The sequence below is a fragment of the Chrysoperla carnea genome, chromosome 5 (genome assembly GCF_905475395.1).
Source record: "Chrysoperla carnea chromosome 5, inChrCarn1.1, whole genome shotgun sequence".
NCBI lineage: Eukaryota > Metazoa > Arthropoda > Insecta > Neuroptera > Chrysopidae > Chrysoperla > Chrysoperla carnea.
The window spans coordinates 71477341-71549429 of NC_058341.1; the positions used below are offsets into that span (position 1 = coordinate 71477341).

The window sequence follows — 72089 nt, forward strand, 5'->3', positions numbered from 1 at the left end:
AGTAAACAATTTACGAAAAGGTAAAAATCTTTCAGACTAAAACTACTTATATCACTACAAGTAATATTTAAGAATATTATTTTAACCAAAAATAATTAATATACAATTGGCTATTTGAATAACACGTGTCAAACCTTTAAGGTTATTTAAAAAACCAAAGGGTTGCGTTAATTTATAGAAAAAAAATCATATCTCACCGGAATAAAGGTAACACAAATTGTCACGATGGTTTTTAGTAAAATAATTCCATAATTAGTTTAATCAAAATGTAAATCAGAATATTTCTCCATTATGGATGGTTAAATTCCATTATATATATATACGTACGCCATGCGTACTTAGTCAATTAATTTGACATGTCTGTTCAAATGCTGATGTAAGAAGGAAGTACTCATACCTATTTCAACATGACCATAGCTAGGGCGAGTAGAGCGCCACTAGTCAGTAACTAAAAATACATATCTAACTTAGGTCTGTTCCAATTGACAGGTTTGAGACAGGTTTGAGATGAAATGCTTGTTCCAACAACAAAAATTTCATAACAGCACCCCAGGTTGTACTTAATTTGTTTATGAAGACATTCGCTTTTGTTGGATGATGGCGTATAACTCGAACAATAGGAAGCTCTGATTCCATTGTTGAATACGAAGGTCTTCCATTTCACAGACGAAAACGCAGGACCGTTGTCAGATACCACCACCGTTGCGTATCCATTTTGTTGAAATATCTTCTGCATCATCGAAATAGCCGTATCCGTCGTCTGTTTCTTGCACGGATATGCAAAAGCGTATTTACTGTACCCATCTACAACAGAAAAAATATATTTGTAGTTTTCGGGAGATTTAATAATAGGACCGATAAAGTCAACGTAAAGAGTATGAAAGGTGAATTCAGGAATGGAACTGCTCAATTGCACCTTATCATTACGTGTATAAGGTCTAATCGCCTGACAGACTTTACAGGTTCTGACATAATCCCTAACCTTTGCATACAAGTTTTTATAATAAAAGATTTTACTAATTTCACGGAACGTTTTAATAACCGAACAATGCGCTGCATATTTAGAGTCGTGAAAATATCTCAACACATAATTCAATAATGACTCAGGTAATAAAATTCGTTTTAGGTGATTCCTACCCACAAGTTTGAAAACTAATCCATCCTTGATGCAAAAATTAGGGACATTCATCTTAGCCTTAAGGTTGCGATAAATGATTTCACATTCAGGTGAATTTCGTTGTTCTTGTTTGATGGATAGAAAATCAAAATTCGTGTTGTTTATAACGTTCAAAGAGTCCAATTGAACATCATTCCGAATTTGTTCACTAAGCAAATCTAAATCAGATGGATCCAGAGAAGAGGTTATCTTTTTAATTAGAATTGCATAACCTGGGTCCGCGCTATGCAATTCTTTAATTTTAACAAATTTATCATTTGATTTTTGCTCTAATTTATTCTCGCTATTCACTATTGTATCATTTGATTCGTATAGTCTAGAGAGGAAATCCGCCATTTTATTATGCTCTCCTTTGATATGTTCCGGAGTGAAATCATATCGGGATATTTTAAGAATCCACCTGGACAGCTTATTGAATTTATTTGGTGTATTAAATATCCAAAGAAGAGAACGACAATCAGTTTGGAGAATGAAGTGGCGATCTGTTAAAAAATCTTTAAATTTATCTAAAGCGGTTATAACTGCTAACATTTCCAACTCGTGACTATTATACCTTAATTCTGCAGTATTCAATTTTCTAGAGCAGTACATAATTGGATGTAAACCATCCTCATATTTCTGAAGTAAAACTGCCCCCAGTCCAGTCGATGAACCGTCAGTTTGTAACACAAATTTTCTTTCAAAATCCGGATGTTTTAAAACTGGAGCATTAGTTAGAGCTTTTTTTAGTGTTGAAATAGCTTCCAGATGCACATTCGTAATTTTGAATTTGATGTTCTTTTTCTTTAAATCATTCAGTGGTGCTACAATCTGACTGAACATAGGAATATATCTGGCATAAAACGCAGCCGCTCCTACGAGCCTCATAACTTCTTTAACGTTTTTGGGTATAGGCATTTCATTAATAGCCTGAACTTTTAAAGGGTCAATAAAACGACCTTCAGCGGATATAACGCAACCTAGTAAACGTACTCTAGACATGCAGAAACGAGCTTTGTCTAAATTAATTGTGATACCGAGTGTTTTAATTTTAGTGAATAACAAATTTAAATGTTTTAGATGAGATTCGACGTCCGAAGAATGAACAATCAAGTCATCATAATATATTAAAAGAAAATTATGCCGAAATTCGGCTAAACTAGAGTTCAAAAATCTTGATAAGGCCTGGCTTTGAGACAGATAAACCGAAAGGGCAGCGATTATAATGCCAAGTACCGTATTGAGTGACGATTGCAGTAACATGTTTCGTGTCCTCTGATAATTTAATTTGGTGAAACGCGCTTTTCATGTCTAAAGGTGTGAAAACCTTCGAATTACCTAAACTGGCAAAGATATGGTTAATATTAGCTGAACTCATTGGATCAAATTCGATATGTTTGTTAAGGAATCTGTAATCTGCGACTAAACGATAAGAGTCATCTTTTTTTTTTAACAAAAAATACAGGTGAGCTATAATTTGAATTTGAAACAGAAAGAATTCCTTGTTTCACTAGCTGCTGTATATGTTGATCCAAAAGTTTAGCTTTATCAGGTGCTAAATAATATGGTGCTTTACAAACCGGAATGTTATCTTTCAACTTAATTTTGTATTCATAATCCTTAGCAAGGCCAGGGATTTCTGAAAAAATACATTTATATTTTTTTATTAAAGAATCTAACATTTTAGTTTGTTTGGCACTCATATTAATTTTGGCTTCACAAATCGTGTTAATAATTCGATTATTACTGTTAAAACCAGCAAAGGGAATTTCGATATTAGGTTCAAAATAAAATTTAATAACTGATTTAAAAAAATCGAGAATAATATTACAATGTTTTAGCGATGTAACACCCAAAATCGCGTCAAAGGGGAGACTGTCTATAATGTAAAAGTTTTGGTTCCAAGAGAATTTGTCAATTTTAAAGTGTAGATTTACCAAATTGGAACATTTTAAAAAATTATTACCAGGTAATGAAATTGTTTTATTAGTTGATTCAGTGATTATATTTTTATCAATAAGTTGTAATTTTTTTAGGGTTGCGGTCTTAATCGCGTTAATAGAAGCCCCTGAATCAAACAGTGTTAAAATGGGATAACCTAGAATAAAAATAGTTTGTAAAGGTAAAGAAGATGAATTTAAATTTAAATTAAATAAATAAAATTTAGGGTCTATTATTAGTTTTTTGGTTTTGAAATATTTGGTGATCCATTATCTTTATTGATCCGTTTAAAACAATGCCTAAAATCGTGATTAGTGCCTTTGCAATATGTACAAAAGTATTTGTTTGTAGAATTAGTTTTTTGTTGAGTTGAAGCATTTGCAATTTGAATTGGTGGCAACATTCTAGATTGAATTTCTTCCATTTTTGTGATCAGCCTTGACAAATCATTATAAGTTTCGGGTATTTGATTTAAACCCATAATTGTCAAGATAGCCGTATTGGCATGAGCTAAAATAATTTCAATTATCTGTGCTTCAGATAATTCTTTTAGTAGTATTTTACTGAATTTTATAATGGATGCAGCAAAAGTGGAGAACTTTTCTGTATCAGGTTGAGTTCGCCGTACCAGTTTATCAACCAATAGTTGCCTCGTCAAAGGTGGGATATAAATTTCGAGTAAGTTGTTTTTAATTGCTTCCCAGTCTAATGATCGAGCTATGCAAGATGCCCAGAAAGCTTGTGCATTTAACGCACATCTATTTATTAATGATTTTAAGAGCATTTCTAGCGGTAAAAAATTAATGTCGATTAAATGTTGTGTATCAACTATGAATTCCACAACTTTTTCTGGAATTGATATATCTAGAATAGTAACTTTATTAATGAACGAGTCAATACTCGGCTTAGCAAAAAAATTAGTTTGATGACTAGGTTGGTCTGGTCTTAAAGGTGAAGCATTGTTTGATAAACTGATCGTTAAATTGGATAAAGTTTGAGTTAATAGACTTATCTGTGAATTTTGTTGAAGAATTTGGTCTTGCATCACTGTCATTTGGTTTGCCGAAGTATTCAGTATGTGCGATGTAGCCGCCACTTGAGTCGAAATTGCTGCTATGTTGATTGCTGACGCAGCACTTGGTGTTGTGAACAAGTCATCCCGTGTTGGTGAAGGACCTGGTTGATTACCACCTTGACCACCTGGTAAAGGTTGCGGAGTGCCAGCAGTATCAGCACCTCTTCTTGTTGTTGGCATGGTGTTTTAATAAAATGTAAAGACAGATAGAAATATTTGACCAAATATGTAAAAAAAAATATATATTAAATCTGTAAATAAATATTATTAATAAATTAAAGATATAATAGAGTTTGATTTAATTCCCAATTGACAAGATAACTTTAATGAAAGGAAATTACATGAAGCCTTTTTACTTGCTACCATGTGAAAATAAATTTATAAATAAAATATATATAGGAAAAGTTCAGTATTGTTTAATTAACTTCAAAAATCTGAATTAAACAGTCTTACTATTATTACATCAAAACTACTATTACAAATATAAATACTATTATTACAATAGTTTATTATCACTACATAAAAAAAATCTATCTTTATTACAGTAGAAAATTTACTATCATTTTACAATAAACTCTCGTATAATACTTTAAGGATAAATTTGCCAATAAATATATATATAAGTCTATTATTTTCTTTTTAAAATACATCTATGAACATCAAATGTCAAACCAAAGAAAAATATGCGTAGTATTTTTAAAATTGAAGTGACAACCCATGCTTCCACTGTTTTCAAAAAAAAATAAATAAAATGTACAAAATAATACATTCAAACAAAATGTGACCACAGTTAGTGATATTTGTTATGTTTAAAGGTATCAAAAATTAATTAACCTAAAAAGTTTATACCACAGAAAATTGTATACTTTGGAAAAATATAAATTAGATTATAATAAATGTGTTGTATTGATTAAAAAAAAAAATATTACCTTTTGTTACATTGATTAATTCAAAAAGATACCTGACTTTTTCCTTTAAATAGATGAAAGCACCATAGTGGACCGTTTGCGAAACTTTAGCCAAATAAAAATCCAAACAAAATTTAATACATCTCAAGTTCGACAAAATTTCCATGCAAAAGAGAATGGTTCTCTTCAAAAAATTTGCGATAACATCTCGCAAGAGAAGGTGAGAAGATAGTCTCATCCTTGTCTAACAAAATTTGTTTTTATATCCCTGTCTAACAAAATTGTTTTATTTTTGTAGGTTCGAAAACAGTCGCTTGGTTAAAGAAAAAAATCAAGTACCCTTTATTAACAAAAAAAAATAATCTCAGAATATTTAATCAAAAAAAAAAAAAATTTTATAATATAATTAGTCAGCAATTAACATTATCTCATAATAACATAAATTAGTCAGCAATTAACATTAACCTATAAACATTTTTTTTTATAATTCCTATTTTCTATTATCAGTTCTGAAAAAAACTATAAATAGATCTAGTGACTAAAAGGTTAATTTGAACGGTAATCTGGTGGTCACCTTAATATACTTAAACTAAGTATATGAATAGCCTTAATCTAATGATAATGTTAAATAAAACTAAATTTTAAATCTATCACATTTTGTCTGTTTAGTCTGTTAACAACGACTATTTAGAACCTAAATCTTAAATCAAGCACGTTTTGTCTGTTTAGTCTGTTCACACTGTCACACTTGTCCAAGAGCTTGATCACTTCAGAGTTTGGATGCTGCTCAATGCTTGCCAGGTATCTATCACTGAAACGCGCAATTTCTTCACTTCACGCTGTGGTCACTTCGAGACTTCGGTGAATATCGTCATTATGTACATACCACGGGGAATCACTAATTGTTCGCAACACTTTTGATTGAAATCTTTGCAGGATTTCGATATTACTATTGCTAGCACATCCCCATAGCTGAATGCCATAGGTCCACACAGGTTTAAGTATTGTTTTATACACTTTATTGTTCAATGATAGCTTAGAATTTTGTCCCAAGAGCCAGTATAAATTAGAAAATTTTAAGTTTAGCTGTTTTCTTTTCGACCAGATGTGTTTACGCCAAGTAAGTCTTCTATCAAGGTGTATACCTAGATATTTGACTGTGGAAAACTGACACCGTTCATTATAACAGCTGGACACGTTTCTTTTCTCAAAGTGAACGTTACTTGAACGAATTTCATCTCGTTAACTTGAATACGCCACTTATTCAACCAATGTTGTATTTTATCGATACTTGTCTGCAGTTTTTGAGTAACTGAATTTGGATCTACATCAATCGATAGAATCGCAGTATCATCCGCAAATGTAGCTGTTACGTTTGTGTCATCGACCGGTAGATCCGCGGTATAAATTAAATAAAGAGTTGGGCCCAGAACACTGTCCTGAGGTACACCAGATTGGATTGGAAACAAGTCAGAAAGTTCTTCTTGAATTTTAACTTGGAAGTATCTGTCTTCTAAGTATGATTTTAAAACACAGAAATAAGAACTTGGGATTTGATGTTTTAATTTGTACAACAGGCCCGGATGCCATACCTTATCAAAGGCTTTGCTGACGTCAAGGAATGCTGCTGTACAATATTTTTTTTCTTGAAAACTTTTCGAAATCGTATTTACTATACGGTGCACTTTTTCTATTGTGGAATGTTTCTCACGGAACCCAAATTGGTGCTCAGGAATGATTTGCGACTCTTTTAATATTACTTTTAGTTTACTTAAAAATAATGTTTCGAACAGCTTAGACAATGTTGGCAATAAACTGATAGGTCGGTAAGATTTAACTTCGTTGACCGGTTTACCAGGTTTAGGAATTAGTATAATTTGCGATATCTTCCAAAGACACGGAAAATATCCCAGTCTTAATATAGCATTGAAAATATACTGAATAAAGACCATTCCGTTTTTTGGAAGCTCGTTTAAAACCTTTGTTGTTATAAGATCGAATCCTGGCGTTTTTTTACGATTTAGTGATTTAATTCCCGCACTTATTTCATTTAAAGAGAAAGATTCGATAGGTGGAGATAACTGTAGAGGGGCGCTTAAAAATTGTAAGATTTCTTCGTCTGGTGCTTCTTGTGAATTGGAAAAAACTTCCTTCAAATCCTGTGCAAATAAACCAGCCTTTTTTTTACATCTTCTTGCCCAGGATCTCCATCTGGTTTGCGTAGAGGTGGCACATGTTGTTTTGGTTGCTTGCAACGTTTTGTAGCTTTCCATAATGAATAATCCGAAGCTTCAGTGGGAGATAAGTTTTCAAGATAATCTTGAATATAATTTTGTTTAAAATTTTCCAGCAAACGTTTTAAGTTTTGGGACAATCTATTAAAATTATTTTTATCTCTTGGATATCTAGTTTGTTGCCAGATTCTTCTAAACCTTCGCTTTTCTTGTATTAGGTATCTAATGTTTTGTGAAAGTAAAGCTTTGGGCTTAAATGTTTTGACATCAGGAGTTGATTCCCTGGCTGCTTTTTGGATACCTTCTGTGAAGTTTTGTACAGCTAAATCAATGTCTTGTTCAGATTTGAAGGGAATTCTTAGATTAAGGCTACAATCAAGTTGCCATCGAAAGTAGCTCCAATCTGTGTGTCTATTGGTTAAGTATGGAGTACATTTTCTATGAATGAATTGCGTACATATCGATAGTAAAACTGGAGAATGGTCGGACGATAGATCATTGCATGATTTTATTTGCATGTACTGCTTAGACATTCCTTTAATTACAAACAAATCTAGAAGATCAGGAATCTTGTTTAAATCTGAAGGCCAGTAAGTTGGTTCCCCAGTGGATAATTGATCAAGGTGATTTTCTCTTATTGTCTTCAATAAGTTTCTGCCTTTCGGATTGATGAGTCTGGGCGCCCAAAATGTGTGTTTGGCGTTGTAATCGCCGCCAGAGATAAATCTGTTACCAAGGGTACCGAAAAAGTTTTCAAACATTTCTTGGCTAATTGAATGTCTTGGTGGGCAGTAAACAGCCGAGACTGTGATTGGACCCACCCAATCTTCAACGACAACACTTGTAGCTTGAATTTGTTCGGTAAAGTATTTTTCAATTTCATAATGTTTCAGACTATTTTTTATAATGACAGCTGTTCCGCCTTGAGCTTTTCCACTAGGATGTTTAGTATCATAAACGCAGTAATTTTTTATAGCTAAATAGCTTTTTGATGTGAAACGTGTCTCTGAAATCAGTGGTATATCGATATCATGATCTACGAGAAACGTTTCTAGTTCAAACGTCGATTCGTCAAGCCATTGGCGTTCCATAAAACAATATGTATATTTTGAGCCATTTTATTTCATTTTGCTGATTAGGGCAGTTAATAAATTAATCAAAACACTATTTTGTTTCATAAGATCGCGGAACATTTCCTTTAATTCTGAGAATGATTCTTTCATGAAACCTACTACATTATGTTCTTCGTTATGATTGGAACTTGATGGTTGTACTGTTGGTTTTTTAGAATTAGGGATATTACTGCGAGTTGCTTGAGCGTAGGAAAAGTTTTCACGAGTTGAATTTGGTGTGTTGGCTCTAGGGGTTGGGATGGGTGTTTCGATGTGTCGCTTTCTTAAAGCTGGATACTTTTGTTCTAGCAATTTTTTATAGACTAAGCAACCTTTGTAGTTCGCTGAGTGATTTTCGCCGAAATTAACGCATTTAGCTGGCTGTTCCTTGGTTGTTTTTGGACAATCCTTTGTCGAGTGGTTGCCTAAACATTTAACACATCTAAATGTTCTTCCACAGTGATTTTGGGTATGTCCGAATCTTTGACATCGCTTACATTGAGGGATTTCTCGTTTAAAGTTTGGAGGCTCGAATTTCACAATTTTATTTCCTAACTTTCCATACAAAGTTTTCCAACAGGGCCAGTAATGGCCGATTGCTAGATCAGCAGTTTTCATTAATGGGCAAGCAATGGTAATTGTTAATGGCCCATGATCGACTGACAGCCGGATGATAACCTCGGGCCAGTAATGGCACTTAATTATCGGCCGACTGCAGGAAAGGTTACTGGGCCATTAATGGCAACAAGTAATGGGCCAATCATAAAATAAGGATGTTGGCCGGTTAATGAAATCCAACAATGGGCCAAGAATAATTAGTCAGCGACCCATTAATGGCAACTAGAAATGGGCCGTAAAAACTTGTTCAGCCATTAATGGCAACCAGCGATGAGCAAAATATTGCAAAAAAAAAAATTACAAGCAATTGAGCTATTAATATGAGGTTATTTTTTTTTTTATTAATTATATCATAATATAACATATTTTTTTTATTCTTTTTGGTGTCCGACCGAAGCTTCGGCTTCGGCCACCTTCCAATTTGGCCGAAGGTTCCAAGCAAACGTCGGAATTGAACGAACTCTTACGAACGAATGCCTCAAGACAAGTTTGTTAGTTTGTACACGCATAAACTCAAGGTAATTTTTTTATCATTTTTAGATTGACTTCTAGATCAATTTATAGAGATCATAATCTCTAGATCAACTTTAATATTAAAGTTTTAAAATCATGTTTTTAAACCTTCGGCTTCGGTCGAAGGTTGTGGCGATAGCCGATTAATCGGCTTCGGCCAAAAATCGACCTTCGGTCGGACACTAATTTTTTTACACTGACGATGACCGCGCTTTTCGTCCCTTCTCTCGATCCCCGCATCCGGAAAGCCATCGACCTACTTTCCCCGGAAGATTTTTGCAATCTTCCGAGTCGCCGAATTTTTCCAATATAACATCTAGAATAAGATAAATAGATTATAAATAAAATTTTATTTAACATAATTTATGTAAATGAAGTGATTAGAACTAGAAGAATAAGTTGTAAAAATAAATCGTAACTTCATGCTCCTAAAAGTATGAAAAATATAAGTTTTATCGGCAAAACTAATTTTAAGCTTTATTCAGAAAAAAAAAACGATTTTTTGTCACTTGTATCTATCCAGCTCTAAACTTTCCAAATATCATTTAAATAAAAAAATTCTTTGAATACCTTTCATGCATTTAAACGCCTCCGTGCCGCTAAAATTTAGTTTTCCAACACCTTTTATTAATTTGCCAGTTCCCGAATAATGTTGCTCAACATTTTTTGTCAAAAAACCCGACATTATTTTATTAATGCAGCTCTTAATTGACGTTTCTCCATAAATTTTTACCCGAAACAATGATAGCTGAATAAATATTAAAAAAATATTAGTGTAAGAAAGGGTTTAACATAGCTGTCAATTATAATATTTACCAATACGGTTTTCTTTAATTCATCAGTTTTTAAATCTTCCTCAAGTTTTTTAAAGTCTTCTAAAGTTTTCAGTGGGAGTGGAAGATCTAATTTTTTAATGGCACTTGACACAGATTCATGGGGTCTTGAATTAGCCGTGTTGACAATGAGTATATTTTTGATTTCCTCAAAATATTTGCGGATGTCATACTGCAGACTTTTTTTCTCGCAAATTAAATAACGCTGCAATTGTTTTGTTTGTTCTTCAATTTTTTTTTCAAAAAATTTTTGCATAGATTCTAAAAAAATGCATGTTTCAGAATGGTTAGTTTGAATAAACTTAATTTAATTATAGTTTAAATTTACCGAAATTGAATACTTCATTGGTTTCACTTTCTGTCAATTGATCTTCAGGTATCTCTTCTGTAAAATAGAAATACTTATTTAATAAAAATTGATAATGAATTTGACTTGAAAAAAATAAATTTTTTAAAATAATTTGTAATTTTGTCAGTGATTTTTTTTTAATACATCAATATACAGACTATATATTTTAATAATCAGATATAAAAAAATATCTTGATGTTTTCAGTAAACTAAAAATTCATATTTTATTAATTTCAATTACTGTCGCCCTGGTAAGCCAGTTGGTTGAGCTGTTGCCATTTCCGTCTGCGGTATGCCCAGGGTAGCGGGTTCGATTTTCACCGTCGCAACAAAATTAATTAAATTGATAGTTGTGATGGGCTGTTGTAGTGCATGGTGCATGAAAGAGGTGCACGCAGCCTTTGAAATTGAGGAGCTGATAAAAATTATCAGCGGATAGGTGGTAAAGCACATAAATGGTATCACAATGGGCTCTATAGCCTAAGTGTGTGTTTCATGGACAGCCAATATAACCTAACCAAACATAACCTAATTTCAATTAATATATATATAAAACTTATTAACTTACGGTGCGGCACGTCTACGGTATATATATATATATATATATATATATATATATATATATATATATATATATATATATATATATATATATATATATATATATATATAAATGTATGTATATACCGTAGACGTACAGCACCGTAGACGAATAGTCTTTGTATGTGGCAATAGGTACAAGATTCCCATTGTGCACTATGGTGGTTGTGAGTCAATATCTCTAAGGGTGTTAAATATACAAGGGTTGAAAAACGCCACCTTTAAAAATATGTAATTATCGTTGGTTTTGAATTATCCGGATCATTAAAGAAATTTCTGGAATCATCTAGATAATTCTACTGCGCCAATGTTTTGATCGTTCACAAATGTTCTAGATAATTCTAGAACAATCTAAAAATTTAAAAATTTATTGATCGGTCTGGAATGTTCTCAAATGTACACGTAGATTTTAATCAAATCAGAATGTTCTAGAAAATTCTAAAATGATCTAGAAATTTTTAGATTAATCTGGAATATTCCAGAATAATTGAGAAACTTCTAAAACGGAATTCAAAGATCTGGTCGATCGAGCATATTTTAAATGTTCGAAAAAATTCTAGATTGATCTCAAATATTTAAGAATGGTCTACAAAGCTCTAAATGCTCTAACATGTATGCCAATTTTCTGATCAATGTAGAATGTTCTAGAAATGTTTCTAATGATCTAAAAGATTCAAAAATGTATGTCAATGATCTAATTCGAAAAGTTTCAAAGATTGTTCTAGAAAATTTTCAAATTATCCTCAAAGATTCCAAAGTGGAAATATTAGGAATAATCCAGAAAATTTTGTGAAAAGTGGTGGTGATTCAGATAATTTAGTGAAGACGAAATATGAAACTCATGCTTCAGTTATAAATAGTGTCATTGTAAATTACAGTGTGTAGTACCTTTTCAAGTGAAGAATCAAACGGTTTAACCTGTACGGGTTTTTTTTAATGCAATGTGAAAAATTAAAATATCGTTAACGATGCCAAAACAAAGAAGTGTATTTTCGCGTTCTCGGATGGTATCGAAAAGGAACAAAATGTCTTACAACTGCACTCTTTAAAATGACCCAGCGAAGCGGGTATTCATAGCTAGTGCTTTTTATATTCGACTTTTAATGCCATTATTAAGAATATTTTGAGTGTATTCAAAATTAATGCATAAATCTAAATATTTTCAGTAGAAAAATTGGAATTCTGTTATTTATACCAATATAGATTAAAATTTACTACTTTACATTAAATACTTTTACAATTTTTTTTTCACTTACCTAGGCTGTTATCGTAATTTATCTTCTCCTTTGGAGCTGACGAACTGGTGTTCATAGCCGCTATTCCACGCAACTCTTTAGTGAAGTTTTTTCTAGAAAAAACTGTTGGCATGGTAACTTGATTATTTTCGTCATCAGTACTTCTAATGTCAGTAGTCTTGAAAGAACGTTTTAAACGTCGTTTTCCTTTTAAGTAACTATCTATTTGACAAATAAAGTGGAATATTATTATCAGTATAGTAAATAACTTGCTTCAAGTATAATAGAAAAACAAATAACTCACTTGCATAAGTAAGAATTTGAACGGAAAACTTCTCCCAGTTTTCATCCGCATCAACTAAATCCTGAGTATATTTGTCTCTTTTGTCATAATCTTCCATCGGCGGATAGTAACAGAGCAACTCACCATTTTCTTCGGTAATCCATTTGGCTGGTATCAGATCTACATCTTTTGCAGAATCTGAACTTCCCAGAAATTCAACCACTGCGTAAATTTTGGTAGCACCAACAGCATTCATCTAATAATATATTCAATGATTACTTAGTTATCGAAAGAAAATTTTTAATTATTTAAAAACTATAAAATATATGTAAATTTAGCTGACATTCATGAAATTTTAGAAGCAAATAAATAATAGATAATTTATGTTAAAAATCATACTTAATTTTAATAAATTAAAAAAATAAACAAATGCACATTTAAAATATTAAAAAACTCGAGCATTAGTATGCAGTATAATTATTTCCATTTGTTAATATTTTATTTGTTGTTAAAATTCTAACTAACGTCGGCTTTATTTACACTTATCGTATCTACACCTATTTATTTTCAACTTACTTTTTTCATCCAATTGTTCCACAAAATAACAAATAGACGAATAACTATCAGTTATTTCTTTGTGAATTGTTAATAAAATGAAAATATATTATTATGTATTTAACTATAACCAAATTTCAGAACTCTAAAGTCACAATAATTAACGACTGGTAATCGACACACAACACGTGATACTGAGACAGTAAGAATATTCATAAACCACAAGATATATCACAATCAGGTTATTGTTTTCTTTATCGCGCCTTAAAAACAAAGGACACTAAACACTCTCACTGTTTCATTTATTAGCCGTTGACTGTGTGTTTGTAGACAATAGACATGTATATTTTACATTTGTGTAATGTGTATATACTCCACTATACAAACGCAACTGCTTACACACATGTACACACATTTTTTCACTTTTTAGTTTTTATTATTTAATTTAGACATGAAGTAAAGATATCGCAATAATTTTGTTATTATTTTTCAGTAAAATGCACTTATTTTTAATTAGATCTGCAGGAAATAACTCTTGTGGATTAGAAAAAGTTTTGCCGGTAAAAACACCGATGTCAGTTGAGGCAGTTGGATACTCAAATAGCGTACAATCATTCATCATTTGACGGCCGAGAATATATATATTTTCAATTTGAGGATTTTTCTGTTTTTTTTTTTAACAATAATTTATCAATTTGAATTATTGTGTTATTTTTTAATAATATAATATTATCTGGCTGCGTGGAACTTAAATGGACATTGTTAATAATTGCACTCGCAATGAGCACATATTTTATTTCTTCATGCATAAAAGGTACCGAAACTTCATCGATAAGACATTTTTTAATAATGTTGTTTTTTTTTATTTTTAGTTTTTCTTCGTATTCCAACTCAGATAATCTATTTAAAATTTGCGTTAAAGGTCTGTAAGGTGATTTGACGAGTTTTTTAATTTTTCCAATATAGTTCTCACCCCAAAATGCCGATATTTCGCTCAGAGATAAATTTAAATTCAAAGCATCGTCGGAAAGATGAATTAAATTGTGATAATTTAGGGTTTGTGATTTCTCACCGTACAGCGACGGTAACAAGAAAAAAAATTTTCTTAGTAATTGTTTAGCATAGTCATTATATTTTATCATCAAATCTTTACTATGTAAAATCCTACAGGCCACAAAAATAAGTAAAAAATGTTCATAGCATTGTTTTGATAAAATATCTTTAAGCACAACTGGCCCACAATACAACAACACAAATCGATATTGTGTAGCTTTCCAGTTAGCTAAATGAGTAATATCGAATTTTTTACGTTGAAATTCGAATGGTATGAATGAAGTAAGTGATAAAAAATTTAATCGAAGTCGTTTTACTTCGAATTTTTTTAAACGCGCTTGGCTTTTGCGCAATATCCATGATTCTAATAAATTTTTCATTATACCCAGAAAGAGTAAATGCATTGAATCTAAAACTAAATGATTCACTGGATCGAAGCCTGGCAATTTTGTAAGTATAGACTTCAAGTCGTCTTTATGATGTTCAGGTTGTAGTTTTTTTTTGAAAGATTTTTTGGTGCGAAGCGGACAGTCCATTTCGGGATAAACTCTTTTTTTTTTTTCGTTTTTCGCCAACAGAAATTCCTTTTGTCGTACATCGTTCGCATGCATAAAAAGTACCTGCAGCTTTGCAGCATTTAATATAAGTTCTTGCTTGTGAATCTGCGATGATCGCAATCAATCTTAAATCATATTTTTTCCCTTCAATACTGATACCTGATTTAATTAGATTCTTAGATTCTTGGACAAATTCTGTAAGATATTCATTAGCATTAGCCGGCTTAGTGTCCCCACAATAAATTCCAGCAATGAACGGATGGGAAATATATTTATCATTACATACTTTTACAGTGATCGGCCACACTTGAATTTGCGAATTTTTGTAGATCTGCATGCCATCTATATGAACCATTATTTCAATAGTGTCTTCAATAAATATATTAGGAGAAATAATTTTCTTTAGTCCATTTTCAATACCTAAATATTTATACTCGCAATCAGAACCTTTAAGACTTGAAATTGATTGGTTCACATGATGTTGCTTTGTCTGTAGTAATGCCTGGGCTGTTTTGGGTAAGGTTGGATGGCCTTCTTCTCTTAATAAAATTAGTAATTCTGAAATTACATTTAATTGTAAACTATTTAAGTTTTTTAATGCCCACTGTCTAAGTTTATCTTTCAAATTTTTATTTTGGTTTTCATTTTCTTCGATAATACTGTCGCTGTCTGTATCACTATCTGTATCACTGTCTTCATCACTGAATTCACTATTATTATTATCATTATTAATATCATTTTCCTCATCACGACGACACTCAGTTTGACATATTGCACTAATATGACTATCATTATCAGACAAATTTTCAACAAAAAATTTATCGTTTTGTTGTTGGTCACTATTTACAAGCCTTACACTATTTACACTACTATTTGCAAGTTTTTTTAATAGTCGAAATTTTTTTACTCTTTTATACGCTTGAGACATTCTTAATTAAATTACTGTAAACGTTACTTATGAATAAATATTGGACTACAAATGGTTTAAAACGCAAATAAAAAATAATTAACAATTTAATTTTAATTTTTTTCGGCCACACCGAAACTCTAGTTTTAACGAACTTTTAGTTGTTTGTTGATTTTAATTTTTAACAGTGAGAAAAGACAGTACATCGTAACTCTGATTTTAACGAACTTTTAGTTGTTTGTTGATTTTTAATTTTTAACAATGAGAAAACCAGTACATCGAAAACTGTGGTTTTAACGAACTTTTATATTGTTGTTTGTAGCAGTAATTTAAAAGAATTAAATATTTATTGTTCAGATACTTCAATTATGGTTTTTTATTTGATTTAACACGTGTTAACTGTCTGTATAAGTGAAACTGAGACAGATGCCGAAGTTTCGCTTTCGGTAGAAAATCCAGTTTCGATAGGACACTATCAAATACTATCTAGAATATAAAACGACTTCTAGTAGTTAACCAAGTTTGGCCCGTTATAAATTGCCAACGCTTGACCGAGTGTTAATTGCCAGCCATCGGCCGATCAACCGGCCAGCGATCAACCGAGTATGGCCCATTAACAAACCCCAACAATTGGCCAAGTATTAACAGCCGAACATCGGCCGATAAACGGGATTTTTTCCATTCACGGCGACTTTGTATGGGTTGGTAATCAAGTAAATTAATTTGTTATCAGGATTACTTTTAATGTCAATAAAAAACATTGGTAATGGTTGTTTTGTTTGCTTGTGTTTTATGTTAGAAATATTTTCGACGACGTAACCAAGTTCCGTTAGATCTTGTTTGATATCCTCCGATGGAGTCGAGCTGTGAACATTTCGCAGAACTACCCGGAATGATCGCTCTTGTTTCAAACGATGAGTGTAATAGTTAACTTTTATCGTTTGAAATGTTTTTATCATGTTCTTGTAAGTATTAACATCATCGGGAATAATTTTAATTTGATTATTGAGAACCTTAGTCATGTATTTATTTACGAAACCGTTGGATTTAAGAACGTGTTGGAAACCTTTAAAGTGTACAACATTGGTAACAAAAATTGGTTGGATTTTGGGTTTTTGAGGTTCATCCTTTAAGTTATCGTTTACAGACTCCGATAACAGTGGTTCAAAACGATTTTTTGTAATAAAATTAGACGAGTTAGCATCTTGTTTCTGTCGAACTCGTCGATCGTTTACTTCAGGGCTGCGTTTCGATTTTCTAGAGACAGTAACGAAATCATCTTTCTGCCATGATGGGGGTTGAGTTAAGGTGTTGGTAGGGTCTGCCATAGTGTTAATTGGTTGAGAATCGTGAGACGATAAGCTCAATCTTCTTGATACGTTTTCATATTCTCGAACGAAGCTTTCTGTGTTACTTCTATATGCTGTAGCGTTAGTTTTTAATTTTAAAAATTGTGGCGTTTTTTGATGGCTGGTGCCCACTTCTAACAGATCATCGAGTAGTGATTTTGACGTATTTCGAGAGTGGATTATCGGTGGCGTTACATTTAAATTTGAAGAATAATCATACGGCATATTATTTGTTTATTAAATATGCCATTATAAAAAATTCAAAATAAAAGTTACTGACCTACATTGAAGAAATGCTGATCAAAGCACAATGATTTATTTAAACGTACACTAGTTAACTATGTCACACGAGTTTATTTATTTTATTTTTTGATTACGTTGTCAATTGGTTTTTTTTTTTTTTAATGTTATAATTACAATAATTTATTTAAAACAATTAAGCAACTAATTTTAACAATTAACAATTAATACGTCTGCCTACTTCAACCGACGTGTGTTGACTGAATGGAAAATTGAAGCCCATTTTCATTAGTCCAATTAGTTAGGTTATTGAATGCCCAATTAGTTATGTAAATGTTTCTGTGCGTAGTTCTCATCTCCGGTGGATATGTAGTGAAGCAAAAATAATAAAAAAAAGGAAAGTAACCCTTGAGGGTTACTAGAAAAGAGAATATCAAAATTAGATTAACGAGTTACGAGTTGAGAAGTGTGCTAGGGCCCACCCATACAGTTTTCGGGGATAATTGTACTTTTAGAGCCACCCTGATATTTAAAACCGACAGGTCCAGAGGATAAGATCAGAACTGGAAGAAGTGTTTAGTGTTCAAAGTAAAGGCTTCATACTTTACTTTCCAAAAAGTTACCGCGTGGATTTAAATCACACATCTATAAAACAAAAGGTCCAAGAAAGGAACGAGTTAAAATGATATCCAAGATAATTGTAAACCAGAAAGGTATTTTATGTAACCATAATCAATTACAAAACTTATAAAGTATACAAATTAATATAAAGTATACATTTTTAACACGTAGCGTATTTACTACAAAAACTTATAAAATCTATAAATTTTACACATTGCGTGTTTACTACAAAACTTATAAAGTCTAAAAATTTAACACTTTGAGTGTTTATTGAATAACAAAATACAATTTTAAGTCATCTAAATGTAGAAACATTAAATAAATTTATCTTAAATGTTTAAAAGGATGCATAACATAGTGAAATTAAAACATTTCACAATATAACCCCAAAACCCAAAAATTAGAATAAATTAAACATACCAGATCATTTTTATAAAAACCTCAGCTCGCTTACATATTGTTTAAAGTACACCACGTGCAAATAATTTAAAGATTATATATTGGATCTAAGATCCATTATTGTTAAAAGATTTTCAGTCCATGCTGTCCGAGATCCCAAATCGAAGAGAACTCCTATCAATACTCAAAACAAATAGGTTAGTAAATTACTCCGCGCACCGATCAACTCCGCATAAGAAAATAGATCTATTAATTTATGTAATATGTTGTGTTCGTAATTTATGTACACTAACTGACATAAATTATGGAACAGTAGACTTCTAAGTCATCAGCATAAAGAAGTTTTTGGACGGGGAACGGGATTATCTCCACTATATCGTTAATAGCAATGTTAAATAGTAAGGCTGATAATATATATCCTTGTGGAATATCGTTTTGTAATTCATAAGGTTGTGATTGTGCCTGAAGGGTTTTGACTGTAAATTGCCTGCTTGTAGGAAAGGATTTGATGAAAAGCGGTAAATTTCCCCGGAAGTTCCAAGTGTGTATTTGTTTTATGATTTTGTATCGCCATATAGAGTCGAAAGCTTTAACTACGTCAAAAAATATCGCATATACATTTTGCTTGCATATAAATGAATTTTTTGTATGTGTATCTAATATAATTAAACAATCCCGTGTTGATCTGCCAGATCTGAATCCATATTGGTGGTCATTCAAAAGATGTTTTGTTTCTATGATGAATATTAGTCGATTGTACACTATTTTTTCTAAAACTTTTGAAATATGATTCGTTAGTGAAATTGGTCTGTAGCTGTTCGGGTCTAGTTTATCTTTTGTGGATCGGTATTATGATGGTTTCTTTGAGAGTGTTTGGTATTTGAGATTTGGTCCAGATGAGGTTAAAGGTTTTATATAGGAGTGTTTGTAAGTATATGTGAGCTTTTTGGATAAGGATTATAGGGATGTTGTCAGGACCTGGTGATTTATGTTTCACGTCATCAATTGCATTTTTGAATTCATGGAACGTGAATGGTTTGTTGTATTCGAGATTTAAGTCTGTTGTAAAATTTAGCTCAATGTTTTCATTTTTTTGTAATTTTTAAACTGGTCAGTGTAGTGAGAATTGTCTGATATTACAGAAAAATGTTTAGCTAGGTGATCTGCGATTTGGTTACTATCTGTGATTAAGTTGTCATCAATGTTGAGTGCATTGATTGGATCGCTAGCTCTTTTTCCTGTATTGATACGTGCTATATTGTTCCAAATTTGTTTATCGGATGTATCACTATTTATTGTGCTTAGAAATTTGGACCATGAAATTTGTTTTTCTTTGGAAATTTTTCGTCTCACTTTAGCTCGAATAAGTTTATATTGTTAAAATTTTTCAATTTTGTAAGATTCTGTGGAGTTATTTATATCTGGGTAGCTAATTACTATAGGGAAGTGGTCATTTGAACAAAGATCAGAGTGAGTATTCCAAAATAATTTAGTGTACAGTGTGTTTGAACATAGAGTTATATCAATGGCTGAGAAAGTACCATTGGCACTAGAGAAATTTGTTGGTTTTTTATTGTTTAGTATGAGTAGATTATTGTTGGAAATTAAGATTTCTTCTATTTGAGAGCCTCTATGGTCAGTGTGATTACTACCAATGGCGGTAATATGTGTATTTAAATCACCCAGTATTATGTATGGTGGGGGTAGTTGAGATATGATGTTTTGAATATTAATTGTGGTAAATGGGATATTTGGAGGGATGTATATATTACAAATGGTAATTTTTTCTATTTTTGATAAGTGAATTTGAGTGGTTATTGTTTGAAGACGTGTTTGTATGTTTATTTGTTTTGCATATGTCGATTTATGTACGTATGCGGCAACACCTCCTGTGGCTCTCAGGCCTCCATCATAATCATGTCTGAACTGTGTATAGTTTGGTAATAGGGCAGTATTGGTAGGAGATAGATGGATTTCCTGAAGACATAAAATCTTGGGTTTCATTTTTTTGTTACTCAGTTGAGGAGCAGGTATTATCAGAATCAGATGATAAGTTTAGGATTTTATTTTTCAGTTTTGTGATCATGGCTTTCGCCACACGCTTTTTTATAGGTACATTATAAATTAAATTCAGCATTTCTATTATGTGTCCGGGATCTGTATTATAATTTTTAATAATGAGGTTCATATTTTGGCATTGTTGTGAGTCTAATATGAATTGCTTGAATTGATCAAAATTAAAAACATATTTATGGGGTTCTTCTTCAATGGCTTTTTATGCGTTTACGTTTTATGCTACGGGTGCGTTTTATGTTTTTGTTTGCTGATTGTGAGGCAGATGATTGAGTGTTTATTTCATTTTCTTTGGGTTTATTTATAGGGTCAGGTATTTCAAGAATTTCATTTAGTTAACTGGTTTTATCCTGTTCGTCAGATAGCAGTTTTCGATTTTTTGAATCTGTATTTATTTCTTTGGAATTTGGATTTTCTTGTTGGACCATAGATGGGGAAGTATTTAGTTGAGAGTAGATGGGGTTTTCGGAATTACTTGTGTTATCTAGATTATTATTTGGGGGTGGTGTATTTGTGGTATTTGGAATGGGTGCATTTGAGGTGTGTGTAGGTTCCATGTGTGGAATGTTGGTAATTGTTTTTTTACAGTTAATTTGGTCATGTCCGAATTTATTACAGTTACTGCAGCGTTTAACGTCGAGTGACATATACATTTTGTGATTTTCATTTTCAAAGTATATAAATGTATCTTCTGGTGTTTGTTGATGGTCGGCATGAATAAATACAAATCGCCTGAAGCTTTGTATATGCGCATATTTTTTTTCAGTTAACCCAGCTGGTAATTGGAAAATGTCCGACATTCGTTTGATGCCCAATGTTAAGAGATGTTCCAGTATGGTTTTATTGGGGACAGTTGGAAATATGTTATGACAGTTGTTGTGATTGTTTGAATTGTAATTAGCATCCTCTTTAGATCGTAGATATACACTTATTCTGTTTGCGGAAATGCGGGATATATGGGTGATTTTGATGGGATTTATTATGGTGGAGAGGGCATCAACATATTGTTGTAAAGGAGTTTCTTCTATGGAGTCAATAATTATGGCCTGGTCTTTTTTTGGAAATAGTTGAGTGTTTTTTGCAAGGGTATCTCGATATGATTGTAGGTTGCTTGTGGATGGGATAGAATTTGGTGATTGTATTGTATTATTTGTGTTTTGGTTAGATTGTTGAGATTGTTGGGGATTCATTTTAGACTAAGAGCTGGCAAGAATTTTTGGGTAGGTATTTGAGGCAAGCTGAAAACTTGTTCTGTACCTCTCCTATTATACCCCAACACGAAACTGCAGACCTGGCTGGTGAGTAGCGGGGCTAAATCAACCCCCAAATTTTTACAATTATTTTTTTTTTAATCCAAAAATATATTTGAGGCAATTTGAAATTTTTATATGTTGTAGTTTAATATTTACAGAATATAAAAAAAATATGCCAGACGATTCAGCCGTAGTTTTAACATTGCCAGACGCGTCCAAACATATTTTGCAAAAAAAATATAAAAAATGTATCTGAGGCAACTTGAAATTTTAATAGAGTATTATTTATAACTAAAAAATAAGACTCTCAAAAAGACAGATCATTTCAGTGGGACTTTCTACCTGCCAGGTGATCTAACAAATTTTGTATGAGTGCGAGTGCGGAGCGCTATAGACAAACTGTAGAGTGAGAGAGAGCGTTTATCGGCAACTGTCTGCGTTCTTGCTTGCTGCGTTACTATTGGCTCTGGCGAGGTCACGCGACTTACTATAGCCATGCGGTTTTCAGTCGAAATGTTGGAGTAACTTTTCGCCGGGACTTTCTACCTGCCAGGTGATCTTATAAAGTAATGATTACAAAAATATTAAATTACAAAATAAGATTTATTGAAATAGAAAAATTATATACTTATAATATAATACAGCTGCAGAATTATTATGAGTATACAAATACCAATGTAATTAATTCCCTGTCATATCAGAAAGAAATTGTCATTTTTCTTCTGTAGATGCTCCTTCATCAGAGCTATCTTCTTCTGTAGATGCTCCTTCATGAGAGCTATCAGAATCAACTTTAGATTCATCTGTGTCTAATTCGGATACCTCTGCATTATCTGCGAAAAGTAATATATATGGATTTATAAAATAACCCATAGAAATTAAAATGCAGCAGTTATAAAAAAAATATGTATATGCACCTGCAGTATTATTTCCAATATTATTTTGTTTATTGTTTTCATGAACAATAGCGTCGAATACTGATTGCGGCATATAATCTCCGTCGAACCAGTGGAAATGTAGCGTATCCTCATGAAGTGTCCATCCGTTCCTATTCGGTGTCAAAGAGCTGGGGAATCGCAAATATGCATTTCTTTGTTATATATTACGTTCTTAAAAGATGTTGTTGCAATTCAGCTTTGCACGGAGGTAAAGCAGAGGGATCACAATTTTTTAAAGTTTTTTTGAAAGGTTCATCTTCAGTGTTTGCTTTGTAAGTTACACAAAATTTTTGAAACCGTGCTGCATTTATATTTTTATATCCATAAATTTCACAAATAAATGCTTCCAAAATTGGCAAAATTTCATCACGTAATCCGGTAATATGTGCAACTCCAAGATCTGTCAAAGCTTTTTGATAATTTAGATTTTTTATCAATATTTTATATGGTCTTATTTTTCCTTTTAGGAAAAATGATGGATTATAATCGCATCCTGTTAATGCATGAAAACCAGGTAAACTTGCACATAAAGATGGCCCTAATTCCATGTGTAACTTTGTTACATTGATGTACCTTTTAGAGTTCCCAGTGCCATACTCCATAAAAATGTTAAGGTCATCGCTTTGAAGATGATCCATATTAAAAACCACATGGCTATAGTAAGTCGCATGACCTCGCCAGAGCCAATAGTAACGCAGCAGCAAGAACGCAGACAGTTGCCGATAAACGCTCTCTCTCACTCTACAGTTTGTCTATAGCGCTCCGCACTCGCACCCATACAAAATTTGTTAGATCACCTGGCAGGTAGAAAGTCCCACTGAAATGATCTGTCTTTTTGAGAGTCTTATTTTTTAGTTATAAATAATACTCTATTAAAATATCAAGTTGCCTCAAATACATTTTTTATATTTTTTTTGCAAAATATGTTTGGACGCGTCTGGCAACATATAAAAATTTCAAATTGCCTCAAATATATTTTTGGATAAAAAAAAAAATAATTGTAAAAATTTGGGGGATGATTTAGTCCCGCTACTCACCTGCCAGGTCTGCAGTTTCATGTTGGGGTATAATAGGAGAGGTACAGGACAAGTTTTCAGCTTGCCTCAAATACCTACCCAAAAATTCTTGCCAGCTCTCCTACTATTTTGAATATATTATTATTTTTAAATTTTAAATTAAATAATTCACTTTTGTTTTGTGTTTGTACTCACCTAGTGAATACATAGTTGTTGAAAAAACACTATTATTATAGTCACACAGGTAAGCACTAATTAATTAGATATATATTTTTTGATTGTTATATAATGATTATATTATAGGTAACAAAAATAAGTAATAAAATAATAACTTTTTGAAGCACAACAATAGACGTCTGTACTGGTCAATAGTTTATTTATCCAGTCAATTTGTTTTGATATTTTGGTTATTACGTTCACTGAGGTTGCTTTTAGGATTGTAATTTGATGTATAAATGGCTTTTACTCCATGAACCATTAAAAAGTCTGCAAGCTTCTGTGATCTAAAAGCCGATTCGTTGTCTGATATCCATAACTTTGGAAAACCATGTTGTAAGAAGGTGTCTCTTAATACTTTTGTAGTCATTTCCGCCGTTGATCTGCGGGTAGCTTTTGCGACAACATATTTGGAAAATCCGTCAACAATCACTAAAATAAAACGGGACGAATCAGTAGATGTAATTAGGGGACCAATATAATCTACATACAAATGGGACCAAACTTCATTTGGAGGTATTAAAGCCAGATTTGGGGCACTACTTGAGTTCGACGATTTTGAAGACGCACATACTCTACACTCACTCACGAAAGTTTTTACACTCTTAAATAATTCTGGAGCCCAGAAGCGCTTAGCTATATCTCTATACGTTTTTAACGTTCCATGGTGCATGGTAGAGTGAAAATATTCCAGAACAAAATTCAACATCGTATGTGGTAACACGATTCTTTTGTTACGATTTTTTCCGACGAAACGACAAAGTAAACCATCGCGAATAAAAAAGTTTTTAACATTTTTGCCTAACTTGAGGTCAGCGTAAACGGAACTACAATATTCTGAAAGCCTTTGAGCTTCGCGTACTGATAAATACCCTTGGGGGGTAGAATGAACTAACGTATTTAACAAAGCCACTGGGTCAGATTCTGAAATACTTCCCTCTTTAACATTCTTATCACAAACATCAAACAATCGTGACAGAGCGTCACTCACAAAATTGTCTTGCCCACGAACGCGAATCGGGGTAAAGTTAAACGTGACATCTGGAGAATCCAGCGCGAAAGTTTATTGAACGCTTGTGGTTGTTTGAAAATCCAAATTAATGACCTTGCGTCACTTTCAAGGACGAATTCTCTCTCCAAAAGATAATCTTTGAAATGAGAAAATGATTTTACGACTGCCAACAGTTCAAGTTCATGCGCACAATACCTAAATTCTGCGTTTTGGAGTCTCCTAGAAAAAAAATTCTATTGGATGCCTGCCATCGTCAAATTCTTGGCTTAACATGCCAGCAATACCTTTGGAACTAGCTTCCGTGGTCAATATAAATTTTCTTTTAAAATCAGGAAACCTCAATAACGGGGGCGAAATTAATGCCTTTTTAACTTTTCAAAAGATTCGTAATGTAATTCAGCGCGTTCAAGGATGCAATTATTGTGCTAAAATTTGGAATAAATTTGGAGTAGAAGGCACACATCCCAATAAACTTTTGTAAATCTTTTAGTTTTTTAGGAAATGATAAATTTACAATTGCCGCGCATTTATCCGGATCAGGAACTCGACCTTGATTTGAAACGATATGGCCCAGGAGTTTTAGGCGAGTCATGCAAAGTTTAACTTTATCCGGATTCACTGTTAGGTTTAATTCTTTAAATCTTAACAAAACCCTATCGATTTGAGATAAATGTTGATCCAAGGACGAACTATAGATGATTAAGTCATCATAATATTGCAAAAAAAAATTGCTCTTTTCTAAACTGTGCGAATTCCCTGACTAGATATCTATGTAAACCTTGAGCGGAATTTACCAAACCAAAGGGCAAAACTGAGAACGCATACTGGCCTACTTGCGTAATGATTGCTGTAATGTGACGCGAGTCCTGGCTTAACGGAATGTGGTAAAACGATTGGTTCAGGTCAAAAACTGAAAAGTACTTTGCGGATCCTAAACTGTTAAAAATAGTATTCATTTTACATGCGCTGAAAGGATCGAATTGAATTTTGGTATTTAAAAATCGATAATCATCACACAGCCTAACACCACCCGATTGTTTAGCTACAAAGAATACTGGTGAGGCGTAGGGACTCTGACATGGGAATAATATACCAGAATCGACTAATTCATTTATATGTTCTTCCAATAAAGGTAGCTTGTCTGGAGGTAAATAGTATGGACCTTTCCTAACCGGTTCGAAATCTTTTAGAATAATTTTGTACTCATAATTTCTGACTCGTCCCGGAGTTTTGGTTAGAACCATAGGATAACTACTTATAATATTGTTAAGCCGTTTTCTTTGGAACTCGTTTAATTCAGCCTTAAACTCCGTAATGACCGCAATTGAGCTTTGAAGAAACTTTTGTTTTACAAACGGAATGGATACCGCAAGATTAAATGAGAACTTGACGCGTGAAATTGAAAAATCTAACAAAATTCCGCATGTAGACAGTGTATTGGCACCAATTATGACCTCGTATGGTAAAAATTCGGTAATAAAGAATTTTGCAGTCCATGAATACGAATTTAGTTTAAAATGTAAAAGACAAAACTTGTTCAGCTTTAAGGACAAGGCGCCAGGCAAATACGCTTCGATTTTAGTTACTTGAATCTTTATTCTATGAGGATCAACAATTTTTTGAAGACATCTTGAAGAAATTAAATTTAAAGTGCTACCTGAGTTTTTTTGGATTCGGTGTATTGGAGCTGGCAATAGAAAAATTGCTATTCAAGGTTGCATCATTTTGGTTTGCGATGGGAGGATTCTGGGTAGATACGCCAGGATTCGAATAACGAGAAGTATTGTATCTTCTTCTACGGCATTCTGAAATGTGGGGGTCTCTTAATTTACAGTAGCTGCAAATGACTACCCGACGATTATTTGAATATAGGTTATTTGCCGGTACCGGACTTTGAAGATGTCCTGGTCGGCGCGAATTATAACTATAATTTGCCTTTGAATTACATTTGTTGATACTCGAAGCCAAACATTGTGGATTACCTTGATCACAAGAATGACCGTTGCCAGATCCATAGACCGAATTTACGTTCGTCGTCTGGGCCGAAACTATGCTCGAAACCCTATTTGGGCAATTATGTCCCGTTAAGGTGCAGCATTGAACGCTACACATAGCCGGAGGGGCGTTTCCGTCAACAACCGAATTTCTGTTAGGAGACGTATATGGGTTTAAACTTGTAACGGTGCACCCATGGGGGCTGCACGTAGCCGATTTGGCATGTAAAGCAGACGAATCTGTGGTCGACCGTAAAAATGTTTCGACCTTTGGCACACCATTCCCTTCAATCTGGACATGACCTAACGGATTACAAACGGACGGACTTAAAATTGATTGCTCAGAATTTTGAGACAGATCTCTAACGCGAGATTGAATTTCTTCAACCTTAACGGAGAGCTTTTCTAATTCATCATAGCTATTTGGTTGAGGGTACAGTTTTAGAAGGTCAAAGGTTGTATGATTTAAATGCGAAAAGATAATCTCAAAAACTTCTATGGGACTAAACTTAGGACACAGTATCTTTGCATATCTCCGAATATCGGAAGCGAAGGAAAAAGATTTTTCATTTGAACTCTGTTTTCTACGGATATTTTTGTCAACTAATTGGTGAAGCTCAGATGAAAATAACAATGCCAAAAGTCTTTGCCTAATAACGACCCACGACAAATCCTGTATAATAAATGAAGCCCATAATTGTCTAGAGTCAGGCGACATCTTTGACGTTAGAAACTTTAAGATCATCTTCTGTTTAAGAATATTTAAGGTTATTAAGTCATCGACTTCAATAACTTCAATACAAAAATTTACTATCGAAGTCGAAATAAGGATATTTAATATTGGAACCCGAGTAGATAAGTCGCGAATTAAAGAATTTTCAAGATTAGAAGAACAATTATGTTTAATACTCATCTTAGAAACGTTGCTGGTTTGTTGTGAGACGTTTGCAGTCAGCTGGTTACGAATCCACAAGCGTGTCCAATTTTTGAGTAACCACTAATAATGTTGTTGCAGTTGCTGATCTCCGTGGTTCCCCATCGATGCTAACGTTGGCTGATTGACTATATCTCGTTGACTCCTCTAACTAATTCTTGTGTTACTATTGATATGGGTGATATTCTCCAACTTTTTGCAATGTACCTCATAAAAAAAGAAAAAGCATTAGCTAAATTCGAGAATAAACAAAATATAAATATGTGCCTAATAATAACAACCCTATTCGAGACGACGTTACTCAAACTGATGCATATTTTTCTCTGCTACCATATGTTATAAAAAAAAATATTAACGCAGAGATTTAAAGATAGTTGTTTAAGTTTGTTGATATTTTGTTCAAGTACACGTTATCGCTACTAAAAAAATTGTTTATATACTCGAAGATTTTTGTTTAAATTTGTTGATATTTTGTTGAAGTACATGCCGTTACTAGAAATAAATTATTAATATATATATATATATAAACAAACTTAAACAACTATCTACAACTATCTTTAAATCTATAAACAATTACTTTAGTAGCGATAACGTGTACTTGAACAAAATATCAACAAACTTAAACAACTATCGTTAAATCTATAAACAATTTCTTTAGTAGCGATAACGTGTACTTGAACAAAATATCAACTAACTTAAACAACTATCTTTAAATCTGCAAACCGAAACTTAACATGTTTAAACCAACGTGAATTTGAACTACAACATGGGGCGTACCCCAAATAAATCCTAAAAACTCACCACGTTTAATTTACTTAAATTTCAACTACAACATGGACGTACACGAAATGAATTATACTTATATAGCAATGTCCACGCTAGGGGAGAACATAATATAAATTATATCTTACACGAGTATTCAAATAAAGGAACCTCGACTAAAATATTAGTTAAAACGATACAAAATTATTGCAATACTAAAAGAAATAGGATCTCGACGGATACCATTATTTCAACTCGGCATCGATGATTGTTTCAACATCTCACGAAGAATAATTGCCACAAATAACACCCAACATAATTTACAAAACTGTTTTAACTGTGAATAAACATATTATATTCAATCAAATTGTATACATAACATGGACGTCGTTTTTCGACAATATCCATAAAAAGAAATGCGTTTAAGTCATCCTTGGATCCTAGGTTATCTCTTGTCTTGAAAATTATTTAACAAAAATTATCTCGATGTTGAATGAATTAGCAACATACACGAGCAAAACCAAACAAATGAGAAAAAGCACATTACCTTTAAAACGCCCATTCTATTTACCGTACATTACACTATATAATATTACAAGCTATCCATTGTGACCGCCGGTGTTCAAACGCGGGGTCCCGCATATTCAACTATAGTCAACTTTCCAGCTAAAATTCCAAACCTGTCCGCGAGCCAGCCAAAACGAGAAGAAGAAGGAGCCCTATTTTTTTTTGTCTCCAAATCTAAACAAATTATCTCCCACCAATTTTATTTAAAAAAAAAAACCTAGAATTTTTTGACTATCAACTAAAAAGTTACTAAGTAACTATGTGAAGGCAGGTTTTTACTACAAGGTGATCGATATAAAGGCTGTTTCACACGACGAAAGGTTACATCGTAACAGTACGTGGTGGCAAAGACAGATAGATAATCCTATTCTTACGAGAATAGTTGACAGCTTCAATAGAAATATATAACTCGTGGTTATCACAAATAATTAGAATCGGGTTGTTTTTAGTGCACGAAGTTTGGCGTTGAATAAGTTGTATGTATAGTTCAGCTATCATCCAACGCTTGTGTTGGCCAAACCAAGACTGCCATGAGGAGCTCCATCTGTTGCTTCACTGTATCACAAAATGTTTCAAGTTCTCCACGTTCAGCTGACACAATTTGTCCAACTTGCCTTTGTGTTTTTCAGCCAAAACTTTAGGCGTTGATAAGACTGTGTTAATGCCTAAAAATTGGTATGAATGTTCAGAATACTATTATAAATGAATTGTGAAAAGTCCCCATCAATCTCCCTTGTGCAAAAAATTTTATTGAGGGAGGAAGTTTGCAAAAATAGGTTTTTCGCGTTTTTCAGCAAAACTGTGAGTTAAACAGCAAAAATAGTTCAGACAAAAATTGTAGATCATTCAATTTGCTACAAAATGTGTCTCTGTACCTTTTTTCATAAGTGCTGCCATTTTCGTGATATAGCATAAAATTATTTTATTCGTAATATGCACCTTTATATACATTTTTGAACCGTTATACGAATAAAAATATGAGTCCCTATATCTTATACATATAAATTTTAAAATTTTTAGAAAATATATCAACGTCAAAAAATCCGTCCCTATTTAGTAGCATAGCCTAAGCCACATCTGTCTTCCATTCAATTGTCAGCGTGGTGATGGTCGTATACCTGCCTCGTTTCAAAGGTCTCATACTCCACAAAATACTGTTAGTCGTAAGTATTGAAAGAGGTGGTGAATTTTCGGAGTACCTGAAAGACATCTGTAAAAATTCATGTGCAGTGTCGAAAAAATTATACGCGAAAAAGTAGCATTGATGCTGTGAAAAGACAGCGCCAAGAAGAAGTTGGTTCATCAAAAATAAGTCGTCATATTTTTACTCGTATAACGGTTCAAAAATGTACTACGAAAAAAATAATTTGTTCAATTCTTTGAACCGCTATATCACGAAAATGGCAATATTTTTGAAAAACGGTGTAAAGACACTTTTGGTAGAGAATCGGATTATTTATGATTTTGCCTCAACTATTTTTGCTGTGAAACTCATCGTTTTGCTGAAAAACGCGAAAAGTCTATTTTTGCAATCTTCCCCCCTCAATAAAAATTTTTGCACAAGGGGAATTGATGGGGACTTTTCACAATTCATTTATAATAGTATTCTGAACAATCATACCAATTTTTAGCTCTATGGGAATTTTTGTAACCTTACTTATATTTTATGGACTAATTTGACTGGATTAGTCAGGTGTGAATTTATAGCGTAACATTACATTTTCACAATTATTAAAAATTTCAGCAACAGCGGTCTTATTATAAGCAAAACTTCTTGCGGCGCTTGTGTTTACCGGCTGTCTCAGGCTCATCTACCGATTCCTGTTTCTAAATCCTGCTGCCCAATCTTTCCCGACACGTTTATTTTTTTTCCATGAATCTGAATATTTACATCCCAAAAATTCTGCATATTCAAATGCTAATGTTAAAAATTGCTGCAAAAATAACGTATAATGCATCTTGCTGCAAGTCAATAAATATTCTGAAAAGACTTTTCTTGCTTGGCAGTAAATACTTGTGCAACAGTATACTTTGACCCGTACAAATTAGAAAATGACGTTTGGTTTTGCTCGTAATCTATTCTTAACTTTGCAACACGATGTTGTAAAGTTGCATGTTTGATACCATAATTCTCAGCTGCTTTTCAAGCTTTTCTCAGCTCCTTAACACAGGATATGGCGGTCTTGATCCTTTCTTCATCTATACTACGTCTATCGGCCTTGGGTTTGTACTTGCGCACCATTTTCTGATGACAAAAAAAGAAAATATAATTTTTATTGAAATTTATTTTCACATTTTGTTGGGGCACTTAGATATTTTTCAAAATACGAATTTCACTTAACAAATTGTTTACTCTACGTCCATGGTGTCTACCAAATCCATGACCACAATAATTATTGTGAAAACTGCCACGATAATTCACTTGCCCACTGCCACAACAACAATCTTTTTATGTGACCTGGGTTACCACAAACAAAGCAGGTATTCCTTTGTGGAATCGATTTGTTGGCTTCAATTTTAAATGCGTTTAATTTTTTTGTTGATTTATTGTCTTCACAATCATTTTCTTTTCGAAAAATTTCGATTTCAGTTTGCTTATCAAATAATCAACAGTTTTGCCTTTTTCTGGTAAAACATCTATTAAATCACGAATATGACTGTAATTTGATGGTAATGCTATTAACATGTAGTTCAGTTTTTCTTCTTCAGGGACTTGCACCACCTTGTATAAGATCATTCACACACTTTTCAGAATCATCGAAAAACAAATCTAGATTAGGGTAATTCTGTAACTTCGTACAATTTGTAATGACGTAGAAGTTTTGATGAAATACATATTATCAAATTTAGCAATTATATCGAATCCAGGCCGAATGAATATATCGCAACTGTTTATTTGTTATTGCACTATAAATATAGTTTGTGGCTTTGACATTTTTTTCTTTTCTCCCCATTTTGGATTATCATCTTTTTCATTAACTTTTCGTTCAATCACTTAAACTTTTTATACTTAAAAAATTTAAGCATTCGAATTTTTCAATGGAAATAGCCCGAACCATAAAAAAGCGGTATACAGATTTCACTTTTATTACACATGCCATTTCAAACCTTTTTATAATAATATTGTTTCAACTCTTAAAAATCTTCAACAATTAACTACGCTCTGCTACCATGTTGAGAAAACTGTGGATCTCTTATTAATATATTTTATTAGAATTCATTAAACAAACATGTATTATTTTACATTCAAGAAAAGACTGCTTATAAAACAACAATATCATGGTACCTATGATAAATTTAAATGTACCTAAACCTTTTCGTAAACTTTATAATAAAAACATTCTGTATATAAAATGAGTTTTGTTCCACTTTTCCTGACAAGCCGTTCGGAAAATCGAAATTATGCTCTCTTGCTTTTTTGTAGAAAATAAATTCCCTACAATTTTTATCTGAAATATTTTCCGTAAATATAACAGTTTTCGAGATATCGGCCAAAAACCTATTTTTCATGTATATATATTATTATAAAACACTTTTCCCTCTCCTCTTTAGCATGCGCCTCATTATGGTTTTAAACTAGATGGCAAAACCCTCCTTTTTTTTTAGTTTTTATCCTGTCCCCAAAAGTTACCAAGTTACCATAAAACGGCCTTTTTTGGTCTTAAGTGATCGGTCTATATATGTAGATTTTATGAATTGATCCGTTGAGATATTATAGCATTGGTATATTGATGATTGGCACCTACATCATCTACGAATTATGGGACTCTTTTCCTAAGTTATGTGAATCAGAATCTCAATTATATATAGAAATGTGATGGCTAATATTGAAACAGCGTGATGTTTTCAATTTTTGTTTACAAACTAGTAGCAAATAATTTTTTTTTAATTAGTCACAATGGCCTGGTGCCATTTTCAAGTATTAGACTTAAACGTAACAAACATTTTATATGTATTTAAAAAATCTTACACTTTTAGTTTGTGTTCCTGAAAACTATGTTGAACAAGCTTATGAAACGACAATCGTTTTGCATTGATAGAAGAATTACGGTATTACTAGATTAATTTATATCGAGCTTGATTATTATTAAAATATCCTTGGTGACTTTAAATGTCAATTCATTTTCACAGCCTACTACTTTTATTGTTATGTTATTAACACCTAAACATAATAAAATCACAAAGTAGTATTGAATTCATATTTGCTTTTTTTGAGCACGGACAGAAAAAGCCCAGTTTCATTGCTTCAATTATAGCTTGAAAACGAAGAGAGTTGGACATAATTTGTAACGCTATTAATAACTATGAAATTACGCCGTGGTAATATGATTCAATAGTGGAAATCAATTTAATAGCCCTGTTGAAAGTCAGTTAAAAAGCTTGCATTTATCCTGTTGTAGTTTAACAGTTTCATAACATCTTCGGCGATTTCAAATCCTAATTAATTTTTAAAACCTAGCCTTATTTTCCTATTTTTGGATTCCAATTACTTGCAAAAATGATGTTTTAGGTAATTATGTGATCGCATAGATGACATATTGCATGATTGTCATATGCCACGTCGTGGCTAGAAGCTATCAAAAATCATTGATAATTTGAAAACCAGAAGCAAATACCTAAAGCATCGGAAGTGGATTATGAACCAGCGGATTCGTTTTTTGCTATTTCGAGTTTAATATAAGGTGTTACGTATTTTACGAATTTTCGCATTATTGAAATTAATGATTTTGATAGAATGAAATGAAAATAGAAAACACTCACCAATGTGCTGATTAAACGATGTTAATTTATTTTTTTATTTTTTATTTATTGCCAGGATAGTATACATACATATAACACTCAAATACACATATATAGTATGCACCTATAGAGATGAAAATTAATCATCTGTGCATAGGCCTGGTTTAGTTTTAACTTAAGTATATTACATTTTAGTTTTTTTAGTTTTTTTGGACTAAAAAACTAATATATTGGACACCTAATTACTGCAAAAGAAGGCAAGGAAGGCAGAATATAAGATGGATGGACGAATTTAAACGCTATGCTGGTAACGAGTGGACCAGATTTGCAAGGGACAGACATGCGTGGAAAAATGCCATAAAAATCTTGCCAGCAATCTAAAAACATAAAAAAATTTAAAATTACTTTTCCTTAAAAATGGAGGAGAGGCCCATACCCACTTAGTGGGTCCAGTGGCTAATTATTATTATTATTATTATATTACATTTATAATTATGTCCTGTCCCCCTAAAATAGATAGGCAAAAAAGTATATTTAAAGATACCAATTGCTGAAGAAAAAGAAGAGATTATAGGATTTCGTAATTGTAACTTCTTATATAAAAGATATAAATAGCAGATATCATATCAATGTACATTATATAGCAAAAAGAGTTACTACATTCTATATTGCACTTATTCAATACTAACATAGTTCATTATATTTACCCATCTTCCAATTCATTATTTTTTTTCTTATTAATTTTTTATTAAGGTGTAAAGATTTAAATATGTTTGGTAATAAATTATAATTTTTTACCGCTACCACATATGAGTTTTTAGAGGCTATGCTTTTGTTAATTTTCGGTTGGATTATTGGCTTAGTTCTAGTTTTGCCTTAATAGTTTATATAAAACTCTCTGCATGTATTATAATGATAACAGATAGACTCGATGATAAAAGTATCTTTAACTGTTGGTATGGGATTCTCGTAATTTCTGTCTTTAATTATTTCAATTAGTTTATTTTGTATACTAGCTACTTTAGTTAACACATTTTTATAACATCCTCCCCACGCAATTATACCATAGTTTATTATACTTTCAAACAGAGTGTGGTATATTATTTTTAGTGTTTTTTTACCAAGGGTCCATTTTAATTTGTGAAATAAAAATAAGAAAAATTTATATTTTTAATGAGGTCTGTGATGACTATTGATGACTATACTGTGATGATGACTATTCCATCTTGCATGACAGTCAAAGATTACCCCTAGGTATTTACAACTGTTAACTCTTTTTATTTTTTTATTACAAATTGATATAAAAACAGCAGGAATGCTATTACTATTGCAACCAAATGTTATGTATGTTGTTTTGTCAACGTGTAGAGACAAGTAATTGTCTCGTAACCAGTTTCCAATATTGTCTAGATATCTATTTAAATTACCCTCAACTTCAGCCCAGGATTTGCCCGCACATTTGATAACAGTATCATCAGCATATGAATATGAATTGATGTTAAAACTTACCACCGGAAAAATCAAGAGTTGGTAAGGAAAAGGGACGGTGGTTTTAGTTTAAGCACACTTCACCTAAATTAAACTTAGATAGCTTCGAGATTTAATTAAATAAACGCTTTAAACGCTTTGTAGATATTTAATACGTAAACACAAAAAAACTCGGCGGTAATATGCATAAACTTACTATTTTATTAAACGATGAAAAATGAATACAAGAAAATTAGAAAAAGTTAAGAAACAAGTTGAACAACATTGGTTCATGAAAAAATTAAATTAGGAATTAAAACGATTCGAACTTTGATGCTCTAACCAAAGAATAGAGACAACAGAGATGTCCGCACCAGTGTCGACTAGGAATTTCGTATGAGAATTATTACTTTAATAAATAAGCGGTTAGCTGATGATCCATTATGTGCCGCCACTAATAATGGATCCGCTAGTTTGACGACTTCGTATTGAATTTACAAGGAAGTGAGAGAAGAACATTTTTAGCTTTATCACCATAACATAATGTGATTTGCTATTTTTCGGGATACCAGAAATCATTTGCGTCAAGTTGGAAACTTGTTTAATTTAAGTTTTAGAGCGTTAATTTGTGGAAGTTATTAACATTAATTAAACACATTTTATTTGCTTAAAATCCACTTTATTTAAAAATTTTGTCTGTCAAAATATTTTGTTTATGTACATTTCAACTTTGTTTCTAAACTAAAATTTGTTTCTTTTTCAGAAAACCGTTAAAAGGTTAAAAAATAAGTTAATAAACAATTATGAACTAATGTCAGTTTGACTAGAAGGAACTAATTTCTATAATTGTGAAAATAAAGTTGAACCCGTTAGAAACATTTGATCGTTCAAAACTTCGAAACCATCCCTGGTATGTTTATGGATTTCCAAAGCCTCTAGTAGATTCATTCTTGTACCTTGGGCAAAATGTAGAATTTCCATCGTGTCTATAGGTTTATGCCCTGAATCCACTAGGTGCTTTGCAAATGTAGAATCATCAGTATTGTTTCGATACGATCTTAAATGTTCCCTTTTTCTCACTTCAAAATTTCGTCCAGTCTGCCCCAAGTATACTCCCCAGCAATCTTCGCAGGTTAACTTGTAGATACCAGATTTTGACTTGTTGTTCAATAAGAAATTAGACAACTTTACAGGAGGTTTAAAAGCTATATTAACTCCATGCGATTTAAAATTTTTTCCAATTTTATGGGATATGTTCCCATAAAAGGAGATGGTTTTATAGCCTTGTTGTATTTTAGTACCTGGATTGTACAAAGTGCTTTTTGTAAAGTTGTTCAATTTCTTCTTAATGAGAGAATCTATTACGTAATCTTCAAATCCATTACTTGCAGCGATGCTTTTTATTGTCGTAAATTCTTTTGCCAAATTTTTATCACTTAGTGGGATATTTAAAGCTCTATGGATCATTGAATTAAAAGCAGCCATTTTGTGGGCACGTGGGTGGAGAGAATCCACTGGAATGGTGGTATCTGTGTACGTGGGTTTTCTGTAGATATCAAACTCAAAATGGTCATCTACCCTGCTTAATTTAAGATCCAAAAAGTTTAAGGACTTGTTTAATTCCTTTTCTAAGGTGAAATTTAATTTGGGGTCAAAAGAATTTATATGATCCAAGAAAGTGTTCATTTGTCGATCCGATCCGTCGAAACAAAGAAAAATATCATCCACGTATCGGAACCAAAGGATGACGTGCTGTTTTGCCTGAGGTGACAATAATATCCTTTTTTCCAAAGAAGACATGTATATTACTGCAAGTAAGGGACTCAAGGGACTACCCATAGCCAAACCATTTTTTTGATGGAAGAATTTGTTGTTGAATTCGAAGTAATTTTGGACCAATGATAATTGGAGACACTCGAGAATTTCATCTTTAATAAGCTCATACTCTGCACTTTCCCCGACAACTGGGGCAAGAGCGTAACCAAGGCTTAAAATACTTTCAAACCTTGTTTGATAAGCAACGAGGCAAGAGCAGAATATTTAACAAACCTGTTAAAAAATGTTTTTTATTCCATGAAGTTATCTTGTTTAGTTTTAGATTTATGAACTTTTAAAGATGCAAGTGCACTTTAAATGGGAATACAGTGATATGAAATCATGTTTAAAATGTTGATATATTTATTATAAAGAACAATTTTATTATTTTGAAATATTATTACATATTATTACGAATCTAAACATATAATTAATCTGAATCTAGACATCATTCACATTGATATTGCCACTTCTTTGATCCTTTATTGCAAATTCCACAGACCCACTGCATGCATGCATGATACACATTGAATCCAGTCATTCTTATTAATATAGTACCGGTATTCGCACTTACAGATTGAGCAAAAATTATCATTGTTAGTTGTAATAATAGCTGGTTTTAGAGGTATATTTTTTTGTTTCTTCTTTTCATTAATTATCCTACTCTTTACCTCTCCCGCTGTGATCACTTCCGCGCCACTTGCAACTTTTTTTCTTTTATTAACCACATGTGGCGGATTTGTTTTTATACAATCTAAAAGAAGATCTTCGAAAGATACAGTTTCTTGATGAATAACTGACGAGCATGAAAGACCTGGTTCTATGATTGTTGGAGATTGAATCTGTTTTGTAGGTGAAGTTTCTTTAAATATCAAAATTTCATTCGGTAGTTCATCAAATTGATCAAAAACTTGTCTTGTATACCTTCGACTGAAATAGTATCTAATATGATAGGTGGATGTGTATGTATCTTTTTGTGCTGTTTTTGTTTCCTTGAACTTTTTAAGGGAAATAGCGCTGTACATAGAATCTGGAACTACATTTCGCGAAAATGGATAAATTCCAGCTTTTTGGAAACCATTTTTTATAATTCCAGTATTTAAATCACTTCAAATTTCTCCGATTATTCTTGAAAATTCTTTCTTTGGTAGCCTCACTCCGACATGTTTTCTTTGCCACTTTACCAATTCCTGATCCCATGTTGTTTTTAACGGCTTAAAAACACTTATACCCAAAGGCTGTAGCACATGGCTGGTATGAGGAGGCAGTTTGAGAATTGTTACATTTTGTTGAGAAGCCATCTCTATCAACCTAATGCTTATGTGAGTCGAATGCCCATCGTAAATTAATAAAACAGGACGGGTAGTGCCAATAGCTCTTAAGAAACTTTTCTCAAAGTAATTTTCAAAAACTTCCGCCTCCATCCAACCATTTGTAGCTGCCGCATATGTAGTTCCAGAGTAGCCAGTACCTTCTGGGGCATGCCATTGATCCCAAATATTCTTACCTTTAAAAACTATCAATGGCGGGACCTTGTCTGCAGATGCAGACGCAGTCAATAAAACCGTAATGTCATCCCTACCAGGAGCACTTACAGTACGAGTACACGGCACTTTTTTACCTCCAACTACTTTTGTTTTGAAAGAATCTGTGCAGAAACTGGTTTGATCCAAGTTCCAAATTCTCGATGGTATACTTTCCAATTCTAAATATTTAATAGTGGTGTACAACAACGAGAAATATTCATCAATTGTGAATGGATTACAACTTTTTTTACGAGCGATTTCTACGCTTTGCGGTTTCTTCCAAGATAAATTATTCCTCTTTGACAAGCTAAGAAACCAATCTTCACCGGGAATACCGTTCTTAAATGGAGTTTTAATGATATTTTTTTTAACGTACTGTCCAACAAGCTGTAGAACCTCCTTTCTGGATAAACCAAATCCATACTTTTACATTTTTAGTAACCCAGATGCAAGCTGTTGTTCATCTTCGATTGATATGGCAAAATCATGCTTCTGCCAAATGATTTTGATTTTATTCCACGTCGTCCTTTTAAATAATCTAAAATAGTATTTAGTGGTATGGTGTACTTTTTGCTAGCTTTTAAGCATTTATGCGTCCTGCTTTCACCTCTTCAATAGCTTCTTCAAGTGATTCTTTGGAATAATCCCCTCTGAAAGTTTTTCTGACGTAGTCACGAACCATGCTTAAAAAAAAGAAAAAGAAATTATCCATATGAAACCTTTCATAAAGAATTTAGTGCGAAAAATAAATTGTGATAAGTATTTCAAAGTACAGAGTCGCATGCTATTCTGCAAGTCATACTAGCACGCACTTACCCCATTGTGATGGTCTGCACATACCCCATGTAATAATATTTACGGGGCAACATCAGACTACGCTTTAAAAAATAAATTTTAAAAGATATACTTAAAATGGTTTATTTAATATAAACTTACATCAGTATTTTTTGTAGAAACGTAAAAATAAGAATTCAAAATGTATAATTTCACTGAAAATAATGGCACGTTTAGGATAACCTCCAAGTTAGATCTGTATTTTTCAAGTGACTAGTTGATTTAAGCGGGAAAAACAAGGCTGTTCGCGAGTGACATCTATGTTGAATAGTTATTACTAACTTATAGTACATTTGTAAATAAATGGTAGGGTATTTTCGTTTATATTACAATAAAAATAACCAGTATATGCACTTGCCCCATTTACGAACTTACCCCACTCCTCCTTACTTTTATTTGAAGCATTCTTTCGTAAACATCACTGTTAACCCGTAAGTATGCAACTTAAGAATGGACTTTGGTGTCCATTTTCTCCAAAGCTATAAAAAAAAGTGTACTAATTTCTTTCAGGTTATTTTCAACTAGTGGTTTTGTAAAACATTCTAGAAAAACAAAAACAAAAAAAAATTCCAGAAAAAACTGTAGAAAATTTCAAAGATGCATTAGTTTTTTCCTTTTAGATATTTATTTTCATTGTACTATATGTTCAACGAATAAAAAACTGAAATACTTGATGAATTTGTTCTTTCCAATTTTTCTTGCAGTAGATATTTTATTTTTTAGTTGTTTTTCTTTAACTCCCAAATTATTATTTTAATTTGTTGTTCATAAATCCCGTACTTTTAATTTTTCGTATTCTTTTCGAAGCTGTTTGTGTTCCAATAGTTTGAATTTCTAAAATTTTTTTTCACTTATAACTTTTTATTTGTCGAAAATTGTTCTGTACAATTTATTTTGGTCTTTTTGTATTAGTATTTTTGTATATTTATCGGATCCCGACTAGCAGAATTAGAGGGTATAGTCAAAGCAATTTGGATTATCGATCATTTAGCACTGCCGAATTACTTTGCTTTCCAAATTACTCAGCACTGACGAATTACTGGGACATATTCGCTCTTCCCTAAATCACATGCTGTCATGGATATAATTGCTACGGCCCCGGGTAGCCTACGGGGGGGACCATGTGTACCCGTCTTCGCTATCAAAATATTGATTATTGATGATAGTTCTTAGATTTTTAACTTATCCTTGAGTTCGAAAAATAATATGAGAATATATACACAATTGCCTTAAATATACTTATATCATTACTACTTGAAATCATTATCAATCTACTTGAAAATTTTTAGCTATCCCAAGTATCTTAAATTTGTCTCCTTTCTTGAACTATCGTTTCATATATGTTCACATCCATGGTTGTGTTTGTTCTTTTTTTTTTTGTGATAGCGTTGATAATTTCATTGATATCCTGATATATCCTAGCTCGACTTATCTTTCCTCTCCCATTGAGACTAGGGATGTTCATATAAAAAAATTTCGATATTTTTGTCGCTATAATATATCTAGTATTCTATCTAGATACTTTGCGGTATATCGTACAAATATATTTGTATTTAACTAGTCTATAATATGTGATTATAAGACAGGGTTCAGGTTAATATGAGTACAACAGAGGGCAGAAACAGAGCTCAGATGGAACAGAGCTAGTTACCAATGTTAAATATTTAAATGCTACATTATATAACTTTGGGAACTGTACTTTGTAATCTATCCACACTCCTATTGGGTTTTCGTTAAATCTACTAACTGGAGCTCTCAAATAAAGAGATAACTCATCAGAAAAGCTTTCGTCTGTTTTATTTGTCTTTCAATTCCGCTGGACCAGTTTATGATGGTCGCTCCAGAGACTATTATCCGATGAAAGACTAATTTTTTCGGAATTGTCCGAGTCAGATTCCGTAATAGTTAGTACATAATTCATCCTGCTGAGTTTTTTAATTTATTTCTTTAATTGTACTAACGGCATTTGCGCAGGCCAACATATCTTCAAAATGAAATTTTTTTAACCTGGGGTCCAATATTGTAGCAATAGCCAATGATGATACGTGTTCGATAGCGCCCATTCACTGGTAATCTCGGTAAGAGTGCGTTTATGTTCTTCCCTGATTTAAGGTTCTTCAATTATTAGGTTTTTAAGTTTTGATATCATGCAGTGCACTAATGGCATGAACTCATCGCTTGCCACACAACTTATTTTTAAAAAAAGGAGACAATTTTTTTTACTTTCGTTATTATTAGTTGTAATTCAGGAATTCCCAAAATATGTTGAGCAACTAAATTAAGTGTATGCGCAAAGCATGGGATATGCTTTTTTTACCCAAATGCAATTTCGACAGTCTTCATTATATATGCAGCAGTATCTGTTACTATTACTGTGACTCTATCCGTATTAAATCCCCACTCTTCACATGTTTTAGTGAGCATCTGTGCAATGCATTCAAATATATCAATATATATCACCCAAGAAATATCGATATTTCGATATTTTTTGCGCAATTTGCAATTATTAATAAAAAATTATCAAAATTATCGAAATTTTAAAGCAAATAAATACACATCTGGCTGTTTCAACATAAGTTTTATTATTTAAAAAAAATTTTTCGAACTGCTCGACTTAAAAAAAAAAACAAACAAAATAAAAAAAAGCATTATTCAAACCAGTATTTGTCTGATATTGACATCAGGAGCACTCTTTGTTTGATGTGTTCTCCTGTTAATCTGCTCCTATCATTTGGCACAGCCAAATTTACCACTGAAGCTACCCTTTCAGATGTCACTGAAGATGCTTGACAAATCAAATATTTTAGAGCAATATCCGATAGAACCGGCGTGAAATGTTGACAATTTACCCAGAACTTGATTGGATCAGATTTTCTTTCTAAAAGTGGTTGATCTAAATACTGCTTCAGTTCATTGGGGACACAGCTACTGCTTGGAACCTCTGACCCTGACGAAGCTATGCTCAAATTTAATAATTTCTCATGTCTGGACCAGATACAGGACTCACTAGCTTGTTCTGATGCTGCTGGATCAGGATTTTTATCCGGAGAACGTTATCCTCTACGCCGATGTTCTGCATGAATCTCAGCACTAATTTTGGATATAGCATTTGACACAACAATTGGCGAGGTAAAGTGGATGCGCTTGAACCGAGGATCCAAAACAGTAGCTACTGAGAGGAAAGGATTTCTTTCTAAAGGAGCCAGTTTGTCTTCAACTTTTTTGAGTAAAGCCTTTTTTACAATCAACCCTAAAGAGGTTGATGGAGTTGCTTGATCTGTAACTTGGGTAACTAAATTAATAAGAGGAATGGCTAAGCTTGAGATGACATAACTCGCACCACTTATTTACTCAGTGGCTTCTTTGAAAGGGCCAAGAATAGCAATAAAATCTCGTATCACATTAAGTTGCGACGATGGAATCATATCTGGTGTATTTTTATTAGTTTGGCTTTTTGTGGCTAAAATTTTAGCTACTAGTACAGACAGTTTATCGAATCTCTCTAGCATGTCAAAGCAAGAATTCCATCTAGTGCTGACAGCTTGTATCAATGTCCACACCTCACCTTCTTTTTTTCCACATGATTCTTGTTCGGCTCGTAATTGGTCCATAGCATTGACTGACTGCTTAAAGAACGTCACAATGGTTTTGACGTGATCGGTAAGTGCTGAAAATTCTTTAATTTCTTTAAGTACTCCATCAACAACAAGGTTTAAAACATGAGCCATGCAGGGAATCCGATGATTATCACCTAAAAACAATCGTACCGCTGATACTATATTTGCGCCACCATCAGTGGTAATTGATACAATTTTAGTTTTGTCAATTTCAAACTCTTCGCATATTTCTTTCCAACGTTCTTGAATGTACTGTCCAGTATGACCCTAAAAGTATATTTGTACACAGTAAAATGTAATAATTGTAAAGTACATCAAATATACCTGAGAAAGTTTTTGGGCGCATAAGTTCAGGCTCTGAATGACAGGCGATCCGTCTACGATGTCAATAAAGTGAACCGTCAATACTAAGAAACTTCTTGTAGAATTAGTAATTGTAAGTATGTCACTTGTGAAACATAAAAAATTTATCTCTTTCAACCTTTTTATTATGACCTCCTTTGTAGTATTGTATCTGTTTTCTATTAAGTGAGTTACCTGAATGTAAAAAGTATCAATTATTTGATTACAATTAAATACTAAAAATATAAATAAGAACAAAAGTTATTTAGAGACAACCTTTTTTCTTGAAGGCAGTTTATAGAGAGGGCAAACTGTGCGAATAAATTTTTGTAGTCCCTTTTTTTCAACGCATGACAGTGGTAAATTGTCCTTGCATATCATTTAATGCATATCAAGTTAATGCTTGTGTAATTTCACTATGTTTTTGTCCACCTTCTGAAATATAAAAATTGTCTTAAGTAATATCATTTAATATAATTGACATTTACAACATTATCTAAGAAAAAAATAGTTTTAAAACACAAATATAAAAAAGTCACATTCACATCTAAACTATCGATATATTTACAAATTGATTGAGGAACATCACTGAAATTTGTTGTGAATCACTGTGTTTATCGGAATGTATGAATGAATGTTATTTTATCAAAACTAAGATAAAAGTATATATTTTTAAAAACAGTGACACTCAGATAATACTACCTTCAAAGCTTGAACTTCTCTCAAGACAGCTTAGTAATGTAGGTTGTATTTCTTGCATTGGCTTCCTTTTTTTCGCGGGTTGTTTGAAGAAATGGGTTTTTGGAGAATGTGTAGAATTTTCGCTTATCTCTTGTATTTGGGAATGGGAATCGTCATTAGATGTACTTGGTATTGATAAAGTAACCTGACAATAGTCAACAGAAAAAAAATAATTACAAATCATAACCTATTTACAAAGTTTCTAACTATTGCAATTTTAGTTTGGATATTGAAACTTACATCAACACTGGTGTCATCAAAGTTTGCCGACGCAACATCTTTATCCGCATTGCTAGACTTTTCGGTTTCTTTCGATGAATTTTGTTTTTGTATGTCTACCATTTGTAAATAAGCAAAATGGTGCTTCGTTTTTAAATGTGTTGCTAAATTTGTAGTGTTTCCACAAGTTTTATATGTTTTACCGCACAAGTTGCAAGAAACAGGTTCTTTGTTCGAACTTTTTTTAAAGAACTTCCATACAGCAGACATAATGTAAAACGTTTAACTTTTAACATAAATACCAGGACACAGAACAAGTAACCATGAGCTACGCTTAGTTTACACGTGACCCTACAACAAAATCAAATGAAGATGAACAAAACAAAACTTAACAACGTTCGTACCAACACACAACACTCTAAAATGCAGAAAGCAGAATGCCAATGCACTATGCAGTCACTCAGTCTGACTGAGTCAGTCAGTCAGTCAGTCCAGTGCTGAGAGCAGTGATACCAACCAAACCAACAAGCAATGTCATTACATTATTGTCATTAGACTTAGACAAGCAAGTCATAGAGTGTAATTTTTGTTTGTGTTTGACTGTTTGAAGCAAAGAAATTAAACCATTTAAAAATATATCGATTTTGATATCTGAAAATAAATATCGAAAATTGATATATCGCGGGAAAAAATATCGCTAGTTTATATCGATATTTTTCTGAAAAAATATCGATATTTTGATATATCGATATTTTTTGCCCAACCCTATGTCTTTCATCTAAGTGGTACACGCCCAAAGTTACGGAACAAAATTCAATTTCGATGCCGACATGAGCAGTTACACCTAATATCAGTAATTTCTTATTTGTAAATCTGACCAAATATCACTTGTAATGTAATGTAAGATTTTCTACACAGTATAATTTGTTTTTCATAACTGTTGATAATGCATCATACTTTTCATCTAACCAGCGTGTCACAGAGGATCTGCTAGGAATCCTGTAGTGAGGTGCTGTAACTTTCAAAAGATTCTTGAAACCTTCATTTTTAGGTAATGAAAAAGGCTGATTGCCTTTACAGATCATGTACATTATCGCATTATTAATTCTTTTAGTTTTGTCATTAGTAGAAGTATATTGTAGTAGCCTGGATCAGGTCAGGGCGAAAAACATCCTAAAAACTGCATAAATCAATTATATTATTAGTTTTAAGTAATAATACTTTAATAATTTAAATAACCTAATTTAGTAATTATAAATAAATATTATTTTGATTGTTTAGCGTCAGCAAAATTAATATTTAATATTTACGTCACAATACTTAATATTTTGACCTAAAAGTTTTATATTTAAAGTCAGCGCTAAATGATTAGAATCATACAGTAATTATTCAACTTGAAGATACAGTAATTATACAACTGTAACGATTGTAACATCGTTAAAACACTAAGCAAATTTCAATACCAGTTCTAACTTTGTATAATATATTCTAACATATCGAATTAAAACAAATCATACGAAATATCAATAGCAGTATATCAGTATTTATTTTGGTAGACTTCGTATTCATCCTCAAGGATTCTCCAAGTCTTTCCTTATAAAATATTCAGGCTGGTGGTAGCAGCATCTTCCTTGGACCAATTGAGTTACGTAACAATATGCGTATATTTCTCCAAAACTACTTTCGATTGACCTCTGGCGTTTAAAAGGCAATTACCTATTATAAATAATTTTTTGATCAGTATGAGAATTGTTAGTACTTATCTCGCTAGTACCCATTGGCGACAACGTAGAAGTTGAATGCTACAGTTGTTAACGGTAGATGTTTGTTAACGGAAGATTTCGACATCGTTATCTGATCTTGTTTTGAAGAACTAGAGATAGGGTTTGACAAATCTGAATCTGTTGTAACATCAGCAGCAGCAGTATTTTTATTTTGGAAAACTTCCAGATAGACAGCTTTATGGATGTTTTTTATATGAGCCATTGCATGAGGTATTGCCAGCAGTTTAACATTTTTTCATTTTTTTCGTAATATTGCCAAACAATACTTATTAGGTGCCAAGTTGAGATAAATCGTAATTTCTGAACAAAAAAGAGAACAGCGTGAGAAAGCCAAAGATTAACAGTCCCAAAAAAAAAATTCACTGACTATGTCCCATCCTTAATAATCTTGAAAATAAAAACAAAACTGCCAATTAACCACAAGATAATTAAAACCTTTACCTTTGATAGCACTTTAAATTCACGCTATACTTATTGTATCGTAAACCTACGGTTCCTGAGGGTATTAAGTACTTACTGTATCGTAAACTGTAGTAAACAAAACAGTTTACAATTGTCACAGCTTGCTTCTTTTGTACAACTGAATAGTGGCCGTTTTTATGTATCTTTATGCACACGAACTTTATTTACCCATTTTGTAAACTGTATTAAATTAAAGATTAAACAAAACACACAACTTTTATTCGTAGGGCGCCACGGTACCCAGTGCACCAGGTTATTTTATTCAGGTGATACTGCGTATCCATCACAGACCATAGATAATACACTTAAGCTACAGACACATCATACAGATTGTAAATTACTACTAGTACTGCCCTCACGGAGAGAGAAGAGAAGAATTTCGTGTCTTTGCGTTTTGGTATTGCGAACAATTTAATTACAGGTATAATCATTTTATAAAAAAAAAAATAAATGGAATGTGTGCTTAAATTCTCCCGATAATTAATATATCGAATGAAATATAGCGATTGTATGTATCGATACTGGATAATTCGATAATATCGGGTTATACAGTCACGATTCGGAGTCATTCGAATACGAACAATCTGGTTAGATTTCTTATTCTGTATTACAAACTATGTCTATTTTCAGTATTCATTGTTTAAAATATTTAAAAACGATAAATGAATTCTACTTAAATACGTCCACGATAAAATACAGGCCCGTGTGCACGGGTGGGGTTTTGGGTGTCAAAATTTCTCCCATTGAGAATCTGTCCACATAAATTTTGAATTAACAATATAGTCCTGTAAATGGTACCATTTATGAGACGCATTTCCACTGACGAATCAGATATCCATGCGTATTTTGAACTTGGTACATGCACATTCTATGACTTTGTATTTGAGTCGAGTAGTTCAAACAGAAAACCAGAATCTTGACAAAGCTGTCGAAGTGGCTGATGCTGCAAAACATATTTCGATTGAAAGAAGAGGAAACGCTGGAGAAGAGTTCAAAGTTCAGGAAAATTTTCAAAACCATCGCGTCATAACAGACTCAACGCTCGAATGTACAGACTGATTCAGTTGAAGATTATAGATGGATTTTTGAATCATCGCAATATTTTCTCAAATTTTGCTTGTCACTTTCTCAACAACAAAATTTCTTGAATTTATCTCGTACAACATCAATTTCTGAGAAAGGTCGTCTTCTAGGTCTGCTAACTACAGTTTCTTCTTCGTCATCTTCTTCTTCATTGCCGTCTACGGAATCCGGGTCAATATCTTGATACATTATTCCAACAGTATCATGAAGAGTGTCTTTTCCATCCTTGGTTTCAACGAATCGGTCATAATTGTCATATGCCATACCTGCTACAAGATTTTTATCTTTATTAATAACATCTGGGCATATTCCGGTACGTGAAACTGTTGAGAACGTTGCTTCTGTCTCTAGCTCTTCGATTGCGGTGTAACTTATACAATGACCGAAACGATTTATTATATCGATAACCTTACGACTGCTCGTGATACTTTTTAAAGTAATGCCTAAGCAGATGTGTTTCGAGGTCTTAATGTTTCCATTGTGAGTCATATATATATCAAGTCTTGAGATAAAGATGATACATGATGTTGAAAAGTATCGCAATTCCGCCGTTTACGATTATAACTTCCAAGGATCGATGAGAAAAAATCGGAAATAATGGGTGGTGTTGAAGATTCACCTTTTATTAGCCGTTGACCAGTTAAATAATCAGGTAATTTTTTTCTTTTTATGCTCAAAATTTCCGCTCGCAAAATGGCTGCGGCTTGTTGTAACATATCTTGGTCCTTCAAGTGGGCAAATAACGAACCGTCAATTGTTGAAATGCCTTTAGGGGCAACAACTTTTTTTTTGTTACATACCAATATTTGAATTTTATCAGCAAATTTCTTGTAAATCTTTTCTTCCAAGTAATGGGTTGTGAATATTGATGCTGCGTCAGAGCCTTCACTTAAATCTTTAAACATTTCGAGATACTCTTTATGCAGATAACTTAGAAAATAACAACGTCCTCGATTTATTACATTTTCCTCAATTAAATGACAAATTTCTGTATAAACTGTAGCATGTATTTCTCGGTGAATGTGCCATGAAGTACGGACAGGACTTTTTATGAGTGATCTCTTCTGGTTTCTGAAATTTTGTCGACCAACATCGTGGTAGTATACTTGACAAGAGGCAATACTTTGTATTTTAACTAAAGTTTCATTATAAATTTCGGTATCTAGCTTCAATTTAGATAAAATACTTTTTTCAAATTCTTTTTTCTCTGAAGTGCGTAATGGCTCATTCTTAGACCGGGTTTGCTTCTTTTTTTTGTTACAAAAAAAAACAAAAGTTTGGGTTTGTTGAAACAGCAGGATCGGAAGTCTGAACAGTTGATGCTTCTACTAAAACTTCAGATGTTCCTTCCTCTAATGGCTGTTCTGCTTCAGCCTCAATTTCTTTTCCGGCTTCTTCTGTTTCAGTAACACTCACATCTTCTACCAGGGAATCATGGACAACTTTGTCACTAATCATTAAGTTATCAGATGATGTGGATGGCTGTTTAATTCCAGACGAAGACGTACTGGGCTGTGAAATAGGTTTTTTTTTTGAAAATCAGTCGAAAAAAATTTTCTTTTCAGTGCTGTAAATGTCGTATAACAACTACTATGATATGCAGCGTCAAACATTTCGTCTGGTAAAGTAATATCTTTATATTTTAAGTCATGGAATTTTCTTAACCTCAAAATCTTTCGGCATTTTGACAGTGTTTCTTCAGAAAATAATATTAATTTATCAGTTTTTACAGCACTACAAAATACACACTTCACTTCTTCTTTTTCATTCGACATCGTGTAAAATATATTAATTAAATAAATGTAAAATTAACAAAAATAAATAAAGCAACATTTAATATTTTATTACATTCACAAAACACGAAAAACACGAAGCATTTGTAAATTTTTTTAAAAAATTTTTAATTGTTTTAATTTTTTATAGTTAAAAGCTACATAAAAATAATTTTTTCAAATTTTCATATTTTCTTTTTTTTCAAATTTTCATATTTTCTTTTTTTTCAAATTTTCATATTTTCTCTTTTTTCAAAAGAGACTAATGTACGCCTTTTGCGATCTTTGCCTTGGTTTTCTACTAATAGAAATATTTATAAGCCCAAGGTAATCTTCGCCCGTATGTTAAAATGCTTTAGACTCTTGCACTCGAGGAGTTGGAAGATCTGCCAAAAAGGGAAAATAATTTTTCAGTTTTGATCTAAAACAAAAGTTGTTTGATTGAATGTGGTTGCGTATAACTCGTCTACCAGCGAGAACCCCATACTTCTTTCGAATGAGTGAGTGCTGTGGTCAGAAAAGGTTCGGTATGTAAATTTGAGCGGTGATAATGATCAGTAAGAAAATTTACAAACGGATCCTTTTTCGGGAAATTTACAAACGGATCTTACTAATGGCAACGAAACAATTTTTTCTTCTAAATTACTTGCCAAAGTGTTATTGAATGATTTTATCGGCCAGTATTCTAAAAATTTAGATGGAAATAAACCACGTGCGCTGAATTTGATTGACCATCAATATGATACCACTTTTCTTTAGGCAATACTTCGGTATTCTTTGACACCCGATTAGCTACAAATGTTACTCATCTAGGGGGTGAAGCATTGAGCGAGCTTAAAACAACAATAATAAATTTACGCCTATCAGAAAAGGCGCAAATTTCTTGAATGTGCATACGTGAACCATAGGAATCTAATACAAAATATACTAATTTTGAAAGTAATAGTGCCGCACATAATTCGCATGCTGCATGCTAGACACGAAAATTTCTTCGCACTCAACGTCTTTCGGGCTAAGCGCTTCAGAGGTAGTAATTTCCTTTAATTACCAGAATCGTTTGATAATAGTTTCCAAAGGGGTGACAGTACAAAATCTTTGAAGCTGATCAGTTGAAGATAAAATGGGCGCACATCCCATGACCGCATAACCAAGGCTTGGAAATAGGACCTAGTTGATGAAAATTATCATCAGCAAGAGGCAAATCCTCTAAGTAGGGAATCGATTTAATATCCACTGATGTCGTGGGCAACTTGTCCGTTATTTTATTCACTACCAATACTTAGATAGTGTAAACTTTTGAGAAGCCATAACGTGAAGAAACTACTATATCATTTTGTCCATGAACTGTACTCAAAGTTGACCCGATACCGCTCACCGAACTGTATACCTTTGACATGTGTAAGCCTACACGCCCACGACATTCAAAGGTTAACATATGTGCATGAGAACCATTGTCGAATATAAAACGAGCACGTTTGGTCTCCGTTAGAATCAAAAATATTGACTACAGCGATAGATAACAAAAAGGTTGTACCAGGAGATTTGAGTTGATTACGCGTAGTTGAACAGAGGCTATGCATAGGTGAGAACCTTCCATTCTTAATATCAGAGCTTGAAGTATTAGTGCCAGAGGCAGTCATCTTATTAGGAGCTTTGGCAAGGAATTTTGCTTCTCGAAATGCAACAGGGTTTGATGACGTTGTTTACATTTTGAGCAACTGGATTTCGAAGCACATTTGGCAATAAGGGGTATATGCTTAAATAATTCATGTAGAAGTATTTCATTTAACTTCGGAAGGAGTGATATACTGGATAATGATCGATTTCATTGCATTGATTTCAATGCATTTCATTGCATTGTTTTACTCTCAACCTTCTTTACCACAAAAGATTTAGTTTAAGAATAACTGGCGTTACTATTTGGAATCGATTTTGCACTAGTATTTAAAACTAGGGCGAGAGCAAATCAATATTTTTGTCTGCTCTTTTACAAAAGCTATAATGTCTTCATACTTTGGTATGGCTTCACGCTTCTTGGTAATTTCATACAGCCAAGAGGTTGTGCTATTATCTCCCGAAAATGTGGGTAATTCCAATTTTGAAAGTCTTGGTAATGGCCTATGCGGTTGAGGATTGGCTATCGGCAATGGAGTCTTGTCTGCCTCGGATAAACGTCGAGCTACTAACTGCGCATGACCAAAAAGTTCTTTCAAACTATCCAAACCTTAAAAGTCAGGTACGATATGTTTATCAATTTTCATATGAAGAGCATTAATGGAATCAAATGCAAGTAAATATCGAGTCTTTGACGAGAGAGGTCGTTTCAAAAATGACACATGATTTTTTATATTAACTTGAAATAAATATATTTTGTTCCTTATAACAGCCAAAACAGGTAAAAAATCATAAAAAATTTTTTTTTTTCTAAAGTATTTTAAAATTAATTTTTTTGCAATGTTACACTTGAGTTACATCATGCGTTAGTTCGCAAACTAATAAAAAATAAATGTCACATCTGAGTTACATCATGAAGCTAACCTAACCTAACATACAACAGTATAATATGGTAAGATATAGAGGCTTATAATAAAAAGCATTATAGAATAAACACATTTTTAATAAAATTAATCGACTCATAAATAAAAAAAAATTAATTAATCATTTTGACAAATTTACAAATTTTCCAGTCAGTTATGGTAAGCCATAAAACAGTTTTTCTTTGCATGAAAACAAAGATTCAAACTACATTTGCTGCATTTTACATTTGTGTTTCCCTTGCAGTTTGTCATTTTGCACCGATTTCTTTTTTCGTCCCAAATTGGCCAATGATCGGTTTTGTCTTTGATGACTGGAATGGGAGGTCTGGGCGCTGCTGATGCTTTCTTGCGAAGTTCTTCTTGTTCTTGTAGATGTCCTGATGGCCTTCCTCTCTTAGGAGTTGCTTTTTGTCCTTTGCCGCAAAGGGTTACTGCTAATTCTGTCCTGAAATCCTTTTGGCTCATCTTCTTGTATTCGTGTACGCACGAATGTAATATCCACGCATTTACGACAGCCATGTCGACTAAGTGGTAGAAAAGTCTGAAATACCACTTTTTGCTCTTGATTCTAATGTGGTGTCTTCCAATGTGAGAGTCCATTAGGTCGACACCACCCATATGCTTATTATAGATTTTCACAATCTTTGGACACGGGATTTCATTATAAGTTTTTGTTTTCCTGTCGTATCTTTTGATACGTTCTTGTGGCAAAATTCCACACATTGTAGAACCAATTGTGACAATTTGGTTGTCATGCCAGGATACAACAGTTATTGTTGTATCGTCTACAACTGTTAGCCATTCGTCTGAATAGCCCCTTTCTTTCTTCGCCATAACAGATTTTTCTTCAAACGGGCAGTCTGGAAGGCGATCTCTTCGAAAGGTACCAAGCATGAAGATGCCTTGTGTGTGGAAGAACGAAAATAAGGGCAGACTCGAGTAATAATTATCACAGTATATGGTATAATTCATATTTCTGGGGATTTCTCTAGCCAATCTAACTACAAGATTACCAGTTGTACCAAGGTCAGGTTCATTTAACAATGAAGCCTCTACATTGCCTGAAAATATTTCAAATTTATGTGCGAAACCTCTATCATCACAAAGAACGTACAACTTGTAGCCCCATTTGTGTGGCTTGTTAGGGTTGTAAAGCCTCAAGTGGTGTTTTGTTTTTGTAGCACATGTTTGCTCATCTATTGACAGGGTAGATCTCATTGGAATAGACAATGACTTAGAATTTATCTTATCGATGACTGGTCTCAGTTTGTGCAGTCTATCTCGATTTGGATCATTAGGAGCTAGCTGTTCCGAGTTGTCATTAAAATTCAACAATGAACGTATGGTATCAAAAGTGTTTACTCCCATACAGTCACTGACAATGCTGTGTCCCCTAATAGGGTGCCACATGTCTCTCAAACTGCTACAATTAGAAATGGAAGAAAATATTAGTATTCCTAAAAATTTCTCAATTTCTGTTTTGGATATAGGTTTTGGCCTAGCCGGATTTTTTTGTGTTGAGTATAGCAAACTTCCTTCGCAAATCTTTCCTAAAAGTTCATTGTCGAAGAAGTACTTAAAAAAATCGTATGGATGTTCCAAACGAGACACTACTTCAGGTAAGCTATAGTCTCCTTTAAATCTGGTTTGTTCCTCCCTATATTCCAAATTACCATGCGTCCATATCTGTTTCGGTTTCTTACTTTTACTTGCCCTTTTATTTTTATTTACATTACTTACGGAGGCCTTTTGTTTGTCGGACTCAAGTGGTCGTTTTCTTTTCCCTTTCGTCTTTTTCTTTTTTTTCCCTTTGTTCTGGGGCTTTTTTGCTGCTTCACTCATTATTTTTATAGAATCATCAATTGGCACTGACTCACCTTCGACATCAGAAACCACATCCTCTGCAACCTGGATCTCGGCATGATCACAGCTTGTAGGTGCTGGCACATCTTCCTCGTCATGTAGGCCTAACGATGCAGATGTAGATGCAGATGTAGATGCAGATGCAGATGCAAGTGCTTCGTCTAATTGTTTGATTAGTTCTCGGTCATCAATTTCTTCGTTGATATCATCTTCATCAAGCAGCTCCCCCAATTCATCTTCACTATCGTAGGGAAGAGTCAAGATGTTTATTATTTCAGGATCTTTGATACTTCTATCCATTGCACCTAAAAATAATTGAAATAGCATAAATCTTGTGTAAAACTTATAGTTAGGCTGAAAAAGAAAACACTAACAGCTTCATGATGTAACTCTCAAGTTACATAAAAATTATTGATCAACTTCATTGTGTGCATGATGTTACACTTGAGTTACATAGAGAAAATTATTCATAAGAATAAATATATGTCAAAACTACACTTACCTGAATAGAATTTGTAAAGCTGAGGTGTTCATGTATCAAAATATATTTGTCAGTAGCTGTAGTTTCCTTAAATAATAAGACAAAACTGATATAAAAATGAGGTAACCTCAAAGTTGGCCAAGTCAGGGACTCCACACTAAACAACTTTTTTTTCCCCAGCTGTCTCCCAACCAAATACTGTTGCTATTGGCTTTAGACCATAATGCATGATGTCTCAACTAAGTTACAAAATGTAGTTCTCAATAATCCCAACAGAATGCGTTAGAATGCCAAAAGAATATTATGTTACTCCTTAGTTACACTATGTGTCAAAGGGTTTGAAGCAAAAGATAAAAGAAAGTAAACCCTTGATGGGGTTTATAGAAAATGAGAATATCAAAATTAGATTAAAGAGTTACGAGTTAAAAAGTGAGTACGAGTGAAGAAAGTGTGCTAGGGCCCACCCATACAGTTTTCGGGGATAATTGTACTTTTAGAGCCACCCTGATATTTAAAACCGACAGGTCCAGAGGATAAGATCAGAACTGGAAGGAATGTTTAGTGTTCAAAGTAAAGGCTTCATACTCTACGTTCCAAAAGTTACCGCGTGGATTTAAATCACACATCTACAAAACAAAAGGTACAAGAGGAAAATTTAAATATAATATCAAGATAATTATAAACTTGAAAGGTACTTTATGAAACTATAATCAATTACAAATCTTATAAAGTATACTAATTTCAACGCATTAAGTGTTATTACGAAAACTTATAAAGTATACAATTTTTTAACACATAGCGTATTTACTACAAAAACTTATAAAGTCTACAAAATTTTACACATTGCGTGTTTATTGAATAACAAAATACAATTTTAAGCCATTTAAATGTAGAAACATTAAATAAATTTATATTAAATTTTTAAAAGGATGCATAACATAGTGAAATTAAAACATTTCACAATATAACCCCAAAACCCAAAAATTAGAATAAATTAAACATACCAGATCATTTTTATAAAAATACCTCCTCTAGCTCACATATTGTTTGAAAATATATCACGTGCAAATAATTTTAAAGATTATATACTGAATATAAGATCCATTTTTGTTAATATTTTAAATTTAATCCATACTCTCCGAGATCCCAAATAGAAGAGAGCTCATAATCAAAACTCAAACAAATAGGTTATTAAATTACTCCGCGCAGCGATCAACTCCGCATAAGAAAATAGATCTATTAATTTATGTAATATGTTGTGTTCGTAATTTATGTACACTAACTGACATAAATTACGGAACAGGTTAAGGTAGAATTTTACTAAAGAAAGACACCAGCATTTAAGTGAAGTGTAGTTCGAAAGCAAAAATTACAAAAACTCCTTGGAAAAATGTATATATGTATTTAATGAACGCAAACGTCTACATGGAAATCGAGAAATTGTATTTAGAGGGAAAAAAAGCTCATATTAACTATGACAAAATATTATTTCGAAGAACGTCCACAAATAAATCGAGCCACATTAGATCAAACAATTACTAATGAAAAAATTGAAACTAATATTACTGAGAATGTTCAAGATGAAAGGACGGCTATTAGAAAACGTTTATTGTCATCTCCACTGAAGAAAACCTTTGACGTTAGCAAAACCAGATTTACAGAACACCGAAAATCTTCATAACTCACCCTAGACAAATAATGTAAAAAAATTACATCTTTATTTAAACCGAAACACGATTCTGAGACTGATCGAATTAAAATTCAAACCAGAGAGTGGCGAATAACTTATTTTGAGATACACGTCGTCCGAAACACACCAATAGCAAACAAAGAAGGTAACAGAAAATCATATAACGACCAATGCAACGACTCGGTACAAGACTATTATAAGCAAAAATAACCGTTCCCAAGCTGCCTGGTTAGCGTGGAGACAACGAACCGAAACCCTCCATTTGACAATAATCACCTAAATAATAAAAATAAAATAAAATACAATAAAACAAAATGCAATAAAACAAAATATAATATTAACAAATATCTCTCCAAAAATAATCTAAAATCTAAAAACATTCCAAAATCAAAAATAAACTAAATATAAATCGCAACAGAAACATTTTTTTCCAGCTTGGCACTTTAGATACAAGAACTTGAATGCAACTAGCTGCTCTTGCTGAACAAGTACGATGATATTGGGCTATAATAATAATAAAATAATAATAATGGAATCAGTAATCTATGTAAAAGACTTTCTAGGTGTATGGTAGCTTTCGTATCTGACTTGGAAGGTTTTTCGATTTTCTTCACTTACTATATTTATACTTATATTTTTACTAGAATCTTATAATAATTGAACTCTGCGGAAAACAGCTTCGTTTTTGGCTATTAAATAGGTTAACTTTTGTGCATCCTTGCTTGTTATTTCAAAATACCAGAAAAATAACCAAAATAATAGCAAATTCGGAAAACAGAAAATAATGATAAAAATTAAATTGTTAACGCTAAATGATTCAAAATAAAACCACTAATTAATACTTAGTACTACATTCACGATGAAGATGAAGTATGCGACCGTTAAAGTTCACATGAAAAATGAAGAGATGAGTAACAATTTGAGAATTAATCAAGAAGCAATTATTTTATATCTTAGAAACAAACTAGCTTCCACGCATTGCAAGGTTTCTGATTTAGAAAATGAAATTGATAAATTAGAACAAACTATTAAGTGTAAAAAAAATACAAATCATGGACAGTGAGCTAAAGCGCTATATTAATTTTAAAACTCTCTTCAAGAGTAGTACGCAAACAGAAACAACATCTATTCATAACATAGGAACATAAGCTTCTAATTTTGATTTACTGCCCATTACGACATCACATGACTTTTGCTTTCAAACGGAAATATAAGAAAGCTTTGATTTTAGCAGTCAAACAGAAATTATACAAAGGCGTGATAATGACTTTTAAGTAAAAGCTATTTGTAGTTGTATACTCGATCAATCAAAATTGGTTTTTCAAAATGACTTTGTTACTAATTATACTAATATCCCTGGGAAATCTGCTGATGTAATTAAATCGGTTGAAACAGGTTCACTAGATCTAAACAGTGTTTGTGACTCTTATAATATTCAGTGTGGAACAATTAATACAAATAATTAAGTGGAATCCAAAACACAGCTATACGTTAAGAAAATTAAAAGAAATAGGCGTAGCAGTACACACAAAAATCAAGAAAAACTGCAAAGCAATTGTCATCTATCTAACAAAAAGCATAAAAACACTATAACTAATTCCGTTAAAGAGGTTAATACATCAGGAGTAATTTCGCTTAAAGTTTCGCCGAAAGTCCTTATAGTTTCAGATGGGATAGGCAAGGGCTATACACTACAATTAAAAGATTATTTACCACATCATTATGAAGTATCTCCTTTTACAAAAACGAATGGGTCTGGGCTGATGGCTTAGAAAATTTATCATACGATCTAACAACATCTGATCATGTAATTATTTTCTTGAGCTCTTATCATGTAGATGCTACGGAAGAAAGCAGTTTAGCAATAACTGAAATAAAACTACTTTCCCTAATTAAAAAGTCCAAGAATAGCAATTGGATTTTCTCTACAATATCATTCAAGTATAACATTCATGCTTTTTTTTTTTTTATACTGTATTTTTAACTAATAATGTCATATATACAGTGTGAGAAGGTTAAATCACTTGTTGGTTATATTTATATATATATTTTTTTATGTTTCTTGAGATGAAAGTTTGTGTTAAAAGGTTAGATTTTTTATTTTGTTATGTTTGTAATTTATGTGTTGAGCATAGGAGTTGAATAGAGTTATACATTTTGATTTTTTTTAAGAAATTAATCACACTGATATTATTTGATTCACTGTCACTTAATATATTTTTTAAGTTGTTTGTATTTAGATTTAGTTCGATTCTCCACTTTGAGTAAATTTTACAAGTAAGTAGTAGGTGTTTTATGGTTAAGGGAGTATTGCATGTTTGACACATTGGTTGAGGGGATTTTGTAAGCAGATACTTATGGGTTAATTTTGAGTGTCCCATTCTCAGTCTCGTTATTATCACTTGGTCTTTTCTGTTGGTGTTTAGTGAGGTTTGCCATATTCGTGTGTCATCTTTTATTTCTTTGAGTTTGTTATGATGGACATTTTGCCATTCGTCAGTGCGTTTCTTTATAAATAATTCATTTATATGGTTTAGAATGTCATTTTTGGTACTTTTATAGTACTCTTGTCCTGTAGTGTGAGCTTCTTCGGCTGCTTTATCTGCCAGTTCGTTACCCTCTATATTTGCGTGTCCAGGTACCCATAGGAACGTTATTTTGATATTTTTGTCGAGGAGTTCATAGACACACCTTTGAATTTTTTTAAAGATAGTAGATCCAGTTTGTTTGCTTTCGAGTGCCCTTAAAACACTCAGCGAATCTGTGATGATCACGAACTGGTTGCTATTTATTGAGTTTATATACTTTATTGATTTATAGATGGCAGTTGCTTCGGCTGTAAAATGGGATGCGTGTGGATTTAGTTTGTATCTTTGGATGTTATTTTCATGGACAAATGCACAAGCTGTAGATGTGTCATTCCTTGATCCGTCTGTGTATATTTTAGTATGATGTTGATATTTTTGTATTAATTGTTTAAATTTATTTTTATGTATTTTTGTCGGGATCTGATGTTTTGGTATGAAATTTAGTTTTGTGTTTACATCTATTTTGTAATTAGTCCAGGGTGGGTCGAATTCGGTGGTATTTAACTTGTGAATCTGTGCTATTTGTTGTTTATCTATTTCTAATGATCGCAAGATGACATCTAATTTTTCTGATATAGGGAGGGGTAAGGATTTTTTAAGACCAAGTATGTGTTTGTATGACGTGTTGAGTCTATTTTTTGATAATATAATCTTTTTTCTTTTCAATGCTGTTTAAGTAGTATTTTAACAAGTAGATTTGTCTTTTTGTACTTAGTTTGTGTTGACCCCCTTCAGCGTATAAGGAGTTAGTAGGTGTTGTTCTGAATGCTCCTGATATTATTCGCATACATGTGTTGTTAAGCGTATCTAATTGTTTGATATTCGATGTATTTGCAGAGTCGTAGATGTGACATCCGTAATCAAATTTTGTTTGTATGCATGCTTTATAATACTTCAGGAGACAGCTCCTATCTGCGCCATTGTTCTTATTTGCTATAGTCCTTAGGATGTTAATTTTGTTCAGTATTGACCCTTTCAAGCTTTCAATATGGGGTTTCCATGTCAGTTTTTCATCGAAGGTCATGTCGAGAAATTTATGAGTGGAAGTGTTTTGTACTTGATTATTGTTAATTTTTAGTGTAATTTCTTGTTTTGACTTTTTATGGAAGCATATGTATTTTGTTTTGCTGTTGGATATTTTTAGGCCAGTTTCTTTCACCCACTTTTGTATGTTGTCTATTGTTGCCTGGAGATACTTCTTTGCGTAATTGGGATTTGGAGCAGATATATTCATGCTTTTAACTCAATTATATTTAAATTAAATCAAAACTTGGAAGAACAACTGTTCAAAGAAAGAGACACAACAACTATATATTTAAATAAATCACTTTGTATAAACGTTTACAAAAAGGATGGTTATAATATAAATCGAATTAGCAAAAGAAAAATTATTCACTTTTAGCAGTATTATCGGTGAGTATTGTGGTGATAGAATTAATGCTAATAGTCCAACTCATCAACTCAGTACGAATGTTGCATTAAACCATGAACAGGTAAATAACGTCGTGGGCCAACGAAGACATGTAAATGTTTCTAAAGCTTCAAAAATCTTAACTCCACTAAAAAACGAACAAGGTAAAAATGAATTTTTTAATTCTACATTCAGGGGTTGCGAAATAAAGAATTACAGCTTGACCAATTTATTGTCTAATATAAAAAAAAGTTTTATCCATTAAAAGCTATACAAAAATTCATAGTAGTTCCCGGAAACTTTTTAAAAAAGGTGGCACAATGATTTTTAAAAACGATAGTTGTAATGTAGGAAATATAAAGTGAGACATGATATCGAACATTTAAATATAGAAAAAACAATTAAATGTTTGGGTGTAGAAGCAAACATTAATACCGAACCACTTACTCTACTCTGTGTACATTGTCGTGTACCGGTTGTAGGCTGCCACCAAAAGTCTTAATATTTTGAAAGGAGAGACTTTATGAATACGATCTTTTTTTATTTAGAAAATATCACTTTATTTGTTCGATTACTAATTAAGTTGAAGTTATACTTTCCGTTGTAATAATCACTGTATGAATTTTGATTATTTAGCTTGCCTTTAAATATAAAACATTTAGGTCGAAATATAAAATATTGTGACGTAAATTTTAAATATTAAATATTTATTTTTGCTGACCAGCTAAATAAATCAAACCATGTTACTATTACAATTTAGGTTATAACATTATTAAAAATATAATTACTTAATAATACTAATTTTTGATTGACTTAGTGTGCTAGAAACCACGTTTTTAAGGATAACGCCGTCCAGGGCCTAACACACCTTCCGACTTTTTTTAGAGGGAAAATAATTGCAAATTATTTTTCATCTAACTCAGAAGTAAAGTTATCCCTTAGAGAAAAATTAAAAATTTACAAAACGAAAACTTGGAAAACTATAAGGATAACTTCGTTAAATCAATCATTACGAAATAAAAAGAAATTTAAATTTTGAAGAGTAACGAAATTGTAAATAATTTGGTTTGGGAAAAAAAATTTAAGTTTTAACTATTATAAACAATTTCGTTTTACAATAGTACACAATGAGTTGAAATGTGATCGATATTTAATGAATTATTTTGCAACTATGCAAAAATTATGTTTACTATTTTTATGAAGTAAATATGTAGTAAAAATAAAATAATTGTAAAAATATTTGTAAACTTGAAAAGTTTTTGCAATTGTGCTTTAAAAAAAAAAAAAAATTAATAATAATAAACATGATTGCCCTTGAAAAATTATACTGATTCTTCCATATGTTTCCACATTCGTATAATTTCAACTTGAAATGTGGAATCTCAGTACCGGTTGTGCTGCGGGGGTTTTGTCTACCACTTCTGCTAGTCGTGTTGATGAGGTTTGGGGGGGGGGGCGTGTAAGCTACTGATTGTAACTGTGAATTTTCAATTGATTTTGGAGGATTTCATCCATTTGATTTAACCGATGCTGGTTGTGTCCCAATTCGGATAAATCCATATTAACAATCTTCATTGGTTTTAAATTAACTGCCGTTAAGCTAATGTTTTTTATCTTCTGTTTTAAGTTTTAACTATTATAAACAATTTCGTTTTACAATAGTACACAATGAGTTGAAATGTGATAGATATTTAATGAATTATTTTGCAACTATGCAAAAATTATGTTTTACTATTTTTATGAAGTAAGTATGTAGTAAAAATAAATTAATTGTAAAAATATTTGTAAACTTGAAAAATTTTTGCAATTTTGCGTTTAAAAAAAAAATATTTGGAAAACGGTTGACCCTGCAGGTCATCCCTGTAACTTCCCGCTAAGTATTGACTCATAACGTGTAAAAAATTTTATCTATTCTGATGTTATTTCCACTCGCATTTTATTGTAATTAGATGTGATCTTAGACTAAAATCTGATGAAATTTTTAATCAGATTTTAGTACGCAAATACTAAATACTAAATAATTTAAACATTAAAACACCGTTAAGTGTATTACCGTTTTTATAATTTAAACGGTATAGATTTAAGTGTTTTTGGCAAGCTCAAAAATTTCATAGACGTTTGATAAAACACTATTTTTTAAATTTTCAAATCGCGATAACTTTAGAATGAATAAACCGATTTTCACGCGGTTGGTGACATTCGACGCAGTTTTTGAAGCTTCATGAAGAATCTTTAAGTTTCAATTGATAGAACAAAAAATTTTGAGGTTTTTCCGAAAAAACGCTTTTTTGGGTTTTCTTTCGTCAACGATAACTCACGAACGAATCAACCGATTTTGACCGGACTGGCGGTGATCGACGTGGCTTTTTGATGTTGAGAGCTGATTAGTTTTTGGAATTGATCGATACAGCCGTTTAAAAGATATTCAAAAATAACCACTTAAAAAAAATTTTTTTTTGCAGTTTTTTTGAGATTTCTCGAAATCTATCGAATCGGTCCAAATAGGCCTCAAAATCTAAGTTTGGTCAAGACCTTTCGAATGGCACCAACCGCGATCAAATCGGACAAGGTGAAAATAAAATTTAAAATAATAATAATATAAAATTATATTACATAAAAATATTTTATTAGAATGTGAAAATACATTTAAAAACTCAAAAATATTGAAAGATGCTGGGCCCTTGAATTAAGTAGATCGTTTTAGGCTGTCTATGCGTTCCTGAAATCCTGTCAATCAGGGAATGATCAAAAAAAAATATCATAAAAGGTTCAGTCTTATTTAATAACTTCAAAAATCTGAATTAAACAGTCTTACTATTATTACATCAAAAATACTATTACAAATATAAATACTATTATTACAAATAGTTTATTATCACTACATACAAAAAAAATCTATCTTTATCACAGTAGAAAATTTACTATCATTTTACAATAAACTCTCGTATAATACTTTAAGGATAAATTTGCCAATAAATATATATAAGTCTATTATTTTTTTTTTCTAAAATACATCTATGAACATCAAATGTCAAACCAAAGAAAAATATGCGTAGTATTTTTAAAATTGAAGTGATAAACCATATTTCCACTGTTTTCAAAAAAAATAAATAATATGTACAAAATAATACATTCAAACAAAACGTGACCACAGTTAGTGATATTTGTTATGTTTAAAGGTATCAAAAATTAATTAACCTAAAAAGTTTGTACCACAGAAAATTGTATACTTTGGAAAAATATAAAAATATACAAAATATTACACTGCTGTGAATAAACGTTAAATAATTCAAAATGGATTAACTGACACTCAAAAATACTGCCATGAGGAGCATAGTGTCCAGGTTTGGAAGGATCATCAAAGATTCTTCACAATACATTAAAACAATGGAAACAAGAAATTTATCAAATCAAGTTCAAACACTGGCAACTTAGAAAAACATTTTTTTTTTTTTTTTTTAAATTAATATTGATTTGACCAAAGAAACAAAAAACGACCCTAAATTAAAAAAAACATCATCTACATATAATTGTATAATTATTAAATTATATTATAATTAATATCTTGTATTAAAAAAAAAACATATTACCTTGTGTTACATTATTTGATTCAAAAAATACCTGACTTTTTCCTTTAAATAGATGAAAGCACCATAGTGGACCGTTTCCGAAACTTTAGACAAATAAAAATCCAAACAAAATTTAATACATCTCAAGTTTTACGATGAGAAGTTGACTCGACAAAATTTCCATGCAAAAGAGAATGGTTCTCTTCAAAAAATTTGCGATAACATCTCGCAAGAGAAGGTGAGAAGATAGTCTCATCCTTGTCTAACAAAATTTGTTTTTATATCCTTGTCTAACAAAATTGTTTTTATTTTTGTAGTTTCGAAAACAGTCGCTTGGTTAAAGAAAAAAATCAAGTACCCTTTATTAACAAAAAAAAATAATCTCACCCCAGGGGGCAAAAAAAAATTAGCGAGATGCTAATTATTAATGAAACTAAATAGAAATTAAATTAGCTTAGTGAAATAAGGCAGTTAGAACACTAGAAATATGATAAATTACCCGTCAACGAATACGACCACTTCGATGATGACCTCAGGTATAATATGGCCGAAGATTGTAGATTGACATTCCAACAGTTGACTTATTGCTGTTAGTGGGTTTTAATCTAACCGATGTTGGAGACGTGAATTTCTGTATCTTATACGGTCCGTTGTATTTCGCTGTAAATTTGGCTGATATATTTTTGTTGATGTTCGGCGCCAAATTTTTAACCATCACCAATTGTCCAATTCTGTACTTTGAAACTGATGGTCTGTTCAAAGTTCTGTTAAGACGTTGTTGATGGGCGAGTTTTAATGCATCGTTAATTTGCTGTTGCGACGGTTTAACAGAGCTTGTGACTAAATTTGTTAGCTCGTTGATGATAATAAATGGCGTTATTAATTTTCTTCCGAAATAAACTTCTGCTGGTGTAGTGTTTATAGTATTCTTAAATGAATTGTTGTAGTTAAATATTACAAAGTTGAGAAATTTCGACCAATTTTTGTGTTGAATCGAATACTCTTTAAGAATGCACCCCAGGTTGTACTTAATTTGCTTATTAAGACATTCGCTTTTGTTGGATGATGGCGTATAACTCGAACAATAGGAAGCTCTGATTCCATTGTTGAATAAGAAGGTCTTCCATTTCACAGACGAAAACGCAGGACCGTTGTCAGATACCACCACCGTTGCGTATCCATTTTGTAGAAATATCTTCTGCATCATCGAAATAGCCGTATCCGTCGTCTGTTTCTTGCACGGATATGCAAAAGCGTATTTACTGTACCCATCTACAACAGAAAAAATATATTTGTAGTTTTCGGGAGATTGAATAATAGGACCGATAAAGTCAACGTAAAGAGTATGAAAGGTGAATTCGGGAATGGAACTGCTCAATTGGACCTTATCATTACGTGTATAAGGTCTAATCGCCTGACAGACTTTACAGGTTCTGACATAATCCCTAACCTTTGCATACAAGTTTTTATAATAAAAGATTTTACTAATTTCACGGAACGTTTTAATAACCGAACAATGCGCTGCATATTTAGAGTCGTGAAAATATCTCAACACATAATTCAATAATGACTCAGGTAATAAAATTCGTTTTAGGTGATTCCTACCCACAAGTTTGAAAACTAATCCATCCTTGATGCAAAAATTAGGGACATTCATCTTAGCCTTAAGGTTGCGATAAATGATTTCACATTCAGGTGAATTTCGTTGTTCTTGTTTGATGGATAGAAAATCAAAATTCGTATTGTTTATAACGTTCAAAGAGTCCAATTGAACATCATTCCGAATTTGTTCACTAAGCAAATCTAAATCAGATGGATCCAGAGAAGAGGTTATCTTTTTAATAAGAATTGCATAACCTGGGTCCGCGCTATGCAATTCTTTAATTTTAACAAATTTATCATTTGATTCTTGCTCTAATTTATTCTCGCTATTCACTATTGTATCATTTGATTCGTATAGTCTAGAGAGGAAATCCGCCATTTTATTATGCTCTCCTTTGATATGTTCCGGAGTGAAATCATATCGGGATATTTTAAGAATCCACCTGGACAGCTTATTGAATTTATTAGGTGTATTAAAAATCCAAAGAAGAGAACGACAATCAGTTTGGAGAATGAAATGGCGATCTGTTAAAAAATCTTTAAATTTATCCAAAGCGGTTATAACTGCTAACATTTCCAACTCGTGACTATTATACCTTAATTCTGCAGAATTCAATTTTCTAGAGCAGTACATAATTGGATGTAAACCATCCTCATATTTCTGAAGTAAAACTGCCCCCAGTCCAGTCGATGAACCGTCAGTTTGTAACACAAAAGTTCTTTCAAAATCCGGATGTTTTAAAACTGGAGCATTAGTTAGAGCTTTTTTAAGTGTTGAAATAGCTTCCAGATGCGCATTCGTAATTTTGAATTTGATGTTCTTTTTCTTTAAATTATTCAGTGGTGCTACAATCTGACTGAACATAGGAATATATCTGGCATAAAACGCAGCCGCTCTACGAGCCTCATAACTTCTTTAACGTTTTTGGGTATAGGCATTTCATTAATAGCCTGAACTTTTAAAGGGTCAATAAAACGACCTTCAGCGGATATAACGCTACCTAGTAAACGTACTCTAAACATGCAGAAACGAGCTTTGTCTAAATTAATTGTGATACCGAGTGTTTTAATTTTAGTGAATAACAAATTTAAATGTTTTAGATGAGATTCGATGTCCGAAGAATGAACAATCAAGTCATCATAGTATATTAAAAGAAAATTATGCCGAAATTCGGCTAAACTAGAGTTCAAAAATCTTGATAAGGCCTGGCTTGAGACAGATAAACCGAAAGGGCAGCGATTATAATGCCAAGTACCGTATTGCGTGACGATTGCAGTAACATGTTTCGTGTCCTCTGACAATTTAATTTGGTGAAACGCGCTTTTCATGTCTAACAGTGTGAAAACCTTCGAATTACCTAAACTGGCAAAGATATGGTTAATATTAGCTGAACTCATTGGATCAAATTCGATATGTTTGTTAAGGAATCTGTAATCTGCGACTAAACGATAAGAGTCATCTTTTTTTTTAACAAAAAATACAGGTGAGCTATAATTTGAATTTGAAACAGAAAGAATTCCTTGTTTCACTAGCTGCTGTATATGTTGATCCAAAAGTTTAGCTTTATCAGGTGCTAAATAATATGGTGCTTTACAAACCGGAATGTTATCTTTCAACTTAATTTTGTATTCATAATCCTTAGCAAGGCCAGGGATTTCTGAAAAAATACATTTATATTTTTTTATTAAAGAATCTAACATTTTAGTTTGTTTGGCACTCATATTAATTTTGGCTTCACAAATCGTGTTAATAATCCGATTATTACTGTTAAAACCAGCAAAGGGAATTTCGATATTAGGTTCAAAATAAAATTTAATAACTGATTTGAAAAAATCAAGAATAATATTACAATGTTTTAGCGATGTAACACCCAAAATCGCGTCAAAGGGGAGACTGTCTATAATGTAAAAGTTTTGGTTCCAAGAGAATTTGTCAATTTTAAAGTGTAGATTGACCAAATTGGAACATTTTAAAAAATTATTACCAGGTAATGAAATTGTTTTATTAGTTGATTCAGTGATTATATTTTTATCAATAAGTTGTAATTTTTTTAGGGTTGCGGTTTTAATCGCGTTAATAGAAGCCCCTGTGTTCCGTAATTTATGTCGGTTAAAGTACATAAATTACGAACAAATAGATTATATAAAATAATAGAACTACTTTCTTATGCGCAATGATTGATGCGCGAATTAATTTACTAAGCTACTGCTTGAAGTATGAGAATATCTCTCTTCGACTTTATCCACCGAACAGCAAGCATCGTCAATGTAAAAAAGTAATGGATCCTATTTATTAAATACAATTTAAATTATTAGCATGCGGCATACTTAAATTAACATGTAAAAACAGTGAATTTCTATTAAATTATCTGGTATGTATTGACGAATTATAATTATGGAATTTTTGAGATAGTTTCAAAGGTTTTTGGGGTTTTCAATTTTATTATGCATCCATTTAAACTTTGATATAAGTGTATTTAAAATCCTAGGTTAACATGACTTAAGATTTATTAATCTTTATTTGTAAAAACTTTATATTTGTGTATTTATTAAATACCTACTAGTATTGGTTATTCAGTAAAACTTAATGTGTTAAATTTAGGATACTGTACCAATTTTGTAATTAATTATGAATTACATAAAAGATCTTTCAAGTTTATATTATCGTTGATATTGTTTAAATCTTTCCTTCTGAAATTTTGTTTTGTAGGTGTGAAATTTAAATCCATGCGGTAAATTTTGGAAAGGTAAAGAAATGAAGCCTTTACTTGAATACCAAACATTTCATCCAGTTCTGATCTAAACCTCTGGACCTGTCAGCTTAAATATCAGGGTGGCTTTAAATAGTACAATTATCCCGGAAACTGTATGGGTGGGCCCTTACTTTTACTTTGTAACTCGTATTTCTTAACTTCGTAACTCTTTAAACTTAATTTTGATATTCTCATTTTCTAGTAACCCCTCAAGGGTTACTTTCTTTTTTTTTCTTTTTATTATTTTGCTTCATTTGGCAGCGAGCCAAATGGATGGATGTTTGGTGTTTTATAACCGAAATTTACCGTAAACTGATGGATATACCAATTTCGTCGGTTATCAAACTAGATAAGTTTTTTTTTTTTTGATCTACACTAAATTTTATCTTTCAATTCTATCTCAAATCCTTAATATGAATATTTTATTGTCATTACTTATAATTTTTAATATTTTCTTTTCCTTTACCTTAAAATTGAGATTTTTCTCATTTAAAGCACCTTTTGTGCACTAATATTCTAATGGACAACTTGATGTTGTAATATTAAGAATTTTTTTTTTTTGAAAATACCTCGTGTATTTTCTTTCACTCTTTAAGTTTTTACCTTAAAGTTGAGATTTTTCTCATTTAAAGCACCTTTTGTGCACTAATATTCTAATGGACAACTTAATGTTGTAATATTAAGAATTTTTTTTTTGAAAATACCTCGTGTATTTTCTTTCACTCTTTAAGTTTTTACCTTAAAGTTGAGATTTTTCTCATTTAAAGCACCTTTTGTGCACTAATATTCTAATGGACAACTTGATGTTGTAATATTAAGAATTTTTTTTTTTTGAAAATACCTCGTGTATTTTCTTTCACTCTTTAAGTTTTTACCTTAAAGTTGAGATTTTTTCTCATTTAAAGCACCCTTTGTGCATTAATAGATAACTTGATGTATACTATTAAAAATTTTTTTTTGAAAATACCTGGTGTATTTTCTTTCTCTCTTTAGGTTTTTCTTGAACATTTTATGTACAGTTTTTTCTTATAGGTTGCATATTAATTACATCTGTAAAATTTATTAATCTGATATTTGTACCATGGAGTCATCAATTACCGAAATACAATCCGATGGACCAACAGTACCTGTTCCAGGCACTAGTCCACGTAGACGGCAACGTACGCCACTATCTACCTTTAGAAGAGCAAGAAGGCGAATTGATGATTTGGTGAGTCCTCCTTTAAGACAAACTTCAGTATTTTTGCAAGTAACACAAACTTGGTACGGAATTTATCTTTGGCCGTTAACAAACAACAGAACTCTGTTGCTGAATTAACTAGAAATACGCAAAGGCAGCTAAACCACAGTAGTTACAGTAATATTGAATTTTTATTTTACAATTTTTGTCTTTCTATCCGTAAAAATGCTAGAGTAATTTGTCCGTATTTTCGCAAGAAGAAATAATTACCATTATATTTTCTCATTTAAACTCGCGGACATATCATTTAGTTGAAACTATGGATATGCCACGTAATTTCGAAAATTTAGATCTTTTGCTTTGAAAATCGAACAAATGCAAAACCGTCTTGCTTCTTTTTTGACTGTTTTGCCAAGTATTAGTTTTCGATCATCTACAAATCGTTATGGTACGAATACTTCAACTAGTAATCATAGTAATACTGTTACACAGGCTACAAATTTTTCAAATAGTACATCAGTATCTAATTTAAATCATCCTCGTATTAATATTTTCACTAACTGTGCGTTTTGTAAAGCCTCTGATCATCATGCGTATGTTCGAACAAACCAGGAAGATACTGTACTTGATAATCTAAAAAGTCATATTTCGGAGGCTAAACTGTTATTATCTAGGGCTATTTATCTCAACGCTATTTATCTCTACGAGAATCACAGAAGAAGTTCGGAATATTGCAAATTCATTTACCGTGACGCGAGTCGGGTTTAAATGTCATAGATTTCTTTATTCAGGATGGTCTTTTGTGTAAATTCGTGGGTAAAGTCGTGTGAAAAGAATAGTTCTTCCCAAAAATTTTTTAAATTATACATTTCAGTACTTTCATACATTTGCCTTTGGTTTATATTAATTTAATTTTCACGTATTTTCGAACAAAACGAGAAAGATACAATGTTGATAATTTAAAAAAAAAATAAAAAATAAATAATTTCATATTTCGGTGTTTAAACTGTTATTATCTAGGGCTATTTATCTCAACACTATTTATCTCTACGAGAATCACAGAAAAGTTCGGATTATTGTAAATTCATTTACCGTGACTTCCAGTCGGGTTTAAATGTCATATATTTCTTTATTCAGGATGGTCTTTTGTGTATATTCGTGGGGTAAAAATCGTGCGAAAAGAATAGTTCTTTCCGAAAATTTTTAAATTATACACTTAGTATTTTCATAATCTATCTCATTCCGGTGTTACGAAACAAACAGAGATATATCTGGAAAGAAACTGGTACATCAAGATTGTAAATTAAAAACTTATTGAGCTGTTTATAAATTACTTTATTCTTAATTTTTTCTCAAACTTTAATTTTTTTTTCGTAAAATTTATATCATTTTTTTTTTATCATCAATTGTTTATATAAACTAAATTATCATAAACATAACCTAAAACTGAAATAAACATAATATTTAACAACTGATAAAACATATATTACGTGCAATAAATATTGAATTAAATCATTACCTATCAGCAATATAATTTATTGGATCATTATTGTTATATTTTCTAATAATTGTTCACTTATAATATATTATACTAGAATTTTCCATAGAGATCCATAATATTATCCTTTGGTTAAACGTTATCTGAAGGAATTTTACCTATTACCGCGGACGTATTTTTCAAAAAAAAAAAAATATAAAATAAAATAAAATAAAAAAAAGAAAAAATTTCTGTTTGTTAGAGTAAAGCTTTCTTTAGATAAACTGTTCATTTTACTAGTTGAAGAGCGGAAAATTCGCATTACACCTAGTATATTTTCTTTTTTTAATTTTGATTTTTCTTTTTGTTTTGAATTCCTACAAATTAAATTTTTTATTGCATAATGTAAAAACTTATTGTAAAGATCAAGTCTTTTTCTTTTTTAAATATTACCGTTTCTTAAATAAAAAATATTTTTTGTATACCTTGGTGTATTTAAACAAATACGATGTTTGTAATTTTAGTACTCTTTACTGGGAGTTAAATGAATAAAAAATTTTCATCCAAAGAAGGGAAAAGTCTTGATCGAATTTATTTTCCTTTAAAATTTTCGCACTCAAATAATTATGCTTTAATAATGAATAAATTAATCATCATACCTTAATAACAAATAAATTAAGCATCAAATTCTTCAAAAACTGTAACATAACCTCATCTTTATTAAACGTCATTGTCACAAATGTAGTTGTCAAAAATACACGAATCTGCTAATAGATAACGATTTGAAATTTCATACACTTACGGCAATTATTTTCATTTATGGAGATGAACTATTAAGTTTTACAAAAATGGATTATGCATAATTATATTTGGATACATAAAATTCGATGGAAAATTTTGTATATTTTTTGGTCACAATAAACAACTTACCATGATACATGTGTATATATTCGTGTTTGGATGTTGGCGTCAATTTTTATGCAATCGATATAACATTAATGATAACAGATTGCCTGACCGTTTAGAAGATACTTTGAATGTTGAATTAGGTATGTTAAAAATTGAACATATCGTATGCAGTTGACGTATTAATTTGTAATTTGCCTATTGTATGAGTTTCTAAGTGCTATTAACGGATGTACTCTGGAAGTTTAACTATATCAGCTATACGTATGAAGAATAGAGTGGTATGAAGATGGTTTAATATAATAACGTGAATTAACTCCTGATCTA

The 72089-nt window shown here is 32.0% G+C and overlaps 2 protein-coding genes across 2 annotated transcripts; both read right to left on the bottom strand.

Moving 5' to 3' along the window:
- Positions 1–9468: 9468 nt before the first annotated feature.
- Positions 9469–13551, bottom strand: LOC123300828. The gene is made up of 9 exons (XM_044883475.1): positions 13434–13551; positions 12879–13113; positions 12596–12796; positions 10719–10775; positions 10374–10651; positions 10128–10305; positions 9738–9873; positions 9567–9574; positions 9469–9499 (listed from the first exon to the last, which is right to left on the bottom strand). Exons 1-7 carry the CDS (start codon positions 13440–13442, stop codon positions 9749–9751), a joined length of 1083 nt encoding a protein of 360 aa, XP_044739410.1. The 5' UTR covers positions 13443–13551; the 3' UTR covers positions 9469–9499; positions 9567–9574; positions 9738–9748.
- A 9024-nt stretch (positions 13552–22575) lies between these two features.
- On the bottom strand, positions 22576–44727 carry LOC123301386 (zinc finger BED domain-containing protein 4-like). The gene is made up of 5 exons (XM_044884123.1): positions 44626–44727; positions 43627–43839; positions 43037–43569; positions 26008–26213; positions 22576–22697 (listed from the first exon to the last, which is right to left on the bottom strand). Exons 1-5 carry the CDS (start codon positions 44725–44727, stop codon positions 22576–22578), a joined length of 1176 nt encoding a protein of 391 aa, XP_044740058.1.
- Between the last annotated feature and the right edge of the window lie 27362 nt (positions 44728–72089).

Excerpts from the sequence above, each read along its gene's own strand:
- LOC123300828 (XM_044883475.1), bottom strand. Across the intron at positions 12,797-12,878 it reads TCAAATTCTTACTTATGCAA|ATAGTTACTTAAAAGGAAAA; the intron begins GTGAGTTATTTG and ends TTTGTCAAATAG. Across the intron at positions 10,776-12,595 it reads AAATTACGATAACAGCCTAG|AAGAGATACCTGAAGATCAA; the intron begins GTAAGTGAAAAA and ends TCTATTTTACAG.
- LOC123301386 (XM_044884123.1), bottom strand. The coding sequence starts at position 44,727 with ATGGTAGACATACAAAAACAAAATTCATCGAAAGAAACCGAAAAGTCT. Across the intron at positions 43,570-43,626 it reads GCGCCCAAAAACTTTCTCAG|GGTCATACTGGACAGTACAT; the intron begins GTATATTTGATG and ends ATATACTTTTAG. Across the intron at positions 22,698-26,007 it reads ATTCGATCCTTTCAGCGCAT|ATAATGCAGAGGTATCCGAA; the intron begins GTAAAATGAATA and ends TACTTTTCGCAG.